The sequence below is a fragment of the Xenopus tropicalis genome, chromosome 5 (assembly GCF_000004195.4).
Source record: "Xenopus tropicalis strain Nigerian chromosome 5, UCB_Xtro_10.0, whole genome shotgun sequence".
Taxonomy (NCBI): domain Eukaryota; kingdom Metazoa; phylum Chordata; class Amphibia; order Anura; family Pipidae; genus Xenopus; species Xenopus tropicalis.
This window is the reverse complement of record NC_030681.2, coordinates 70,483,461-70,550,090: the sequence shown is the minus strand read 5'-3', so window position 1 is coordinate 70,550,090 and position 66,630 is coordinate 70,483,461. Positions and strand designations below refer to the sequence as shown.

Below are 66,630 nucleotides of genomic sequence, written 5' to 3'. Positions count from 1 at the left end.
GATGGTCAAAGATAGAGCAATGCACCTAAACTAGGCCTCATCAGCTGAATAGAATCTAAATCCTATCTAAAAATATCAATATAGTTAAACCTGCAGCCAGTAGTGATGCCCCCCCCCCATTAAATAACAGTTCCCTCTCCCACAGCAGCAGTAGAGCTGTCTGCCCTACTGGGCAAGGCTATACCCAGCATCTGCTGGGGGTAACATTCAGACATGCTAGCAAATGGCTGCCTTTGGGCAGCCAACGTGGTAGGGCCCTGCCCTGCGACTGCAGTGTCTGGCTGAGGATAGGGACTTTTTTCCATGTATCTTTGCAAAGGGGAAGAAGCACTCCAGTGTGTCGGCAATGCCTTTAAATCATTTATTTGCAGAAATAAACAAACAGCACAAGCTTTCGGGGGTGACACCTGAAGAAAAAGCACCCACTGACTGTAATGTATTTGGAAAAAAAAGTTGTGCTCTGAAAAAAAAAAATCGCACGCATAAGTAGCAGTAGGAATGAGAAAAAAACCCATTGCCTTTAATGTATTTGGAGTGGGAAAAAAAAGTCAAAAGTTGCAACTTTTTTATATGTATCTACTCAAAATAGTAAAATTTAGTGTGCCAAATGAATCTTCTGTTGTCTTTTAAGTTGATATTGCTCTTTAAACACTTTGATAGGGATTCCCCTGCAGGTGGTTGTTCCTCCAGTAAGGACTCCTCTCAGGATCTCTGTCTCTCCAAGTACAGAATCTGCCTTCCCTGTATCAGCCTGTCCTGAAGGAACGCTTCTTGTTGGGCTGTTCAGCTCTCTGAGCCCACGTGCAGCTTCCTGAACACTGAAACTTTCTCTCTCTTCCTCCTGGCTTCCTGTCAGGCTTTCCATCTTCCTATTTTTTCTGCTGCCCCTAAACTGGAACCCAGCACTACCTCCCTACACTAGTGCACAACAATAGTACATTATATTTAAATTACTTTAAAACATTTTCATTTTTTTGGTGTTAATGTTCCTTTGACATATGAATCCACAAACTCTCCAGTTTTAAATTGCTCACCACTAGCTCTCCCCCCTCCCGTGTGACTATTTCAGTTTCCAAACCATTAAACCTTTTAAAATTTTACTTTTTAACTAAATCTGCATGATTTAGAAGACTAGATTATATGGATAGAAGTGTTGATATATATTCTCCTTTTTTGGAATTATTATTAAGGGTGCAAGTATTTGCACATTTTTGTTTTCAATTGGCAGCCTTCAGAAACATTGCTTTTTTCAGTAGAATCTGTTCCAGTTCTTTGCCTAGATTAAGGTTACTCCAATGTCTTGCTATAATATTCTTGGTCATTTTTGCTTTCTGCGTTATATTAAGTCACAAAACACATGTAAAAAAATAAAAGCTTTTTATGTATGTATGTATTTATTTATAATGTCACTAGTTAGCAATGTGCAGGTCCACCCATTAGGTGGCAGCAACCTATAAGGCTGACCGCTAGAAAAGTATTTCTACAGAAGTGTGAAGCAAAGGTGGAGGAATGGAAGGAAGGTGGCCATTCTGGCAGTGTCAGTGAAAGGGAGAGAAGTATTCGGGAGAATAGAGCTGGACTGATTTAAGTGGTTGATATTGTATAAGCTCAATTGTTGTGTGCGGACTCTTGAAAAATAAAGCAAACAGTTGGAAACAAGATCAAGCCTTCCATATATTCTTTGGGCAAAGGTCAAATGTATTTTACTTTTCATCTTTCCAGTTACTGTATCTCTCTTTCTGTCCTTTCATTCTTGTACTGAAGCATATTCTTCCCTTTGAAATTCCTTACCAATTCACATGCTTTATTGTTATCATGTTTTACTCCAGGAATCTACTAAAATGGCTAGCATCCTCTTTAAAGGAACAGTAACACCAAAAAATGAAAGTGTATAAAAGTAACTAAAATATAATGTGCTGTTGCCCTGCACTGGTAAAAGTTGTGTGTTTACTTCAGAAAGTCTACTATAATTTATATAAATAAGCTGCTGTGTAGCCATGGAGGCAGCCATTCAAAGGAGAAAAGGCACAGGCACATAGCAGATAACAGATAAAACACTATTGTATTCTACAGAACTTATCTGTTATCTGCTATGTAACCTGTGCCTTTTCTCCTTTTTTTCCAGCTTGAATGGCTGCCCCCGTGGCTACACAGCAGCTTATTATATAAATTATAGTAGTGTTACTGTAGCAAACACACCAGTTTTACCAGTGCAGGGCAACAGTGCATTATATTTTTATTACTTCATTTTTTGGTGTTACTGTTCCTTTAATATGCTTCAGTGCATATATAGACAGAAGAATAGTTCTTCTAGAAAAACACCTTATCCTCACCTTGGTTTGATTGTGTATTTAGGTGAATTAAATACAAGACACATCCTACTTAAAACAGGATATGTTTTTAGTTTAAGAAAGCTATTCCTTTAAATACACAGGCAAATAATTATGGCAAAAGACCAGGGACACACTTAGCACTTGCTGAGGATTACACAAAGAAATCAAGATTTAAAGATTAAAACAAATACATGTCTTAATTTAATGGTTCATGCGTCATAGATAGGCTCCAATGATAATACTGATGTCTGTGTCTATACAAGGCCAGAATACTTTTTGGTAGAAATCTGGCAATATATCACATTCTGCCATCTTGCCCAAAACAATGAAAAACTGAGTTTTACCATAGCCTGTTTGTTTAACTTGTGATAAACATGCCTCGTGGGTTGGAAAAACAGGAACCCCAAATCTTTAAAAAGGCAAAAACATTATATTACAGAATAATTGTAACCCAGGAGGAGAAGTTATACACCCTGGAGTATTGAGGTATGGGGTATAATACTACACCAAAGATAAGTGCAAATATTTTTCTAAACATATGGGCACATATAATAAATGTGATAAACAGAAAAAAATTGCGCTGAAGAGAAAAAACTATAAGTCCAAACAATGTAGGGAAATATACTGCATTAAACTGTTCATATGTTAAACCCCAAACTATTTTCATAAAACACTTTTTTTAGTAGTATGTGCCATTGGGTAATCCTAAAAAGAAAATGTTATTTTAAGAACTAAGGCCAGTCCCCTGGGTTTGTATGATTCACAGTGCACACAAACAAGCCAAGGCACACATTCTTGTTGCTATTCAGAGGATTTCTCAGGTTACTTGGAACACTAGCAAATCAAAAGTTGATTTCAGGTTACATGCAGAGCTATCAACCTTCCTCCCCCCCCCCCCCCCCGAATTTCCTGGGATTTGCTTGATTTTGCCCCCTACCCCCAGTCTCCTGTAACAATGAGCCAATACCAGGGTTTTTAAAATGTCCCCCTGCTAAAGTTAGGTTAAACTGGTGCACAAACTCACAGAGGTGGCAGACGGGGCTGTGTAAAACAGGCACATTAAGGCAAAGAGAAAGGTGAAGAACAAGGAGAAATCTGTGTTGCCTATAATAACTAGTGCATACCTCCTAACATTTTGAAAATGGAATGAGGGACATTTGGTCATTTAAATTGACAACTGGTCATTTAAATGTTTTTTTTTTTTAATTTGCCTTTTTTTTATTTGCCTTATTTTTCTGACTCTCTTCCAGCTTTCAAATGTGTATCACTGACCCCAGCAGCTAAAAACTATTGCTCTGTGAGGCTGCAATTTTATTGTTGTCATGTTATCACCTATATTTCTATTCAGGTCCTCCCTTATTCGTATTCAAGTCTTATTCAAACCACTGCTTGGTTGCTAGGGTACTTAAGACCCTAGTAACCAAATAGCTTCTGAAATACCCAATTGGAGAGCTGCTAAGCAAAAAGGTAGACAAAATTATAAAAAAGACCAACTGCAAATTCTCAGAATATTACTCTTTACGTCATACTAAAATTTAATTTAAGGTTAACGGCCCCTTAAATGAAGTTCTGAACCTTTTTAGTATTACAACTCCCTGCAACCTTTGGCATGTTTCAGTTGGCAGTGGTGCAGTGAGTTCAGTTGCCGATTAGTCTTTGTATTTCCAAACTGGGCCCTCAGCTTCTGAAATTTCCAATTGGAGAGCTACTGAACAAAAATCTTAACAACCTAAAAACCACAAATTATAAAAAAGAGACCAACTGCAAGTTCTCAGAATATTACTTCTTATATTATATTACTCCAGGTTGCTGGCGCTTATTCTTCTAGTGTTAGATCTCTGAGTGAATTTCAGTTGCACTAGGCCATTCCCCTGGTCAAATAAACCACGCCCCAACCAAATAGGCCCACTCACATTTTCGCCTCTATGATCAACTCTCCCATGCTGACAGCTCTGTACATGCATGTATGCACAGAAACAAACACAACTCATTTTAAACCTGATCCTATTTCTGATAAAACCCTGACCCAGCTAAATTGGAAAAATTGTAAGGCATGCTTTCCCTGATGTTGCATAAACTACACTGACTCTAGCACCACTACTATTGCTTAGCTAGGAAATCGCTCTGCCCTCATACTTAATATGATTATGCTCAAAGGGTTCACTTGGCTTGGCTTTTGGGGCACACACATCCTCCCTCCATCTAAGATTTATACCACTAGAGATTAATGTGTGTTTGTTACACTGTTAGCCTAAGGTGGGGTGGAGAACTGGTCCCAGCAAGCACAGACTGTGGGATATGTGGGATCAGCTTTGAGTGCAACATTTCCATTACTGTGTTCCATTGTTAAGTTGTAAATTCTTTCCAAAGAATCTGTGTACCACCCACTATGTAAAGCAGAAGGATTTCAAGTTCCATAACCCATCACTTTACAATGGCACAAAGTATGTGATGGTTTGCGGTGCCCTGGCATAGATAAGAATTGTCTTTTGCTACTTTGTTCAATAGTGAGAACAACAGAAAAGGAGAAACAAACAGTGATTTTAGTTGCAATGAGATTTACATATAACTGTAAAGACAATTTAAGATGTTTTGCTGATGTATATGTAGGGGACCAGAGAACACTGTTCCCTGTTTCTTAGTCTGTGACATCATCCAGCCTAGCTACAGACTGGGGAGGGACCCGGTTGGCTGGATGCCCCAGTGCACTTCTGGGAGGAGGTGTGCTTAACTTTGGAGCCAAAAATTAGGGGGCGGGCCCAACAGTTGATAAAGGGAGCCCCTGGCTCCCTTTGTGGGTGGGGTGGAGAACTGGTCCCAGTTGTTGGAAGAGAGATACAGAGTGAGCAGCCAGTACCACGTGTTGTGAGTTGAGACTGAAAAGAGAAGAGTCTGCAGGGCTGCCTGTGATTACAAAGTCCTCTGTGGAATCTCCGTGTGTGTCCCCTGGTGAGAACAGGTATTGCTCGTTTGCCTGCTACGTGGGGGCAGCCACCTTTCCATAGGGGAAGGTACTCTGGGGCAGGTAGCGCTACCTGGGGGGACTTAAGAGCTCTTGGAGAAGGGACTGAACTGATTAAAGGGTTGTGGTCTATCCGGATCCAAGTTGGGACTGGGCATCTACAGAGACTGTGCCAGCAGTGGAGAGACTGCACAGGTTCCTCAGAACAGGAAAATCAGTTATCCCTAAAGTTGTTTTACATTCTATTTCAACAGTTATATATAAAGTTTGATATTTCTGCAAATGTGTGTGATTATTCCCAGTGGAAACCCCCTTGAGGTGTGCTCTTCAGTGTCCACTAGGTGGAGGCACTGCGCTATAATCCCAGTTCCCAGTATCTTTATAACTCAAAGAGAACGAAAATCTACTGCTAAAACAAGTAAACAGCCCCACAGAAGTGAGTGTGCCAAGAAAGGGTTACATATATTTGAAAGTTTCTGAGAACTAAATTTTCTTTTATTATGCAAAAAAACGTTTTGGGTGGAGGATCCCTTTAACTTTCTACAATGTATTACTTTTGTCCATATAGCAGAGTATTAAGGCTAATAACTGCAGAGAAGGAATGTACCAAACTATTCATCTGGGTGGTTGGTCTATGTCTCTGGTTCTGGAGCAAGGGTGTGTGCAGCAGATAAGAGTAGCAAGTATAGAGGTGAAAAATTATCATTCAGGCTCTGGAATGTACTGTATGCCCAGTATTGATCTGTGTGTACAAGGTGAGGATCTTTGTAACCTCAGAGCCTGTAGCACATAAAGTAAGACAAATAGCTTTTTTGGGACTTAAACCAGGAGCAGGCACTGACATTCACCATGATTTCTTTCTGTTTCCTACTTTTTATTTCACTTAGTGCCATCCAAAGCCATGGCTTGGACAAATTTACTGCAGCCGTCTATGAGCATGCTGTCATACTTCCAGAAAATTCAATAACTCCAGTTACAGCAGATGAAGCTTTAGTGCTAATGAACAGAAATATAGATATATTGGAAAAAGCCATTAAGTCTGCAGCAAGTCAGGTACTGTATATTTAATGCTTTCTAATTTAACTGGTATAGTCCTAAAAAAATCCCATAATAGTTTAATTATTTTTAGAATGTTTAATTGGTATTTTATATACTGTATTTTTACAGGTTTTGTTCAATATTCATGGTAAAATAACAATTGGTAAAGAATCATGGCTTTTCATATATGCATATAGCTAAATTCAGTGACTGTTAATGGGATACAAATTGTAAATTAATAATGTGCTTAATCAGTTAGAGTGTTGAATCCTTTGGCTGCAATCGGCTTTACAAGTACAATAAATAGCATATTAAATATCAGCTAGACATTTAGAGAGATGTGCAGCTAAATCAATCAAATATATGTGCACATTATACAAAATACATACTATTTAATAATAGTTAAACCACATATAGAAGAACCAAAATCTGACTTGAAACTGAAGGGAAGTTTAATTCTGAATTTGTTCAGGTAATGAAGAATGGTAATGAAGTGTAATGTGTACAAGTAAACACCTGCCAATACCAGGCAGTAAGTACAGCGCTCCCCTGCCTTCCATCATTTTCTTGCAGCATACCCATAATAGCGTTGTTACAAGCTAAACTACATATAAAATTGGCACAGTTTTTGTACCAGTGTTCTAGTGTAGCTAGATTTTTTTTTTTTGTAAGTCTTTATTTTCATTTTTAGGTTTAAAAGGGGGGGGGGGGGGGTGTAAAGAAAGGAAAAGGGGGGTAAAGGGGGGGAACAAACCCATAAACATCAGCAAGGTGTACGCAGTTCTACTAGTGCTCTCTTGTCAATATTCTATACAGTCATAACAATCATAACAGATCTGGTTTATAAAAATACCTTATACGGTGAAAAACTGCCGATAAAGTGGTGGGGGAAGCAGGTAGTAGTACATGCATTTTGTTGTGTTCATTTGTTCATTTTTTATAGGTTTCTGTTTATTAAATGTGCTAGAGATTTTCCTATGTCTATACCCATCTTATTTTGTTTAGCTTGTTTGTCGTTGTTGTGTATAGATTTACTAACCGGCCTAGTGCCAGCCTGACCATACTTTCTCATAAGTTTTCATTCTTTCATATTTTATAGCTGTCAGTTCTTCCATTTTCTTTGTGTTCTCTATTTCTTTTATCCATTCCGTTTTTTTGTGGTGTTTCAGGGTTTCTCCAGTCTTTAGGTATTACTAATCTTGCTGCCTGTAGTAATTGGTCTTAATTTTACTATTGTTTTAAATACTACTTTCCAGAATGGTTTGATTTTGTCACATGTGTACCAAATGTAACTGAACGACCCCTCAGCATTATTGCATCTCCAGCATACCATTGGTTCGCTGTTGTAGATTTTATGTAGGAATTGGGAAGTTCTATACCATCTACTAATTGGTTTAAAGTTTGCCTCTTGCGATCTATTGGATCTTGCTCTCTTATGTTGCCGAGATCATTTTTTTTCTCCATGTTTCTGTATGCAGATTTATGTTTAGTTATTTTTCCCATTGGACCATATAGTGCATTTTTCCCTTTTGGTACTCTTTTGTTAACTTTTTGTAAAACTGTGCTATGAGGTGGGGTAGTTTTTGTTATTGCAATAGTGTTTCCCAAAACGTAAAGGGTCTAGAGACTCTTTCCAACCCTACTGACTTCAGAGAGTTGGATACCTGTATGTAGTTCCATTGGTTTATAGGAGTGTAGCTAGATTTTTTTTAAAAACATTCAGCAAACCCAATTATGCCACCTTTTTTTTCTTAGGGCAGCAGTGGCATCCTGGAGGCAGGACAAAGACTTTAAAGGGTGGGGAATATGCAGATTGAGGGCAGGGTATAAGAAAATTAGGGGCAAGCAATCGAAGTTGGGAGCAGAGGTTCTGCTTTCAAAGAGCATGTCCAAGTGACTAAAAATCGCAGGGGAACACCTTTAGGAAAGAGGTACATTGCTGATAAATTTGCAATACTGGCCCCAACCCTAGCTGGTCATGTATTGGCTAAGTCAGTGAACCTCTGGCTGGGTGGCAACCCTAGCTGGAATTCTAGTGGTAAAAAAAAAAAAAAAACATTTTGCAATTACAAAGCAAGTACAATATACAAAGTGTAAAATTTAGAAACAAATCATTTTGTTTTCTACCTGCAAAGCAGCACTTTTGTCATTGCAATCTTCCTCTAAAAACCACACACTGCAACTTACGCACAATTCACATGGATACTTATTACTGCATATTTGTGTGAAAATGGCATCAGTACTGGCATTAGTGTCCAGTTGTGCATTGTGAGGGTATTGGACCTGTTATCCAGAAACCCGTTACCCAGAAAGTTCCGAATTATGGAAAGGCCATCTCCCATAGACTCCATAGGAAATAATTCACATTTATTATTTATTTATTCTCTGTAATAATAAAACAGTACCTTGTACTTGATCCTAACTAAGATATAATTAATCCTTATTGGTGACAAGCCAATCTTATCAGGTTTATTTAATGTTAAAATTATTTTTTTAGCAGATTTAAGGTATGAAAACCTACGCACAATTAATTCAGGTCCAATTATGCATAGCAACCAATCAGAAAGTAACATTTACTGCTCTGCTGCATAAAGGCACTATAGTAAATGTATAACAGTAAAAGGTACATTTATTATTATAACAACATAAGAGAGTTTTTTTGTGAGAATGTTTGCGTTCATAAGAGAAATACAGCCTTTTCAGATATTTAGTAAGATGTATTGAACTGTATCTTGTTGCTTCATTCTTAGGGTGCACATATAATTGTCACTCCAGAAGATGGCATATATGGTTGGATATTTACTAGGGAAACTATGTATCCGTTCCTCGAAAATATTCCACATCCTGAAGTTAATTGGATACCTTGCTCTGACCCTGAAAGGTAGATATGGAAGAATTCAATAACACTATCTTGCAAAGAAATTTCTTAACCTCCCCTGTGTATGAATGTTTACTCTTTTATTCCTAACTCTCTATGCTTTCTTTCTACATTAAGAAGCCAGAAACCTCATCAACCACTCAACTTTGTTTTGATGGATATGATTATTCAAGCTTTACCCTTACTGTACTGTATGTTGCCACCTCATACATATTTCATAATCATTTTTTTTTAACTTTTTGGTTTTTGGCACATAAGACAAATGCAAGGCTTTTATTTATGAATTGTAGGTTTGGACGAGCTCCAGTTCAAACAAGACTAAGCTGTATTGCAAAACTCAATTCTATCTATGTAGTTGCAAATATTGGAGATAAAAAGCCATGCAACATCTCCACTGTGGGATGCCCAGAAGATGGTCATTTCTATTACAATACCGCCGTTGTCTTTGATTCTGATGGAAGATTAGTGGCACGGTACCACAAGGTATGTGAATATATTTCTTTGTCAGTGTATTTCCCTTTCGTTATTTTTGGAAATAAAAATGTACTTTATGTTTTATTGCATTTCCTGTTATTAGAACAATCTACTGTTTCACTGTAGCAAATTTATGGTACGAAAAATGTTTCTTTACATTTACATAGTTATAGTGGACCTGTTGCCTTAAACCCCACACACAAAAATGTAATCAGGGAATCTTTCAATACCTGCCACACTGGTTGTCCAGAGGTTAATAGTAAGGCTGCAACATCCCCTTAATCACTTAGATTTCCTTCTCCTCCTGTAACCCACTCAGCCCCCTCCCTCAGGAATTTGCTTTGACTTCTGGCTTGTGGGCATGCTCAGTTGTTCTAAGCTCAGATTACTAAACACGCCCTCCAGTCTAGCAACCAGTGAAGAGATGGCATTGCTGGTTCCCATAGAAACTCAGCTCTAGCTGTCTGCTTCAATTTTTTTCTCCTAACTTTCTCTCCTGAGCCTGTATTCTTGATGAAATGTATGCTGAATAAGGGTCTTTGTGTGTGTATCTCATACCTGTATATACCTTGAGAAAGGTCTTAGTTGGAGACCGAAACGTTGACCTAATCTGTAACATTTTAAAGGATGAATAAAAGTAATTTTTAAAGGATCCCAGTGTGCACCTGTCTATCCTGGATTTTGTACACATACATAAACACACGGATACATTTTCATATACAGGTATGAGGGATCCCTTATCTGGAAGCCCGTTATCCAGAATGTTCCGAATTACGGAAAGGTCATTTCCCATAGACTCCATTATAAGCAGATAATTCTAATTTTTAAAAATGATTTCCTTTTTCTCTGTAATAATTAAACAGTACCTTGTACTTGATCCCAACTAAGATATAATTAATCCTTATTGGAGGCAAAACAAGCTTATTGGATTACTCAATATTTGAATGATTTTTAGCAGACTTAAGTTATGGAGATCCAAAATACAGAAAGATCCCCCCTAACCCCAGGTCCCGAGCATTCTGGATAACAGGTCCCATACCTGTACATAAATATGCAATTACATCTATAAAGCTAACTGTAAATCTTGGACAAGCAGTATATCCAGAGCTATAACTATCTTAATAAATCATCCAAGCCCCTCTTAAATGTATTTATAGAATCTGCCATCACAAAATCACCCTTCAGGACACTCCACAGACTCAAAGCCCCACCCTGAAGAACTATTTGCTTCAAATGGAAATTCTGTTCCTGAATTTAAAGGTGTGATTCTTTTCTATATGAAAAAAGATTATCTGTTATCTGTCTTATAAAGTACTTGTATATTATTACTGTAGGATCAGACTCCCTGAAAATCAATATATACTCATATATTGATTGAATAATATACAGGAATGAGACCTGTTATCCGAAATGATCGGGAGTCTTTCCAGTAATTTCGAGCTTTCTTTGGATAAGGGATCCCATACCTATACACATAAAAATGTAACATCTTGAAGAGTCACTACATCTGTTAATTTTCTAATGGATATAATACGTGTGTTTTTTTCTCTTTGCTTTCTATTTTTTTCTCATTGCTTTGCATCTTTTAGTTACTTCAAATGTTGTAATGACTTTACTTGCATTTTCTGTCTTTCCAAAGCTTCCATTGCTCCAGGGGTCTGTCTACAACTAAGGGCATTGTATGATTCACTGGAGCATGCCGGCTAAAAATGGCTTTAATGGGAAATTCCAAGCACAGGTTTAGCAGGAACCTAAGCCATAGTCTGCTATTCCCTCACTGAATGCTAGCATAGATATTTCCATGTACTAAGCACTTACTCCCTGTGTATTTATACTTATTTATTGTATTTATTATAACGCTTGTCCTCCCTGTGTGTAATTTTGCATATGGTAAGATTGTACAGCGCTGTGTACCCTTGTGGTGCTTTATGAATAAAGTTATACATACATACATACATACATACATACATACATACATACTGTTTTACAATTACTGGGAGCTTATATATTGTAAAGTATGAATGGTACAGTACTTACAATTTTAAATCTTACATTTAATTTGTTATATATGTTATGCTAGAATGGATGACTGTCTCAGAACATACCAGATGATTTAATTTACCCCTCCCACGCTGCCTCTGATTGTTAACTACAGACCATAACAAGATTTTGTAAGCCTTAATAAAGTCTGTTAATTCTATTTAAATGAATAAATTGTAAATGTGATTTCAATTTATTTTGCAGTACAACCTTTTTTCATTTGAGGGTCAGTTTAATGTACCACCTGAACCAGAGATGGTGACCTTTGAAACACCATTTGGAAAGTTTGGAATCTTCATCTGCTTTGATATACTTTTCTACAAGCCAGCAGCAGCTCTGGTGGTTGATCATCAAGTAGATACTATACTGTATCCCACAGGATGGCTAAATATCCTACCACATTTTACTGCTATAGAGATTCATTCAGCATGGGCTATGGGTATGGGAATTAATCTACTCGCTGCCAACCTTCATAACACCAGCATGAGAATGACAGGTAAGTAAAATATATTATTTAGGCATTTATCATTTTGCAACTTGATACTGAATAACATTATGTTGGACATTGGCAGAACATAAAGGACTAAGCCCAAGAATTTCTGTGTATACATACTGTATAAAGCCTACTGTATGAGCCCAGACGTACAGCTACCACATAAGACTGGTATTTCATAACTGTGCAAAAACTTGGGGCACATTTACTAAAATCCGTTTTTTTTCCGGGCTTAAAACATGATATGGTATAAATTCAGAGTAACCACGATAATTTCTAAAGTTCTAAAAAGTCTCGACAATGATTTTATCGTTCGTATGGAAATATTGCAATTGCGTTCTGAAAGTCACTGGATTTTCATGCTGAAATGTTCGTAATCGCCACAAAAACCTTTCTGTCTTTGGAAGTCTTCCATAGGACTCAATGGCACTCAACAGATCAAACATGGCAAAAAGATAGTCCCAATGAAAGTGTAACCAAAGCTTTGACGAATTCCGAAATGTTCGTATTCTTTGCGCAAAGTACAATTTTTTGTGGATATTTAACAAAAACCAAGGAAAACTTGTGGAACAAACTTTTTGCATACATTCCGAAAAGTTCTATAAGTTAGAAAAAATATGAAATTATCTCAAAATTGTAAAAGTAAATGGGCCCCCAAGTGTCTTTTACTGAGATCCCAGGCTCATACCTTCCCTTATCAGAGTTTTAATCTGAACCCTATATATTTTTTGTGTGGTGATCATTCTCTTTGCACAAATTTGGCATCTGGATCAAGTCTAACCATTTTATCACCCAAGCATTTTGTAGTTTGACGCATGGGTAACAAATCTTACAGCATATGACGGGGGCAGTGTCCTACCAACATCCACTAGCTCCTTCCCAGCCACTGAAACCATGCATATCCACTCCCTACGATTGTGGTGCTGGTTGTTGACGAGGAGCATATGCGCTGGACATCAGGACCACATCAGCTTGAAGGGCACATGCTTTTATCTGGTGATCAGCACCAGAGCCAAGAATTAAAGCAGCTAGCAACCCTGGTGCACAGTCTTGCCTTAACAGGCAGGGCTGTTTTGGGGAGCTTGGTTGCAGTAGTTGGGAGAGGGAGGCCTGTACAGCAGCCCTGTGGTCTGTACTTGAGTTTAGTTTTCCTGCAGATTGAAGTTATTTCATTCTTTATCCAACAGAAAATGAAATGATTAAACATTTGCTTTACTTTTTTGGGTTAAAAGTTTTAATTTGACAATTGTCAACTCACTTTATGCTAATACTTTGATGTTTTACTTCAGTTGCATTTTCTTCTCAGGTAGTGGGATTTACACACCAGAAACCCCAGGGCCATATTACTACAACATGGACACTGAACACGGCCATCTTATATTGTCTGAGTTGAGTGCACATCCACGAAATTCCTCAACTTTCTTTACTCCTAACTGGAGCCTTTATGCAAACAGCATTGGCCAATATTCCCCTGGACACAATGTTTTCCGTGGACACTTGTTTTCAGATGAATTTACCTTTACCGAACTCACTGAGCCACAGGGAAATTACACCCTTTGCCAAAAAAATCTCTGCTGCCATTTAACTTACACAGGAATGGAGAAGATAATTGATGAGGTGTATGTACTTGGAGTTTTTGATGGCCTTCATACGGAGGAAGCAAAATGCTATATGCAGGTGATATTTCATGTTTGCTTTGAAGAACTCTATAAATGAACTGTATAAGCGTATGGTGCAGGGCTGATTAATAACTGCCAGATATCACTTTTACTGTCACTGTCATGGGATGGAGAATCTGATCAATAGCAACCAAGCATTTACTTGGTTCCCACTAAACTGTGCCTTCCACCAGCTATACTTCTACAATTAAAGGGCTTTGTTTCAGAGCATCCAGATGATAGAATCGGAATGTGCCAAGTTAATGCTAGGGCCATGTGGAGTTTGGTAGGAAAGTAAGAGGCTGGAAGATTTATGTTGCTAAATACCTTATTAAAGCTAATCTCATTGTGTTTATATTTTTATGCTAGTGGTAAGAAATTTATCTTTATCACCACGTAGCCTTGATCTATGCTTAAAACAATGGGCTAGTCCATGAACTTTATTTTAGCTTGGTACCCTTAGAAGTTAAGCTCCACTGGGGCAAAGACTGAGGTGAATGATAACAAAAGGAAAACCATTAGGAAAGAGGAGTACCTAATAACATATAGATGACTGACCCCAAATTGCATATATTGCTTATCAGGAATGCTCTTTGGTAATGCTTTTTGGATTTTAAAAGTTTAAAGGAGAAGGAAAGGTAAAAACTAAGTAAGCTTTATCAGAAAGGTCTATGTAAATACAGCCATAAGCACTTACAGAAACGCTGCACTGAGTTCTCTTTCAAAAGAAACAGGATTTCTTGTCTCTTTGTTTTCCTGTGCCAAAATCTGCGCAGCTCTCTCCTCTCTCCCCTCTCCTGCTCCCCCCCTTAGGAATGTGTGATCTGAGCCAATCAGCAGGAAGCTTCCTCATAGTCTTACTAACTGTGCATGTACACCAGTCTTGGTCTTGGTGCAGGAGCGAGGCATTATGGGAACTTTCTTTACAGAGCTCAGCATTTTTTTCCTATGAGGCTTCTGATCATCTGAACAGGTGAAATATGGGGAGACTTAAGGGCACTATTTAGAGAACTGAAAGTATGTCTGCAGCTTGAGATTGACTCTTTATTAGCCTTTCCTTCTCCTTTAATATTAAAAAAAAAGATGTATCAAATGTGAAGTGTATAAAGTATATAAACTATAAAACTGCATGTACTAAATAATTTCCATTTTCTGGTATTTTGCTTTCATGATAAGAATAAAATGTGTAATATCTAAATGGGGATGGTTACTTCTCAATAGCAGCAGCATAGGGTAGCTGGGATATATGTACAGTTTGGCACAATTATAAAAACAATATTCATTGTACAGATTAGAAATGACTGAATATTACCCTTTGTAGAAAATTAGCCAAGGGCTAAAATTGATACAGTATTCTTGCCTTGAGTCCTTATTTTTATACACATTACTGATTCTGCAAGCCATAGTTATGCTAATAAATATTTTTTCTTATGTCCAAATTTCAGATTTGCACTTTGCTCAAATACCAAATCACTGACTTGGAAACCTGTGGGCTACCTGTTGAAACAGCATCGACCAAGTTTAATTATTTTTCTTTGAGTGGTAATTTTTCTAGCTCTTTTGTATTTCCTGAAGTTTTGTTAAGCAAAATTAACCTGGCTGCAGGAATGTTTCAGGTAAATATATATATATGTATAGCTAAATTTTTCTTCTAATGAAAAGATGATTACATTTGTTAATTGCATTTGAAAAATGTGGAATATAGGCAGCAAGGTTATTACTAATGTAGCCCACTTTTGGCTATGGCTTTACTTCTTGCACGCAATTACTATGTGTGGCACTAACAGGAGCCCTGTGCCCCCACTTACTATGGGGGAGCACGTATACTTTATACTTGGCATGCCTCCACCCAGGTTAGGGACAGGTTGAACTGTAACACCCCTCCCTGGGAAACTCTGTACAGTGTATGGACTCCCTGCAACTCCTGGGACCTTGCCCCCCTTGGGGTGGTAGCTTACCAGGCAGTTGAGGATCCAATCCTTGAGGAATTAACCAAGACACTGGAAGTGCTGATTAACCAGATGAACTTGTATATTATATTCATACAGAGTATCCAGTAGTATGACATGCAGGTTCAGGTACTTTCTCCTTACTTCCCTTAGGAGACGCTCTCACTTAGGCTTATTCCCCGGTACTCCCGCCAAGAGATCCTTTCTTAGAGATCTCCCTGGTATTCACGCCAGATGACCCTCACTTAAGGCTCTCCCCGGTACTCCCACCAAGAGACACTCCCTTTGGACTCTCCCCGGTACTCATGCCAAGAATACCCTTTGCTTAGGCAATCTCCTTTCTGTGGTCCTAGCTACCACCTGAGCTGGCCACTTAATGTACCTGAACTCCGGCCAGTAATGCCGGGAGGTCATAACCTCACTTATCTCCTGTTGGGGCTTCAGACTGCCCTTTCTAGAAACTCTGTCTATTCTTTCACTCTTAGAGTGACTATAACAGGTCTACCTGAACACTATAACTGGAGCCTGTAGCTAACATCTTGCAGAGGGGGGTCTCAGGACTAAAGACCTTACACAGAATGTGTCCCACATCTTTGGGATCCCTACACTAATATAGCAGGAATTGGATTAGTTTAAGGCTACAGGGAAAATTATGATAGAAAAATGTGTAATGCTAAATGGGTGTGAATGTGATTAGAAATGACTACTAAGTATTATTTAATGAATAAGTAAAAGTCCATACACTCACGGTTACTTTATGAAACACTTATAAGTTATCCCTTGGTGCAGCCTCCAAACTCACCAGGTTAAATGTGCTTCTTCGGTATTATTTGACTGAATTATACTCAAACATAATGAAATACATAATATTGAAACTCAGTCGTAGGGCCTAATGAATGTAAAGCACAGAACATGCTGTCATGTGTTTTACCCACAAGGCAACACTCTTTCCTAAAATTGCAGCATAATTGTACCTGCAGTGGGGTGCCACATGAGTGGGACAATGGTACATAGCCCTTTAGCTACATGCAATCTAATGCTAATTAGCTATGGCTGGTAAAGTCACAGGTACAAAGGTTGCTTAGGATCTAGTAACCCATAACAGCTACTGAGCATATTTATTAGTCTGCTGCAGTTTCAGTCCTGCTTTGCAGGGAGATTAAAGACCTGCTAGTACCTTTTAATGGGTTCTATATTACTACTAGATGCTTTACATTTTACTTCCTATGGTTACATGTTGTTAATAAGTACTGACTTCATAATAGGTCTGGTTTAATAAAACATGTTTTTGATTGTATTTTATACTTTAGGTTTTGCCTGATGGACGTCTTACAAGCCTAAGCAGTATTTCTCAAGAGCCTCTTTTAAGTGCTTCCCTTATTGGGAGATTGTACGATAAAGACCCAATACATTGATTCCAAATAAATATATTGCGTGATCTAAAACTCTGCTGGGTTTTTTTATTTTTACAATTTTTATTGGTGACTTTTTATGTGATAAACTTCAGTAAAAAAAAAATGTCATCAAGTAATTCCCAGGTGTGTGATTAATAGAAGGGCATTTATAGATGTGTGGTAACAATTACCAAGGTAAAAGAATATTTACAGACATACAGTCATTACAATCATCAAGGTCCAATGCTGCGAAAATATTTATTCCCCAAAAGGGGATTACATACAAGGGGGTCATTTACCTTGCAAAAACAGTGTGCAAACTGACAAAAAGGCTGCAATCTGCCAATTTTGCGCTTTGAACATTGTTGGTAGTCTCTATGAAAGTCTAACTGCGTTTGTCAGCACTGTATTGGTCAGGGGTAGGGATGTGAGGCCCTGTCCTAACCACCTGTCAAGATAGGGCTGGCCTGTGCCCCCTGACAATGCTCTCTGCACTGTGTGCTGGATTGAAAATCTGGCACTTGGTGCAGAGTGCAGCATTCTCTGTGGCACACTCCATCTACTCTGGGCAGGCATTGATCTGTGTACAATTCAAGTGCATGTGTTCCCAAAGTGCTGTGTGGCATCAAAAGGGCAAACAACCACTCTTTCTCTGTGTTTAAACTAACTGCATAGTTGAAAATAGTGAAAACCTACATTCTTACAGCAATGGTACAGAACAGTGCACTTCTGAAGTAAATGGTCATATGAGTAAAAGGTAAGCAAGGGGTAGCAGTATGGCCCATGAAAGAAATGGGTAATAATAAGTTGGTACATGGGAGACCTCCTACTTCTAATTCGGCACTGGTGAAAGGAAAAAATAAACATCCAAAGGGAGGGGCAGCGATAAAATTATAAATAAATGGCACATGAAGAGTGGTAGAAAAAGAGAATGTAAGCTCATGTAAAGAAGATAAAGGGATGAGATAGTGACACGTGAGGAAGAAATCATGGGTATATCACATAATGCAAGTGCTATTGCCAAAAGTACTTGTAGAGGCAAATTAGGCACTAACGAATCATGTGCAGGTTGCAGTGCACTCTGCAATAGGCTTAGCAGGTTTTTGCAATTATTACCAATTGTAACACTAATATTTGACTTATTCTTGTAACACTTAGAAACCGATACAATTATCAGTTCATTAGTATCATTATTCAAAAAGTCCTCTAGTCTATGGGGCACATTTACTAATCCACGAATGTCCGAAAAGCGTCCGAATGCGTATATTTCGTAATGATCGGTACTTTGCGACTTTTTCGCGAATTGTCGCGACTTTTTCGAGCTCTTAATACGAAAGTTGCGACAATTCGCGAAAGTCGTAATGCTATGAAAAAGGCGCGACAATTCACGAAAGTCATAATGGCAATGAAAAAGTCGCGACAATTCACGAAAGTCATAATGGCAATGAAAAAGTCGCAACAATTCACGAACTTTGTAATGGCTATGAAAAAGTCACGACAATTCGCGCAAGTCGTAACGGTTACGAAAAAGTCGCGACAATTTACGGAAAAGTCGTAATGGCGACGAAAAAAACGCAAAAAATACGAAAAAGTCGCAAAATGTTCGTTTTCCAATCCAAATTTTTCTCATTCGGATTCGTGGATTAGTAAATCAGCCCCTAAGACTTTCAAATTCAGCATGGCTAGGCAAAAGGAATTCAGTCAAACCTACATCCAATAGTGGTGGGATTTAAAACACTTTAATCTTATATGCTCGTGAATTGAACATTTCCTATATTAGCTGTGTACAGACATACATAAAGATAACTATACTGCAGAACGAAACTTTCATAATAAACAGATGCATAAATATATAGTAGCCTAATGTCCAATTTTGAGATGTGCCTGTAGTGAAAAAAAATCTATTCTTTGTTTAGTAACAACTAACAAAGCCAGTGAGAAAAGGGAATATGGCACAGAAGAGAGCAGAAGTCATATGAGTAGGTGTTACATTTTGCTATGTTACGGGTGCAGTGTGCAATGACTTTGCATGTGTGTATCCCCTTGGTTTATTTGTTGGCAAATTGCTGAGATCATCTACCAAATGGTAGTCGATAATAAATTCAGACACTAAAGATTTTTCTTTCTTATGCTCCACAGAATTTGGCAACATGACATTGTCAAATACCACTGTTTCAGAATTAGGTAAATATATTGAATTTTTACAATTCATGATGCAGCTGAAGTGACCCTTTCTTATATATTAAGATTTCTTCACCACTTTGTCATATAATGTTTCCTTTCAGACTCCATCAAGATACTGATGAGAAAAATGGCAGAGAAGAATAATATAAATGTAATAATTATTTGTTCAGTGATAGGCAGCACATTATTTCTTATCATTATTATTATGCTGTGCCTGCTAGATGCAATTTCAGATGTTAAACATACGTAAGTATTGGTTTTATCTCTTATATTTGACGCATTTCTTTTTCAAAGATTTAATGTTCTACTTTTTACATTTTCAGTGACACTGACAAACTCATTAGAACTGAGGAAGGTAAATATATTAGAAAATGCGTTTTCATTTATGAAAAACTATACTGTAATATAGGATTACTATACTGTAAAATGTACTTTAATTGGGAATTTGCTTAACATTTTAGATACACTTCCACTTTTAAAGAACTCTGCAGCATTCAGCTGCCAATGTTTTTCAATTGATTTTTTGATTTAAAAGGAAGTTTGAAATCGAAAAATGCAAATACAAATGTGTTTAAGATTGCAAAAAAAAATCTCTAATTTTAATACATATGTGTTCCTGTTGTTATAGGAAGAGTTACTAATACTGAAAATAAAAAGTAGGAGGCATCATCCCAATAAATATGATTTGTTAGTAAAGATGGTGAGTTATCCTTCATTGCTTATAAGCTTTCTGGGAACTCTTTAACATTATAAAAAATGCATGTCAGTGTATGTGACTTTTACTTCTAAATTATTTGACAGAAAATTTATAGCTAAGATTTTATTTTTTGGCATGTTATATTTTATATAAAAAATGTATATTTTAAAATGTTAAATATGTTCCCAGTAGAGAGAAGAAACCAACCAATTAGAATTAAGCTGAATGGCAACCAATTAGAATTAAGCTGAATGGCAGCCCAGACCGATAACAAGCACTACAACATGGAAACATTGAGGCTTAAAGGAACAGTAACACCAAAAAATTCAAGTGTATAAAAGAAATTCCAATATAATGTACTACTGCCCTGCACTGGTACAACTGGGGTGTTTGCCTCAGAAACACTACTATAGTTTATATAAAGAATGCAGCTGTGTAGCCATGGGGGCAGCCATTCAAAGGAGAAAAGGCACAGTCACTTAGCAGATAACAGATAAAACACTACTGTATTCTACAGAGCTTATCCATTATCTGCTATGTAACCTGTGCCTTTTCTCCTTTTTTCCAGTTTGAATGGCTGCCCCCGTGGCTACACAGCAGCTTATTATATATAAACTATAGTAGTGTTACTGTAGCAAACACACAACTTTTACCAGTGCAGGGCAACAGTACATTATATTTCTTTTACTTTAAAACTCTTTAATTTTTTGGTGTTACTGTTCCTTTAACCAAGTTGTATTTAAAGAGAAGAGGAGAGGAGGAGAGGAAGAGAGGAGAGGAACTGGAGGGATTGACATTGTTTCCCAGAGCAGTGCCCTTTTGCTACTGAATACAAGTGGCCCGTTGGGGACAGGGGGGCAGGGGCTGTGAATTGGTCCTGGGCCACTGACGTTACATTACTGAGGGAAACTTTTTAAAATGTTTGTACCATTTATAAATAATATTGTATTAAGTCAAATTCTTTTTTAATATTTGATTAAACATATAAAAATTCATTGGCCTACATATTTTGTCTATACATGTAAGCAAAGAACCAACTAACTAAATGGTCTGTCAAAAAATTAATAATTTATTTGTTTGGATTTATGAAGCCATACATTTTGTACAGGTATGGGATCAGTTATCTGGAAAACCATTATTCAGAAAATTATTACAGGAAGGCCATCTCCAATAGACTCCATTATAAGCAATAATTCAAGTTTTTGAAAATGATTTCCTCTTTCTCCATAATAACAAAACAGTACCTTGTCCTTAAGCCGAAATAAGACATTATTAATCCTTGGAGGTAAAAGAATCCTTTTGGGTTGATTTAATGTTTAAACTATTTTTGGTAAAATTAAGGTTTGGTGATCCAAATTACGGAAAAATCCTTTATCTGTAAATCCCCAAGTACCAAGCATTCTGGATAATAGATACCAAACCTGTATTAATCTTCTCTTAAATATTTTTTATTAATATTTGATTAAACATATAAAAATTCATTGGCCTACATATTTTGTCTATACATGTAAGCAAAGAACCAACTAACTAAATGGTCTGTCAAAAAATTAATAATTTATTTGTTTGGATTTATGAAGCCATACATTTTGTACAGGTATGGGATCAGTTATCTGGAAAACCATTATTCAGAAAATTATTACAGGAAGGCCATCTCCAATAGACTCCATTATATGCAATAATTCAAGTTTTTGAAAATGATTTCCTCTTTCTCCGTAATAACAAAACAGTACCTTGTCCTTAAGCCGAAATAAGACATAATTAATCCTTGGAGGTAAAAGAATCCTTTTGGGTTGATTTAATGTTTAAACTATTTTTGGTAAAATTAAGGTTTGGTGATCCAAATTACGGAAAAATCCTTTATCTGTAAATCCCCAAGTACCAAGCATTCTGGATAATAGATACCAAACCTGTATTAATCTTCTCTTAAATATTTTTTATTAATATTTGATTAAACATATAAAAATTCATTGGCCTACATATTTTGTCTATACATGTAAGCAAAGAACCAACTAACTAAATGGTCTGTCAAAAAATTAATAATTTATTTGTTTGGATTTATGAAGCCATACATTTTGTACAGGTATGGGATCAGTTATCTGGAAAACCATTATTCAGAAAATTATTACAGGAAGGCCATCTCCAATAGACTCCATTATAAGCAATAATTCAAGTTTTTGAAAATGATTTCCTCTTTCTCCGTAATAACAAAACAGTACCTTGTCCTTAAGCCGAAATAAGACATAATTAATCCTTGGAGGTAAAAGAATCCTTTTGGGTTGATTTAATGTTTAAACTATTTTTGGTAAAATTAAGGTTTGGTGATCCAAATTACGGAAAAATCCTTTATCTGTAAATCCCCAAGTACCAAGCATTCTGGATAATAGATACCAAACCTGTATTAATCTTCTCTTAAAGAAGAGGTATAATTTAATGTAAGTATAATTTAATGGAATATTATTTTCAGATTACTGACACAATACTGTCAGTACAACAATGCTCTGTCTCTCCAGAGCAGGTATCCCCAACCTTTTATACCTGTGAGCCACAGCAGTTTTGGAGAGCAACACAAGCATGAAAAAAGTTCCTGGAGGTGCCAATGAGAGCTATAATTGGCTATTTGATTGCCCCTATGTTGACTGGCAGCCTACAGAAGGCTCTGTTTGGCAATTACACTTGGTTTCATGTAATCAAAACTTGCCTCCTTACCAGAAATTCAAAAATAAGCACCTGCTTTGAGGCCACGGGAGCAACATCCAAAGGGTTGGTTGCTCACGAGCCACTGGTTGGGGATCACTGCTCCAGAAAAATGACATTAATTTAACAGCACCTCAGTTGGTGCAAGAACTTCCAGAGAAAAATTAAGATTAACTGTAAAAGGTTTGCAATTTTTTCATAGTATTATGTTTTTTAATTTTCCTTTTTCATTCATATGTGGTTAAACTATAGAAACATATATAACTATATAAATATAGTTAATGAAAAGTTTAATTCTGACAATCTGCACAAGAACACCTAGGGGCTGATTTACTAAGACACGATTTTGAATCCGAATTGGAAAAATTCCGATTGGAAACAAACATTTTGCGACTTTTTCGTATTTTTTGCGATTTTTTTGGCGTCTTTACGATTTTTTGCGTAAAAACGCGAGTTTTTCGGCGTCTTTACGATTTTTGCGTAAAAACGCGAGTTTTTCGTAGCCATTACGAAAGTTGCGCAAAGTCGCGATTTTTTCGTAGCGTTAACACTTGCGCGCAAAGTCGCGCCTTTTTCGTAGCGTTAAAACTTAAAAGGCGCGACGTTTCGCGCAAGTTTTAACGCTACGAAAAAAACGCGACTTTGCGCAACTTTCGTAATGGCTACGAAAAACTCGCGTTTTTACGCAAAAATCGTAAAGACGCCGAAAAACTCGCGTTTTTACGCAAAAATCGTAAAGACGCCGAAAAAAATCGCAAAATTACCGATCATTACGAAAAAAACGCAATCGGACGCATTCGGCCCGTTCGTGGGTTAGTAAATGTGCCCCCTAGTATAGTGTACATAAGGGAACATAAATATTTTCCATAAACTTTAGACAAAGATGTAGCTGGTGATGCCATGGCAATGTTAAACATTTTCATGTATACCTCAATTGTAAGATACAAGTTTATTAAAAAGAATACACCTAATCCCTCAGATAATGACATATCTCTCTCTTCACTTAAGTTTAAATGATCTTTCCCTTCTGTTCTGCTCCCTAGCTAATGTCACATCTCATTTTCTCTGACCCCAGCCTGTCCTTCAGAAACACCAGGGTTCTGTAATATGTATGTATATATATATATATATATATATAGATATATATAATGCAAAAAAAATCCCGCACTCACAGGGCTTACAAGAATAAAACTTTTTATTGGTAAAGTGTCTAACGTTTCGGCTGACACAGCAGCCTTTCTCATTTTGAGAAAGGCTGCTGTGTCAGCCGAAACATTAGACACTTTACCAATAAAAAGTTTTATTCTTGTAAGCCCTGTGAGTGCGGGATATTTTTTTGCTTTATCTCTATCTTTGGCATTCTGCACCCAGGCATCCGTGACCTTTGTGTGAGACTTATACAGCAGCGAAGAGATCCGCACTCACAGGACTTATAGCAGGGGTAGGGAACCTATGGCTCGGGAGCCAGACGTGGCTCTTTTGATGGCTGAATCTGGCTCACTGACAAAACTTTAATAAAAAAAATAACGGGGGGCGTGGCCTGCGCTCGGCGGATAGAAGACGTGTTCTAAGCCTTAGAACACGTCTTCTATCTGCCGAGCGCAGGCCACGTCCTCCTCCGCATCGCATCCGCGTCCGGCATCCTTGGCACCCACCCTACCTTGCCCCTGCGCTCGGCAGATAGAAGACGTGTTCTAAGCCTTAAAACACATCTTCTATCTGCCGAGCGCAGGCCACGCCCTCCTCTGCATCGCATCCGCCATCCTTGGGACCCACCCTACCTTGCCCTGCAGCATCCGCGGCCAAACATATTGTATGGCTCTCACGGAATTACATTTTAAAATATGTGGTGTTTATGGCTCTCTCAGCCAAAAAGGTTCCCGACCCCTGACTTATAGAATTAATCTGGTGTTTAGTCTTCTCAATAAACACCACATTAATTCTATAAGTCCTGTGAGTGCGGATCTCTTCGCTGCTGTATATATATATATATATATATACATACAGGTAGGGGATAACTTTTCCGGAAACCCGTTATCCAGAAAGCTCTGAATTATGGAAAGCCCATCTCCCATAGACTCCATTTTAATCAAATAATTCAGAATTTTAAAACTAATTTCCTCTTTTCTCTGTAGTAATAAAACAGTACCTTGTAATTGATCCCAACAAAGATATAAATAATCCTTATTGGATGCGAAACAATCCTATTGTGTATAATTAATGTTTTATTGATTTTTTAGTAGACATAAGGTATGGAGATCCAAATTGTATGGCGTACGTGTGTCAACAAGAGATCATTTTGAGAGAATTTTTTTGCCAGGTTTCACTGCAAAAAAAGGCCCATAGATTCCAATGCCTTCATTGAATCTTTCCTAAGGTAGCGGTGCCCAGTAGGTTACAAGGAGCAGCAAAAAAACTGGTAACTAAAAGCAGATATTCTGTTTTTTTTAATGGAATGTCAGTTGTTATAGTGCAGAGAGCATGATTGTATTCTCCGTACTAACGATGTGGGATTGGCATGGGGAAGCGGCCTCAGGAAGGGCACAGAGTCTAGAAATTCCACTGGTTACTATATATTTATTGTTGTCCATTAATTACAGCACTGCCAGGTTTCCTGGGTCAGAAGCACCATAGCAACCAGATAACAGTTTAATTTTGAAACCAGAACAAAACCCCAAATAATAAAAAAGAAGAACACATTTAACTTGCCAATTGGCAGCATATACAAACCACTTGGTTTGTCTAGACAGACTAGATTACAGGGAGGTCAGTCAAAACTTCCATCCACACAATACTTGCTGGGCACTAAGGCTAAAATTGGCCTAATTAGCAGACAAAATAATTATATTAGTTTCTCCTTTTTTTGAACAATATAGAGCCTAATTTACTAAGATTTTATACGGGTCATTTACAACCCCAAGGGCTGCAAATGCAAGAGTACTAAGGGCCACAAGATTGCATCCTTTAGTGCAGGGCAGGCATTAAGGACAGGGTCTTGATTGTTGCTACGCCTTCTGCCCCTGAATAAAGTGCAAGGTCTGGGGCACATGCCTCTCACTGCATGCATTTCTTGTGTCAACTGATATCTAATGCAGACAGCACTCAATTCAAGGTGCAGGCCACAGAGGCCTGTAGTTATTTGCACAATGCCCCACAAGATTTTACTTCCAAGATAGTCTAGGTTAACACAACTAGAGGGAATTAGATAAATACACTTCTTCCTAGTAAGCAGTTCTCTGTTGATATCTTGATGACAGATATACAATTAACCAATGAGGGAAAGCAATGATGTACTGGGTGGACACCATACCTTTCTACCTTCTGAGCCTTTACCTGCTTAATCCAGTTTGAGGGAGTATTGCATAACCCTGTGAATCATTTGTTTTGGACAAATAAACAAGTTCAGTTCTGTTTTACTGCAATAGAACCTTCTGGCGTCCATTCTTTCATTTACTTTGCACACAGCCTTAGAGAGTTGTTGTTGGTGTAAGTGGGAAAATTATTTCAATCTATCCATTTCTGCATTCACCTTACAGACATATATGGAGTTAGAGTGCTCATTTGCCATTTCTGCAGTGATTATATTGGCACATATGTGGTTAATATGCTGATTTCCAGTTTTTTTCAGTATTAATTACACTGCTATATCTGTTGTTAATATCCAGATTATCCATTTTCTGTAGTAATTATACTGCCACATCTGGGGTTAAATCCCCTTATCTAGTTTATTTAGTGACTCATCTAGGGTTAATATGGCTTGTTATCCAATCTTTGTAGTAATTATACTTGCACATCTGGGCTTTAAGTGACTGGAACCTTAATTACAAGTATATAGATTTTTATTTAGTCTCTCAATAATCACAGACTTTTTACCTCAATGTAGTCTCTAACAGTTTACCAGACATATGTTACCAGACATATACTTGCTGCTTAAGCCTTAATAAAAATGTAAACCCTATATTCTTCAGTATTCTCTAATACACTTTCGCATCCTGGGGTTGTGCCTAGGGTGGCACGGGACCTAAATGCAGCCCTGCCCCCCCCACCTATTCTATTACAGTCTGGCCAGCCAATTACACCATACTCATTGTTGGTTTCATATTGAGAAGGAAGGAAACCCAGGTCTAATGCTCCTGGCCCTCAGGCTTGGCTCAGGGTTGTTAAATATATACTATTTGGGAGACTACATGACTACCCTAACTGCTTCTCAGCAGCTGTGACCCCCTCCAGACCATGGACTGTGTCATGTAAGCTCTCTGGTTACCCCGTCCACATATTCTCTGTTCCTACAACTATGGAGAAAAATCTAATTTACCCTAGCCCAAGCTGAGTTGCAAGTGCTTGGCAGATGTCCTTTTAGATTTAAAATTTATGACATTTATGCAACTGAAAGTCAAACTAGGTAAACCTAATTTGCTGTTTTTAAGGTACCTTCAGCTCTGCCAGTCATTTAGGGCCCAATTCTCCTACTTGGGACTGGACTACTTGCCTCTAGGGTTGCCACCTGGCCAGAATTTTACCAGCCTAGCCAGTAAAATACAACCAAGGTCGGGGCTAGTATTACAGGTGTGGGACCTGTTATCCAGAATGCTTGGGATCTGGAGTTCTCCGGATAAGTCTACTAAAATGTAAACATTAAATAAACCCAATAAGATTGTTTTGCCTTCAGTAAGGATACATTATATCTTAGTTAGGATCAAGTATAAGGTACTGTTTTATTATTACAGAAAGGAGGACTTAGTGAGTATGAGAATAGAAAGGGTAGAAAGGGGCAGGCTGGGGTCAAATTCTCCAGTTATTACAAATTTACTGGCAAGTATACTGCAAGTAAATTTGTACGGGAATGGTATCTGTTATCTAAAAAATTATGAACTATATACTCTGTTTTAATCAGATAATTACAATTTCGTAATATGATTTCTTAGTAGTAGTTCTTCTGTAGTAATAAAGCAGTACTTTATACTTGATCCCAACTAAGATATCATTTAACCTTACTGAAGGCAAAACGAAACGATTGGGATTATTTAATGTTTACACTGTTTTTAGTAGACTTAAGGTATGGGATGTCTGTTGCTAGAGGTAGTAAGTGCTCCAGAAAATAGAATTGGGTCATCCATAAAATATCTGTCCACCATCCACCATCTAAATGCACCTTGGCTAGGAAAAGGTCTAAGAGAACAATAATATAATTGGTTGAAAAAAATAGTTTCTGTTTTACTGCCTTTACCAAGGACTCCAACCTGAGGGCTGGCCTAAACAAATTGAATTAGAATAAGTACTGTTAATATCAGAAAGGTTAGACCAGGCCTATGAATAAAGAAAAATTATGATATGTGCCTAAAGTAGGACTGCATATGTAACTAGAAAGTTTGAAAATAAACTTCATGTTGGTTTGAAAATGTGAAGTCACTGAATGAAATCTGGTCTGTTGTTGGCCCTGCCCAATTTTTGTAAAAGTTATACAGTTATACAGTTATATAGTAAAACCACTGCGAAAAGTTTGGAGACCCTGGTTTTAATAGTATCTGAATGGCAGCAATTTAAATTTTCCCCACTGAAAGTCAACGGGTGACATCTGATTGGTGGCTCCCCCCACTTCTAACCTGGGACTGCAGTTACCCAGTGACTAACTCAATAAAGTTTAGGGACCCTAGGATTAATAGTTAAAGAATGGCAGCAGTTTAAATTGAAACCAATAAAAGTCAATAGGTAAATTGTGATTGGTGTGTGTCTAACTCTGAACTGCAGTTACCTGGTGACTAGCTCTGAAAAGTTAATATTTAAAGAATGGCAGCAGTTTAAATGTAAATGTATGAAGTCTATAGGTGAAATCTGATTGGCTGTTGAGGGCCTGTCCACTTTTCTAAACTTGGAACGTAGTAACCCAGTGACAAACTGTGCAAAGTTTTGGGACCCTGACATTAAACATGTGAGAATGACAGCAGTTAAAATTTCCCCACTGAAAACAGTGAAAGAAATGTGATTGGTGGCCCCTCCCACTTTCTCTAACCCTGAGTACGTAGTCACCCAGTGACTGTGCAAAGTTTGGGAACCCTGGCATAAAACCAATAAAATTCAATAGGTGAAATCTGATTGGCTGTTGGTGGCTCTACCCACTTTTCCAAAACTAAAACTGCAGTTCCCTGTTGACCAACTGTGAAAAGTTTGGGGACCCTGGTGTTAATACTGTGAGAATGGCAGCAGGTTGAATTTCCACATTGAAAGGCAATAGGTAAAATCTGATTGGCTGTTCACAGCTCCGCCCACTTTTGGGCCTCCAGCAATCATCCCATTTTCATTCAGGCTGCCCCATGACTATGTGATTCAGGTTTGGTGAGTGAAGCCTCAAAGCTGTAAGATTGGCAGCTGTTTTAATTTCCCCATTAAAGTCAATGGGTGAAATTTGATTGGCTGTTTTTGGCCCCTCCCACTTTGGGTTGTCTAACAAATGTCGCTGTTTTATTCGGGGTGACCCCATGATTATGTTATTCAAGTTTGGGGGGTGTAGCTTCAAAGCTGTAAGTGTGGCAGCAGTTTGAAAACCTTCCCTGTCAAAGTCAATGGGAAAATTGGGGTGTTCGGAGGGCCGCGACAAAAAGATGGGGGCAGGGTTGCTTAGAATAAGCTGACGTTGAAGAACTGTATGTTGGGTTTTTCAACCCAACATAATGAATCAAAGGTCCAAAATGTGATCCAGGGCTAGTATCCCAAAGCAAGTTATCAACAGGCAGTATTTACTGGTTTACTGTTTAAAAGTAAAAAATTAGTTTGTTTGGATCACAAAACCTAGGGCAAACGTGTCTTTTACAACACACACCAGAAAAATTTGACACAGGTAATAGCAGTTGTATTCACACACACAATATATATATATATAGCTTTTCCGCAAAGGCATATATGTAAAAGCATGTAAAAGTTGAACTTTGCCCAGGTCTAAAATGTGTCCATGAGGCTCTGGAATCTGCCCAGAATCTGCCTTCAGTATTTATTTGTGTGTGAAAGGTGACAGACTTTGTAACCTTAGAGCCCATTGCACTGATAAGAGCATACTTATGAAAATCCATCACACTGCTTGACAAACCTGAAACCAGTAACACGTGTGCAGGCTTCCACCATGATCTGCTTTTCTTTTCTACTTCTTATGTTACTTAATGCCGATCAAAGTCGTGCCTTGGACAAATTTATTGCGGCCACCTATGAGCATGCTGTCATACTTCCAGAAAATACATTAACTCCGGTTACAGAAGAAAAAGCTTTAGAGCTAATGAACAGAAATATAGATATACTGGAAAAAGCCATTAAGTCTGCAGCAACTCAGGTACACATATATACAATGCCTCCTATATTTCAAATTGCATAATGCTTTTTTGTGTTTATGTTCATCTTTGAATTACCTCAAAGGTAAAACATATAGCTTATTACTCCACATTTGATTGCTTATGAATTAGTTTAGAATTCAAATGTTTAAAATTCATATTTTATTTATAATTATGTAATATCATAATTTTTCATTGAGTTGGAGTTACCTCTTCTTATAATGAGGATAATAAGGAATGAAAGTTGTACAGATAGTAGTAATAGTTATTATTGAAATAATGCTTTACCCTCTCCAAAGCAGAATTACTAGGAAGGGAACCAAGTTTGCATACAAATTATGAGAGGGTCTCTACATTATAGATGTGGATTTAATTACCGGATATATGTAGATCAAAAACCCTGTACTACAATGAATAGCCCCAGTAGAGATGAACCCACATCTTATCAAAAACTTGTTTGACTGCGGTTTATAACCACATTATGTCCCTTAGCTCATGGGTCTTGCCTCGGAGGACCTTCTTGTCTGCAAGGTGTCTGGCCTCCCAAACATATACTAGGGGTTCCCAGTCCTGCTTGGCTAGCTGGCCAATTCCTAACTCGTGTTCTCCAAGACAGTGCCACATAATCTTCCCTTAAGATTTCTATCTGATTTCTAGCAGTGAGCACCACTCCTGAGGAAAATTCACTCATGCTCTTGGAATCATTCTTCTCCTTGGATTACTTTAGCCAAAGAGGCTTTAAGTATATTCCTTCTCCTATCTGCTCAGAGTAATGCCCTACACTTGCAGGAACTGGGGGACTACCCTCTGTCAGAACCTTATTTAGGCATTTGTGTATGTATGAATGCATCAATGTATATTACATGGATATACCAAAATGCCAAAACCAAAGTGTATTAAGCATATTCATCATCATATCTAAAACTGACATTTGTGAATACCAAAGTGATAGGGTAAATAAATACTACTACTAATCTGACCGGTTTCGTCGTAAGTTCATGAAATGGCAAAAAAATTGCGAAATGCGGCTACTTTGCGACTTTATTGACACAGCTGCAATTTATTTGACACGACCATGACTTATTTGATGCACCTGCAACTTTTTTGCCACAACCATCACATTTTTGACATTACTGTGGGATTTTTTGCCACAACCTCAACTTTTCCCTCACTCAGCGAACTTTGGTTGTGCCAAATTTTTCCACCAGTTTTGTAGCAAATCCATTCCTGCCAAAAAATTTGCTCATCACTACTTTTATTTTATAAATACGACTATAGGTACCCTTGCAGACAAATTATCAGAGCACACAAGATGAACACGGTGGACTGTTTGGATGAAAGTACCTTTAATGAATGGCATCAATATATTCAATATTTAGTTTGTAAATGAGCCTTATTGGCTTTTCTATTCAGAGCTTCAGTAAATTATATTCTACATTTTTTCTGCTTCATTCTTAGGGTGCACATATTATTGTTACTCCAGAAGATGGCATTTATGGCTGGATATTTACCAGAGAAACTATATATCCTTACCTTGAAGATATTCCAGATCCAGAAGTTCATTGGATACCTTGCTCTGACCCTGAAAGGTGAATATGGAAAAAATGGATAACAATAACAATGGGTCAACTTTAGCAAAGATTTCAAAATACTTTTTTTTATGGAAAATTGCTCTCATGGATAAAGACCAATAATACCATGATAAGCCCCAATGTTATATGACTGTGACAGGCTCTTGTAAACTGCAATGTTATAATCATTAAATTATTTAACATCCACAGGATCCTCTCCCCAAAAGTCAGGACTTTTGGGGAGAGTATCCTGTGGATGTTTGTAATTTAAAGGTGAGACCAAATACTTAATACTTATATGGCCTCATCTACTGGGATGGACAACAAGTTCCCATCATGTGGTGACATTAAACATTAAATGGGACATAGCCTAATTTTAGAAAACTCTGTATTAAACAACTTTCAAACAACTTCCCCATATAATTCTATCTAACCTTAATGAACTTCAGGCTGTACTTTCCTTTTCAACTGAACTCCTGTGAAGTTTGAGCCACCAACACTGCTCTCAGTAAATCAGTAGCCTCCATGTCTGTTTCTAAGTCAGACATAGTGCAGTACCTGTATTCCCTTGGTAAAAACATGATTGTGATCCCTTATTCTTGTTTTGTTGCCTGAGCAGGAGAGCAGAGGAGGCATATATGTCCCTTTTAAATAAACCCAACAGCATTGTTTTGCTTCCAATATGTTATTTAGTTAAAATGGACTCCATGAGAGATACCCTTTTTGTAACTTGGAATTTTCTAGATAACTGGTTTCCAGATAAGGAATGACTGTAAATTCCCTGTTCCATCAGGCAGAGTTTTTTCTTTTAACCTTTATTTTTAAAGCACAACTTTATGAATTACTGACCCCTAATCATCCTAATTCTACTAGTATTCTTCAAAAAATATAAGCCTTAATCACCATTCTCTACCTATAAACCAGCACAATTTGTTGGAGTGGCATCAACCCTGTACAAATCAATGGTCATTAATAGCATTCCACTGATTTACTTCAATGATGTAACAGTATATAGCATGGGGGAACAGACTGATGCAGTGCTGGGCTTCAGGTTGGGGGCATCCAAGGCAAGCACCCCCACTCCTCTTCTGCATCTCCCATCCCTTTGTGCACCAAATCACATGCAGAATATTTCAGATGAGCTGAAACCAGGGAAAGGTAGGCAAAATAGGTACTTCCCAGCACTCCCCTACTGTTGCTTGCCTCTTCTGCCTACCCCTAGTCTGGCCCTGCTGTGATCCATCTGTAATCCCACATTCTAAAATCCCACCTTCCCTGTACTAAACTGTTCAAAGCTATTGCTGAGTACAGGTATGGGACCTATTATCCAGAATGCTTGGGACCTGGGGTTTTCCGGATAAGGGGTCTTTGCAAAATTCGGATCTTCATAACTTAAGTCTGCTAAAAATCATTTAAATATTGAATAAACACAATAGATTTGTTTTGCCTCAAATAAGGATTAATTATATCTTAGTTGGGATGAAGTCCAAGGTACTGTTTTATTATTAAAGAGAAAAAGGAAATCATTTTTAAAAATTAGAATTATTTGCTTATAATGGAGTCTATGGAAGATGACCTTTCTGTAATTTGGAAGTTTTTGGATAACAGGTTTCCGGATAAGGGATCCCATACCTGTAGTAGGTTTTGGTAATTGCACTGGTGCATTTTAGCACCTACAGTATGTTACTAAATTGGCCCTGTATGCTGTACCTCACCAACATTTTTTGTCTGTTTTACTGTCTACTTCTGTATTATGAAGTCTTTGTGTCTATGTGTCTTTATTAATGATGGGCGAAATAATTTGACAGGCATGGATTCTCAGCGAATTTCTGTGTTTCGCCATTGGCAGATGCGTCTGCGTCAAAAATATTGTCGCTCATCAATAAATTGTCACATGCGGCAAAAAACTGTTGCGCGCATAAAAAGAAATGACTCATGTCTAAAACATTTTTTAGGGCACATCAAAAAATTGTCATGTCTTTAAAAAAAATGACATATCTGCCAATTTTTTGAGGCGCAACATTTTTGGTGTTTTGCAAATCTTTTCAAAGATTCGCAAATTTTTTCGACAAAGCGAAACAGGACAGATTCACTCATAACTACTCTACTGTATATCTGTATGCATCATTATGTAAGTGTTGTATACTGACACTTCCAAATATTTAATAATGATTAGTGTAAATATGCATAGAAGTCTCTCCATAGAAAAGTCTTTATTTGTGAATTCCAGGTTTGGACGAGCTCCGGTTCAAACAAGACTAAGCTGTATAGCAAAAAACAATTCTATTTATGTGGTTGCAAATATTGGAGATAAAAAGCCATGCAACATCTCCACTGTGGGATGCCCAGAAGATGGCCATTACCATTACAATACCGCAGTTGTCTATGACTCTGATGGAAAATTAGTGGCACGGTACCACAAGGTATGTTTAATTCCTAATTAAGTAATTTGTGGAAATAATGCCTTTGAACTATTTCTTTAAAAATGCTTTATTGAAAAACAACATCTTTTTACCCTTTTTACTATTAAAATGTCAGCTTTTGTATCAACCATGGGAGAGATATATTTCCATACAATATGAAAGTTCAAACTGGCCCATCATGATTTCCAGCAGTTTAAATTTTTAGTGATGAGCGAAATTTTTTGGCAGACATGGATTCGAGGCGAATTATGCGGAGGCGTTTCGCCATTGGCAGATTTTTTTGCAAAACAGGTGCAAAAATTTGCCATAAAAAAAAAAGTCAAGCGTATCAACAAATAATTGCACGCATCAAAAAACAGCATTACACATATTTTCGCTGTGAATTTAGCAAATTTTTCAGCAAAGCAAAAGAGGACAGAATCCCTAATCACTATACATTTTAGCACATTTATTAACACTTTTCTAACTATCATGCCTTAAAGATGCCTGCATATGTATTGCCCTATACTAAAAGCAATTTAGCAGCACCAGTTTAGAATAGAATTCTAATGAAACGCTATTAATCTATTTGGTTGGGTAAGCAATACATTCATTCAGCCTATGTATTCCTGGAAACACATTTTATCACTAAAAACATGTTGTTCCTTTACTTTTGCTTGGAACTTCTGTAGAATGAAGAATCCCTAATAGTGCAAATTGCATTAGGTTTGTTGAAACCTAATAACATTTATTATTTTTGTTTCACGTGGAATCTCATTTAGATCTATTTTACAGTACAACCTTTTTCTCGGAGAGACCCAGTTTAATGTACCACCTGAACCAGAGATGGTGACCTTTGAAACACCATTTGGAAAGTTTGGAATCTTCATCTGCTTTGATATACTTTTCTACAAGCCAGCAGCAGCTCTGGTGGTTGATCACCAAGTAGATACTGTACTGTTTCCCACAGCATGGATGAACGTTCTACCTCATCTAACTGCTATAGAATTTCATTCAGCATGGGCTATGGGAATGGGAGTTAATCTACTCTCTAGCAACACTCATAACACCAGCATGAGAATGACAGGTAAGAAAACTATATCACATGGGCATTTAAAGAATTGCTGCTTATTACAATTCAGCATTAAAGGGCAGCTCACATTGAAGCTAATTTTAGTATGATGTAAAGAATGGCATCCCAAGATAACTTGCAGGCAGGCTTTATTTTGTATTTGTAGCATTTTTATAATATCGAACTATTTATTCTGAAATGTATGTGTTGTCTGGTGCTAAAATGCCAGTTACCCTAACAACCAAGCAGCGTTTGGAATTGCAGGGAAATGAAAATAGATTGATAACATGATTCTTAATTAATAAATAATGTGCTTTCTGTTTAGATGGGCCAGTAATGCTAGCAACTAGGTAGCATTTTAAATTAAAGACTGGAAAAAAGGCAAAAAATAGATATACATCACAAGACCAGAGAGAATGCAAAAAGAATATCAACTACATCTGGTCTCAGAATATCAGTTACACACTTTGGGGCAGATTTATCAAAATGTAAGATTAGCGCTCACCACATAAAACTTTTTCCACTTTCTGTTTATTCCTATGCGATTTTTAAACGCATATTTATCAAACTTTAAACTTTCATCCACTGATAAAAAGTCGCGGTGACTAATCACCCCGTGTGTCTTCGCCCTAAATGTTAAGGTGAACAGCTTTTTAAGCTAGTATGAGATCACAACTTAATAACAGCTTTATTTTCTGATATAACAGATAGTAATCTGCATCATCTACAGTACCCTACACTAAAATAAACTTCATTGGTTTCTTATATGGGTGATGCTTTCTACCTTTATAACTTATAAGTCATATTAATTATATAGGTATACTCTATGTGCTGATTGAAGGAATAGGGACCCCAGGCCAGTTATACTAAAATGATTTGTAATAAATATGCATCATCATATAGGTGTAATATAATACATCTAGCTGGATTATTCGAGTTTTATATAGGCTGATCTTCACAGCTGAAACTAGCAAGTGTAATTGTTCACAGAAGATAAAACATGGCATGCTGTTATAAAAATTGTATATAGTTTTCTTTTGAGCCTGTATTTTAAGGAATTGGTAATTCAGGTATTCATCCTGAAATTATTATTTATATTAACTTCTTACGTTTCTGAATTATTTTTTTCAGGCAGTGGCATTTTCTCACCAGAAACCCTTGGGCCATATAACTATAACATGGACACTGAACACGGCCATCTTATATTGTCTGAGTTGAGTGCACATCCACGAAATTCCTCAACATTCTTTATTCATAACTGGAGCCTTTATGCAAACAGCATTGCCCAATATTCCCCTGGACCCAATGTTTTCCGCGGACACTTGTTTTCAGATGAATTCACCTTTACTGAACTCACTGAGCCACAGGGAAATTATACTCTTTGCCAAAAAAATCTCTGCTGCCATTTAACTTACACAGGAATGGAGAAGATAACTGATGAGGTGTATGTACTTGGTGTTTTTGATGGCCTTCATGAGATAGAAGGGCAGTATTATTTGCAGGTAATATTTCTTACTGTTTTGAAAAAATATAATTATATGCTTTTAAATGCTTAGTAATTAGCTGCCCCAAAATATAATTACCAGTGATACTATTATTATGGGGCAGGACATTTTCTTAACTTATGCATTTGGTACCACTATTGTATTAGTTGCAGTAATTAAATAACTAATTTAGCAGATCCAAAGAGTAAGCTTTTTTTACACCATAATTGCGGATTGTTCGATTGCCATTGCCTCAGTTCTCTGTGCTTCTATGGCATGTGATAAGGACAAGGCTGGCCTTCTCTCTCAGATTACATTCCCCTGGTAGCAAAGTTTTTGTTAATTAAGCACTAGGGGGGAGATTTACTAATCCACGAACGGACCGAAAGCGTCCAAATGCGTTTTTTTCGTAACAATCGGTATTTTTGCGACTTTTTCGCCGCTGTCACGAATTTGTTGTATATTTTCCGCGACTTTTTCGTCGCCGCTGAAAAAAAATTCTTAGTGTTGTGCCGAGTACGAAAGTTTCGGATTCATTCAAGCTTCGGTATCGTGACTTTCCTTGGGCCAGGTTGGAGCTGCACAGTGCCATTTATTCCTATGGAAAGCTTTCAAAATTATGCAAAGTCGGAAAAGGTTTTTTCTACCATTACGATCGTTCAATACGGAAAAGTCGCGACGGCGACTAAATAGTCGCGCAAAATACGAAAAATCACGACGGTGACGAAAAAGTTGCAAAAATTTTGTTTCCAATCCGATTTTTTCCCTTTCGGGATTCGGATTCGTGGATTAGTAAATCTCCCCCTAGGGGGTCACAATTTTGCACCCTGGGGGGAGTTTATTCTTTCAATACCTTTTTCTATTCTCCTTTCTTTTTCCCTTTTTAGACCCCCACCCTCCTAATGCTTTATACAACCCTTAGCAGCTGCTAAAAGTTGGCATAGACAGGCACTATTTATTGGTCTGTATGGGCCTTTGTGAAGTTGAAAAGCCAGGACCTATTTTAAATGCCAGTCTGGACATGCCTCTCAGATACATTTTATTCCACCACAGCTGTTTTCACCCTCTCCCTCAGTTATGTCTTATTTCTGTGCACAGCATGAGTTTACCCCTCCTTTTTAGCTGCCATTTGTATTCTTCCTCCTAATTTAACCATCATATGCCTTTATTCCCCTGCTATCTTAAAAGAACAGTTCAGTGTAAAAATAATACTGGGTAAATAGTCCACACAAAATAAAAAAATGTTTCTAATATAGTTAGCCAAAAATATAATCTATAAAGGCTGGAGTGAGCAAATATCTAACCTAATAGCCAGAACACTACTTCCTCCTTTCAGCTCTGTAACCTCTTTGTTAATCAGTGACTTGACAGGGGGCCACAATGGACATAACTGTTAAGTTAGTTTTTCTTTTGAAAACAGGTCAGATTCAAAAGCTTAACAGTTATGTCCCATATGGCCCCCCCTGGAGTCACTGATTGATTACTGACCTTTATCGTGTTAAAGTGCTGCAAAGGAGGAAGTTGAGTTCCAGCTTTTACTTTAGGTATCTGTACACTCCAGTCATTATAGATTACATTTTTTGGCTAACTATATTTAATCCATTTTTTTATTTTGAGCAGTCTGACTATTTACCCAGTTTTATTTTACACTGAACAGCTCCCTTAACCTTAATTTTTCCACAGCCAAGTTACATCTAACATTTTCACAATGTATGTTGCATAATTTCAAATTTAAAATAGCATTTGCATTCAGTAGAGCTGATTTGTGCTACAGTGTTTCTGAAGTCAGACAAGCAGTGATGGAATAGCAAAGGACAGGCAGATACTGCTCTTCAAGGAAAGCGATAGCCCCAGAATGAATACCTAACCAACAGATAGTTTATATTATGTTAAGTGACCTATGGCAATTTTCTATTTAGGATTATGCAATAGCACATACTACTAAAAAGTATATTTTTAATAAAAAAGGTTTGTTTAGATGAAGCAGGGTTTTACATATGAGCTTGTTTATGCAATATATTGGGGTTGTTCCTTTAATAGGAACAAATCACATAACAAATAACTCTAAAACCATTCATATTTTTTCATTCACATATACACAGCTTCATCTCTAGTGTGAATGCATGGAAGTTGGATCTCTGGTTCCCATGGGTCCAGTCAGAGAAAAAACCCCATTAACATTTTCTGAAAACTCTTCTTCTGAGGGCAGGACTAGGATACCATGTTGTTGTGCTGATTCCTTCTACTGTCTTGTTCTTGTATTACAAGACAGTTGCAGATTCTGGAAGTTATATTCATGCTATAATATAATTTTGCTGTGGTCTGAATTTGTTCCAGATTTGTACTTTATTAAAATGCCTAAACACTGACATAAAATCCTGCGGGGAACCTGTGGAAACAGCATCAACTAAGTTTAAGTCATTTTCACTCAGTGGTAATTTTTCTACATCATTCGTATTTCCAGAAGTTTTGTTAAACAAAGTTCATCTGGCTACAGGAATGTTTCAGGTAAATCCATAATTGTATATATAATAATATAATAACCTTTTCCAGTAGATAAATGACTGTGGGACTTAAGGAAATATGTGTGATATGTAGCATTAATAACCCTACTATATGAGTCTGTAACTGCCATACAGTATGTAATAAAAGGCACTTTTGCTCAGTAGCAGTAACCCATAGAAACCAATAAAATGTCTGCTTTTAAATAGGTGACCAGTAAATTCTACCTGCTAATTGTTTGTTATGGGTTACTGCTCCTAGTGCCTTTTATTACATAACCCCTTAAGTTCAGTCGTAATGTATACAAGCATCAGCATCTAAGGTATCGATAGAAATTCACTCTTTATTAATCATGTTAAAATTATAATCACAATTGTGGACCATCCACCTTACTCGTTTCATGGCATCTTTCTACTTCATCAGTAGCTTTTGATGAAATGGTGTATTGTATATGTTTTGATATTGTTTTGTTTTCTGTATCTATACAAATATCAGTTTATAAATACAAATATTCATATATGGTTCTGTTTTTTTTTTTTTCAAGAGGAATGTCTCACCATAACAGAATTATTGCTGAACAGCTACTAATGCTCACTTGTCTCAGGAAAGATAATGACTGAAAAATTTCAACAACTAGCCTCTTTCAACTAATGGCTATGGATTTGCAAAACCCCTCTAAAAAATCTGGTTCCAAAAACTTCACATCATTTAGTTTTAGTAAAATACATTCACATCATTCAGTCACTTTAGAAAGCTTTTTTGCATACCTCTGGCTACATATGTTGGTATGGAATTTTGCAATTAAAGGAGCACTAAAGCTTAACTAAGGAAGTAGGGCCGGAATGTTGAACATTATGTTTTGGGCTTCTGCACCAGCAGGGGTGTTTTTGGCCCCTGAGCAGCCCGAGGCAGCCCCTACAATGCTGCCCCCCCCCTCGTCCACGATGCTTACCTTTACAGCCCCGGAGGGGGTCCGCATCGCTAGTGTAGAGCAAGCAATTGCGCTCTCTACACCGGCAGAGCCAAATTTCCATTTTAAAAACCGGCAACCACAGCCCTTTATCAGGGAAGATCTGTGCCTCTAAAGATGCCCCCAGTAGCTCCCCATCTTCTTTTCTGCTGATTCACTGCACATGCTCTGTGCTGCTGTCAGTTACTGAGCTTAAGGGCCAACTCACAATATACTAAATATAAAATATAAATGTCACAATTTAAGGCTGATTAGTAAATAATACAGATTAATGCTACATGGCAATTCTAAAACCAGTGCAATTAGCATACAAAAGTAATAATCAGCCCTGTATCATCAGCTTACAGTAAATGACAAGGAAACCTCACTTTCTTGATAATTTGCCATATACCAACAGCTGCCCAGAAAACACTGAGCGTGTGAGTGTCACTAGCAGTTCAAAAAGAATCCAAGATGTGGAGCTCCTGTGACAATTTTGAAGGCCCAGATCATTATCAATACAGAGATGCTGAACATTTAAGATGAAGCAATAAGTTCAGTATATAAAACATGGCATTTCTAGCCATATTCATTTTTAGGGTTTAGTTCTCCTTTAAGTAAACAGATCCCTAAATGCTTTAGGGCCTCTCAAACAAGCGTCTGAATTTTTATTTTCTTAAACCTTAGGTATTGCCTGATGGACGTCTTACAAGCGGTGATAGTATTTCCCAGAAGCCTCTTTTAAGTGCTACACTTTTTGGAAGGTGGTACGATAAAGACCCAGTTGCTCATGATGATACAATATTTCCTGACTCAAAAGGATGTCCCTGACCTATTCTATCATAACCTTATGTGTTCTAAGCTTTTGCCAACTTTTTTATTTGATAACAAATGTTATAGTTATTGTCTCCTTCTGTATTTGTGTAGTTATAAAGTCACAACTATACTGTAGGCTGGTTATTTTCAAAATAAATTCTTGTTCTCACTCACAATTATTATATCTCAAACATGCAAATACTGACTAACACAGGAGGTATAGAGGGCCCTGCTCCTCAGAACTTATACACATGTTAAAAATAGTTCTGTTGAGGAATGCAGATATGTCTGGACTTCTACACCGAAAGCTAATGTTTGAGAATAATGTGTGTAAGTCTTCATCTTAGAAATGATCGTTGACTTTTTAAGCCATCAGACTCCAAAATTCCCCAAGGTTTATACATTGCTCTGATTGTATACATTTAAAGGATGATTAACCATAGTTAGATCGCAAATTATGATTTCTAAAGCTTTTGTAATCTTAAATGGGAGAGTCAAATTAAAAGCTTTTTCGGTGTTGCAAAGAAGCTAATTCTAAGCATATACTGTATGCAAAGTGCATTCATTAAAATTTGTCAATAGATAAACAGAGAATAGAACAGAAAAATAACCATAAAGTTGCAAGGTTAACTTAGTTAGTAGAAGAGTCCTTTTGTAAGTACAGTCCCTTCTGTAAATATGATTTTTTTGTGCTGTTAGAGATGTTTTAGCTAGAAGCATTGCCTCCCAAGGTTGCCCAAATAATTATGGTGACCCACTACACTCGACAAAATACCACCCTTGACTGGACCAAGTCTTCTTCAGGTTACCCCTCCCATTTCACATGTAACCCCACCCCTTTATCAGGGGCCTCAGCACTCATGTTTATTGGCTCCGGACATCAGTCTTCCCTTAAATGTAATAAAAGGTACTATGTTTGCCCAGTAGCAGTAACATGTAGGAACCAATAAGATGTTTGCTTTTAAACAGGTGACCAGTAATTGCAGCCTGCTAATCGGTTGCTATGGGTTTCTGCTCCTGCAAATTATTAAATAACCCCTTAAGAATGTTTTCAGGCTACACTTTCAGTTTACCTACATTATCAAACAGATTAACATTATAGGTATCATCATTATAGGTATCATAATTAAAACCTGTACAATATTATACTCCATGGGGCTGATTTGCTAATCCACGAATTCGAATCCGAATGGGAAAAATTCGGATTGGAAATGAACATTTTTCGACTTTTTCGTATTTTTTGCAATTTTTTGGTTGCCGTTACGACTTTATCGTAAACTGTCGCAACTTTTTCGTAGCCATTACGACTTGCGTATTGAGCGCTCATAAACGGCGGGCAAAACTTTCAGACTTTGCATGATTTTGGAAGCCTCCCATAGGACTCAATGGCACTCTGCAGCTCCAACCTGGCCCAAGGAAAGTCACAATACCGAAGCTTGAATGAATCCGAAACTTTCGTACTCGGCGCGAAGTCTACGAAAAAGCTGCGACAATTCGCGCAAGTCATAACGCTACGAAAAAGTCGCAACATTCTGCGAAACAGACGTACCGGCTACGAAAAAGTTGCGGCAATTTACGAAAAAAATCGCAAAATACCGGTCATTACGAAAAAAACGCATTCAGACACCTTCGGACCGTTCGTGGGTTAGTAAATCAGCCCCCATGTATTAATAACAAGATATCAACTTGAGTCTCACCAAATATGCAAGCAAGCCTAGACCAGAAAACACTGGTTTTTACACTGCTTTTTTTGCCTTGTCTTTTACTAAAATTCAGCTTTGATAAATAAAGGTTTGTACATTTTCAAATAAAAGTTAATTTTTGCCTTTTGATAAATAGGCCACATAATGCTGTTTGCCACTTCCAACTGGCAAGAAAGGAAAACATTTTTAATTTACTAAACTATGGTTTATAGACAAGAGATAGCAAATATTTTGAAGGCCCATCACTGATATATTTATTTATTGCATGATTTATAGAGTTAATCTGAAAGCAAAGACCTTTAAAATGTTTGTTTTTGGGTTATCAATAAATAGCTCCATCTGGTTGTATTGTGTAATAACCCCTTGAGGCAAAGAAATAAACAGTCCCTCTTGCTCTGTTTCTTTAGTGCCAAGATAAGCAGAACACATCTGTTAATGATGTGGTAATCAAACAGATCCTAGCCATAACTTACAAATACTGCCTTGGTAGGGCATTTAATGTGCTTGTAAAGGTTGCAATAAAATCACACAAGCATACAAACTAAAAAGTGAGGAATAAATTGCTTTGTTGGCCTTATGCTAGACATTGTATCTTAAACTGAATCATGAGTTTTTTGCCATGACAAAAAAAATAAAATCTCACCACCTAATACATGTTAATAAGTTTTTGCAGTTAACCCAGTGGAGATATTTATAGATATAATAATCACCACAAAAGGTGCTAGCGAGAGAAGCAACATTTTGCTGTGATTGGGCGCATTTTGAGTATTGAAAAAGAGCCCTATAGTGCAATGCTATAAAATATCTAAAGCTCTTAATGTTGTAGTAGTAATAAAAGAGATGGATCCAAGGGCAGAAATGCTCAGGTGGAAAGTTCTGACATAATGGGCCAGATTCAATATGATGAGAAGGGTTTTGGGCCCTAATTCAATGCCAGATTTTCCCATAGATTCAGATGCAATATAGTGCAAATATGAAAACTCGGTTAAACACCATGGAACAAAACTAGAATTGAATTAGGAATTAGAAACGTTTTCTCTCCTCAAATTGAATCTCACCGATAATTTTTAGGGGAAAATATAATACAAGTAGGTTATGGAAAAAATATTTGCAACACGAACAAATCTGTGACCACTTTCAACAGTGGAAGAAAGTTTGTGAGTTGTATTGTTTACTAAAAAGTTACAAACTAACTTCTTTAAAATGCCAATCAAAAATAATCCTGTATACTTAAGGACTTTATAGATTTTATTTTAGTGTGCTTTTACTTACTTAGATATCTTGTATTTCTGTTTATGGACTTTGTTGGGTAGCATGGCTGCCTAGAAATTCTTGAGAGCACTCACCTGAATGACCCTATGTTTTCTAGTAGAAAGCTTTTGTGTGAGATGCAACTTTGGTTCCTACTTTACCCAGAGGATATTTGGGCTTTTTGGCAGTTTCTATGCCATATAATGCAAATGTATGTCAGATATATTTGATAATAATACCCATTATATATATGCAGACATTAACCCAGCTATCAGGTTAAACGCCATTTTGTTTCTTTGCAAAAACCTAAACTAACGGTCAACACAGACAGCAACATTAGTGATATACAGAAGGTTCAGATCAGGGAAGGTTGCAGATAATAAAAAAAGAAGCCAAGAGTCATGGTGCAAACATGACAAAACCAATAAAATAAGCACACCCAGGAATTAAAGTACAAAAAAACTCACAGGGCGAGAAGGGTACTTATTACTTTAGACTGTGTAACATGCTGGCCTCTTTGTAAAACATCCTTGGAAAGTATTTACAGAAACTGACTATTATAATACATATATGTAGTACATGAATGCAAGTAAAAATATGTACAATACAATGGGGCCAGTCCGAATTACGAGTACGATTTGCGAAAATTTGCATTTAATACAAAAATTTATGATGTGTGTTAATTTTGCATTGTGCTTGTACGAAAATATTGTGGTACGATCCGTAAGTTACAAAATTTTCATATCTGATCGATCGTAAATGGTGCAAAAACCTTTCTGACTTTGAACCTTCAGTGCATGATTTTGGAAGCCTCCCATAGGACTCAATGTTACTCTGCAGCTCCAACCTGGCCAAGGAAAGTCTCCCATAGGACTCAATGGCACTCTGCAGCTCTAACCTGGCCCAAGGAAAGTCTCCCATAGGGCTCAATGGCACTCTGCAGCTCCAACCTGGCCAAGGAAAGTCTCCCATAGGACTCAATGGCACTCTGCAGCTCCAACCCAGCCCAAGGAAAGTCTCCCATAGGGCTCAATGGCACTCTGCAGCTCCAACCTGGCCCAAGGAAAGTCTCCCATAGGGCTCAATGGCACTCTGCAGCTCCAACCTGCCCAAGGAAAGTCACGATACCGAAGCATGAATGAATTCCGATGCGATTTTGTCACACAAATTGTCGCAAAATATGAAAAAGTTGCGCAAATTAACGAAAAAGTCGCAGAAAATACGCACAGTTTGAAAAGCTAGAAAAAATACGATTTTTTTCTATTCATAACCAATCGTACATTGGTAAATGGGCCCCAATCTGTATCTATCCCTATACTTCAAATTGTGCTAATTATTTTTACTGGAGCTCTTAATGTAGACTATTAAGCTAATTGTACAAGATTTAACTTTTTTAAATGAAAATAAATAAATAAAATAATATGTGCTGCACATACAGAGATGAAAAGTAAATAATAACTCCAACTCCTAAATGCTATAAATAATTTCAGCTACTGCCCAGGCAAGTACAAGTATTCCCATGTAAACATAGAAGCCTTATTTGAATGTGCTTAAAGTAGTGTCATCTATTACCATAATGGAAAACTGTTCCCAGGCTATTTTTTAAACAAACAACTACTGGACATACAGTAACGTTGTTTAGAATTCTTACCGAGAACTCTGGACTTGTCTTTGCATGGTAAGCAATAAAGGGTGTAACATAATTATGACAGAAAAAAAATTAGCATTTAATAAGCAAGATAGGGAAACACTCCACATAAAGAAGTGAGAATAGAAAATTGATGCAGAAAAGATAAACGGTTGCCAACAAACGTCTCTCTGTGGGTGTTTCCAAATCGATGGCACTATACACTTCTGCTTATTTTAATAACTGATTTCCGTGACTTTGGTTTAGCAAATGAAAAACATTAATTGTTTCCTTCTTACTGCCTGCTTAACAAATTGTGCCATGCTTATCTATTTTTGAAATGCTTTTTGTGCACGTCATATGGTACAATCAAATGAATGCTACCGTCTGTTTGAATCAGAAGATGTTTTGTACCAGATGAAGAAGATATTATGTGGGACTATCACTAGCTGCTCAATGCTCAGTAAGAGGAGGCTTGTTATCATGAATTCATCTCTTAAAAGGTAGGCATGAACCTTAACTTATAGTTATTGGCCTCAGGCAAAATACTGGGCAAAACTATGTTACAGTTTTTCAAAAGAAAATGCATCTTGATAAATACATATAGTGATATCTTTTGTCATTGAAATGGTAGCAAATAATCCAAGTCTTTTTGGTCATAGTGCCTTTGTGTGTATATAATTAATATTTAAACTGAATTTAGTGCATTTTATCAATTTTCGATTTTATCAACAAACATATTATGTTTCCCTTTTGAGTCTTCTGTGCGTTTATTTTCATGTAATAATTAATGTATCTAACTTATACTAAGTCATAAGATATATAACTGCCTAATTACTGAATAATCTATCTCCCTATCTCTGCTGTCTGATTATATCTGCCAAGTATTCCTAAATATGTTTAGAAAACTAATTTTATTACTCAAGCCTCCCTAGATGCCTTGTAGCCATTTGAATGTACCTGTATATTAAATATAGGTTGCAGTAATGGTGTGTACATTATATTAATACATTGTTAAGTGGATTGAACTGAATGACAGCCTTATACTAGAACTAGTAGTAAAGTAAGTAAGAAAGTAAATAAATAACTGAGTAAAGAAGAGTAAATGGATGATTATTGTGGTACATTATATATGTAACTACAAAAATATCCCAGAATGGATGAAAACCCCAGAGAAAGAGTCATTATTCAAACTTTAGTAATAACATTAAAATCACACCTTTATGTTCCAGAGGTTAAAAACAAAACCCCATTTTGTTAAGAATTACAAAAAGGAACACAGTGTGGTTATATTATAAAATATGAAAGTAAAAAGCATAGAGTACTCCTGCCACACACAGAAAATTTGAGATAATCAAAATGATAAGAGACTTGCTGGTCAGAGGATTATTGCCTTGAAATGCAGCAGTGGGAGCTTCCAGCACACATATAAAGGGTGCAGGCAATTACCATTTAGATGGAGGGCCAGTCGCAAGCATTTTGCAATCACCCTGTGTACCATTGCATTAAAATATTACTATATATTACTATACTTTTGATCCCCTGTTTTGTTATTTTTGTGTTATTAGTGTTCCTTTGTAATAAAAAAAAAAACATGCTCTGTAAGACTGAATGGAGTAAGAGGAATATAGTATAGCATGCAAAAACAGACTATTAGAGTTATAGGGAGGATCTTTTTGGCAGGAGTTACTACTACTTGTTTTAGTTGTTTAGTTAGTGTTGTGAGCCAGTGTCACAGTTGACACAAACTAAGTGTTAGCAGCTATTGCTACATTGTGCACAAAACATTATCATATAGTGCTGGATTTTCTGTTCTGTATCTTTCTGTTGAAACAGTTTTGAAGAGGAGAGAGGAGATTAAAAGGAACTGTAAGGCAGCTATGCCTTTAGAATGTTCAGACATGTTAGTACAAAGGTTGACAAAAAGTAATTGCAAAGTATAATAGAAAGAAACTCGTGAAACAATGTGCATAAATCCAATTTTGTGCAGTGGCTTTATATAAATAAATTCATCCATCCAACATCCAGCTTCTGGATTAGCTCTGCTTTACTGTGAACCCTTTTGAATCCTCAGTTTTTCTGCATAAATATGACTGAAAGCGTGATCTGTTTTCACACATGTCCAAAATAATGATGAGTAAATCTTTCCTGTTTCCCCTTTTTCTGCAGCTATCGCGCAACTTTTTCAATGGCCATTTTCTCACTCCAAAAGCATTAGGCTAATTTCCAAGGGAGATTAGTCACCCACGTTAAATCTCTGCTACCGCAAGCAGCTAATTCCCCTGTAATGCCTTTCCACAGGGCATTTTTTCTCACTCCAAAAGCATAAAAGTCAATGTGCATTTTTTCTCATTCCCACTGTGCAACTTTTTTTTTTTTAATGACAACCAGCGGGGGCAATGACAAGGTAGTGCGGACTAGGGGTAGGCAGGAGAGATACCTGCCTGGCTCCCCCCAAACATTTCGCCCTAGGCAGGTGCCTCTTCTGCCTACCCCTAGTTCCGGCCCTGTTCATTGCACATGCTCTGTGCTGTTGCAGTTACTGAGCTTAGGGACTGATGCACAATATACTGATCTATAAAATATATGTCATATTAAAAGGCCGATTAGTAATTAATACAGTTAATTACTACATGGCAGCTCAGAAACCAGTGCAATTAGCATCAGACATTAATAATCAGCCCTATAGCATCAGCTTATATGACAGGTTTGCAGGTTTGATAATTTGCTGCAACCCCTAAGCTTAGCTTCCAAGATGGGGAGCTCCTGTGACAATTTTGTTGTTCTGGATCATTGCTGATATTAAGATGCTGAAACTTTCAGCTGCTGCAGTCAATACAGTATATAAATTAAGGCATTTTTAGCCATAATCGTTTTTAGGGTTTAGTTATCCTTTAATACTAATAAACTAGGGACCTGTTATTATTTTACCATATATATATATATATATATATATATATATCTGACATATTTCATGTCCCTTTATATAAATTATTATCAACATTATCAAACAATCAAACATCAGTCCCTGCCCAATGGAGCTTACAATCTAATGTCCCTTTTGCATTCACACACTATGGCCATCTTTATCATGAGTCAATTTACTTTCCTTGTATGTTTTTGAGAATGGGAAGAAACCAAGTACCCAGAGTACCCATTTTTCCTTGAGTTAAGTATCGACATAGTTAACCCTCTATCTACCACAGATCATAAAATTTACGACACTATGGGGGCCATAGTGTTCCACGATTTATGTTATTTTAGCTAAATCGCATTTTTTTTTAGTGCAAAGAAACACAAGCCAAATTTTGATAAATCTGCTTCAAAGACTAAAGGGGGCATTTACTATTCCTTGTTTTTTGTTTCAGGTTTTTTTATGCCAAAAATCCGATTTATTATGCGACAAAACTGCAACAAATAAAAAAATATGCCAGGTAAATCCTGTCAAAATCAAGGTGAATGCCCTTCAAGTGAATGGCAGATGTCCCTTTTACAATTCAAAGATCTTTTTAGTTTTCTGGCTTAAGAGGTTGTTGGGTTGATGTTATGCTGGCTTTTGAATGCCAATATGTAAGACTGCAGATTCACATTCGGCCGAATCCATGTGCCTGGCTGAACCGAATCCGAATCCTTAATCCTTAAAATAACATGACTTTTCGTAAACATGAAAGCTGAAAAAGGTTAACCCTTCAGTAGCCTAACTTGCATATACAAATTAGATTCAGATTCGCTATTTAGCCAAGTCTTTTATGAAGGATTCAGGGTTTGGCTGAATTCCAAAATAGCAGTGGAAAGGTAGACACATCGCTTTGAATTTCCGAAGTTGCACATCAAGTTTCTTCCTGCAGTCAACTTTGTACAACTTTGGAAAAACAAAATGAGGCATATGCATTTCCACTCATGATTCCCTTTGTTGCTGGTGTAAAGGCATGTCAGGGAGATAGCAGAGATTTATTGCGGGCGATTAATCTCTCTGTGGCGCATTGGCTTTAATAAAGAAGGCTAACAAGAAGATCAATTTTCCCATGGAACTCAAATGCTTGACTGTTAAATATTTAGGTCACAGATATTAAGCAATGGTATTTATTTAGTAGGGGTTTACTTGTTTTTTTAAACATTTTTTAAAAATGTGGAGGATTTTGGCATAGAAAAACAGAGTTATCTGAAGTAAACCTTAACTGATGATCTCACATGCAATGGTGTAACTACAGAGGGTACAGACCATACCAGGCGGTACAGGGGGTCTGTAAGGAGGGGTAGTGGGTAATCCTCAATCCTCACATGGGAAGGATTAGTACTGTATCCAGCAAATGATTTATTTTACCAGTATCTTTTTGCCATACTGGATTGCTTAAAACATAAAGGCATCACTTACTGAACTGATTACATAGAATTGGTTAGAGAGCAGTTATTTTTCCTTGTAGGGATGTATCAAGAGCATTGTTTAGAAGAGAAACTTATTGTATAACTTTATTGATGTGTGTATAACTGTGAGCTATGTATACACTGTTTGTGAATTTAAAGGGGTTGTTCGCCTTTGAGTTAACTTTTAGTATGGTGTAGAGAGTAATATTCTGAGAAAATATTCAGTTGGTCTTCATTTTTTATTATTTGTAGTTTTTTAATTATTTTAGTTTTGGTTTGCAGCTCTCCAGCTTGGAGTTTTAGCAGCTATTTGGTTGCTAATACAGGTATAGGACCCGTTATCCAGAATGCTCGGGACCAAGGGCATTCCGGATAAGGGGTCTTTCCGTAATTTGGATCTCCATACCTTAAGTCTGCTAAAAAATCAATAAAATATTAATTAACCCCAACAGGATTGTTTTGCATCCACTAAGGATTATTTATATCTAAGTTGGGATCAAGTACAAGGTACTGTTTTATTACTACAGAGAAAAAGGAAATCAGTTTTAAAATTCTGAATTATTTGATTAAAATGGAGTCTATGGTAGACAGGCTTTCCGTAATTCGGAGCTTTTTGGATAATGGGTTTCCGGATAAGGGATCCCATACCTGTATAAGCTTTTATATTTTGTTAATATAATAATTGTAACTTAATTTTTCTCAGTTTAGGCTTGAGTCAAAATTTTCAGTCCATCCTCAGTCACAAATGCCTTTCATATGCTAGATGTTATATGTAAACATATTTAGAAGTGAAATCAAGAAAAATGTTCTCCCCTGCTCAGTATATTGGACCCTAAAGCAGATTGTAATACTGACCCTTCTGTCTGGTAAATGATGTTACCACTGAGTGCTCATTCAGAAATTCCACATTTTATAAGATAGGAAAACACCTAGAAACCCAAACGAGACAAAACAGCAGCAGGCAAACTTATCAGGTAGAGATAAGAGCAAAGTGCCATGATATCCAGGGTGAATTTTCAATATGTTGGCTGTGGTTTACTGTAAAAAGATAATCTATTAGCTAGTGCACAACATAATATTTGAACAGTAAAAAATTAACTTGGATCTGGATGTATTTCAATTTCCAGTGCAAAAGTTTTACTATTTCAGATATACAGTAAATTCAAAATGAAACACCCAACCTACTTATTTTTTTCTGAATGCCTATGTTACTAGAAGTAAAATGCCATGTTCCAATTATTGGCAAAAAATGACATTGTTTTCTACCATAACTGTAATTAGAATAGCATATGCTTCTAATAACGCAGTTAATAATATGCAATAATTTGCCAAAGCATGTGATTTCCCACTGGATATTTTGCGCTTGATAAATTCCAACAGGGAGTAATTGTAGGTGTTAAAGCATCATAACCACCTAATAATTATCTCACATGAGATTCCACATGCCACTTTAGTATAAACAAATAAAAATATTATCATGTAAGGGAAATCTGTCAGCAAGTCTCCAGGTAGGCAGATATTTTTGCTCTTATAGTTAATGAACCTTGTTATGAATATTACGAGTAAACAATAAAGGAACATTAAAAGGGTACTAACTCCTCAGGAAAAAATGTGCAGTTTGCTCCTATTTTAGCTGATCTGATTAGGGTTGCCACCTGTTTGGTTTTGACCCGAAAAGTTCAGTTTCTTTTAGACCTGTTCGGGTCTCAACTGTCTGTTTGGTTTTCAGCCTTGGAAGGTTGCTCCTTCCTGCTGCAATTTAGCTATTTCTGGTTCACATAGTGATAAATTTCTAACTTTGATATTTAAGCTGCTCTGTGGATTCAGGGACTGGGAACACTAAAATACAGTTTGGTTGGTATAATGATGAGTGCATAAAATTTTAAATCCTAGTCTGTGGTGCAGCATAATCAAGTGCTGGAGCACTAAATACACAACCTAGTTAGGTACCCATAGACATACGCAGACTAATATTGGTGAACGTTTACTGTATATCATTTTTGTACACATAAATAAAATGGTCAGCATCAAATATTACCCATTTAACTTGCTTGAATTTGTTTTCTTGAGACCCTGTGAGGTCCCATTCTATTTCACTTTAACTAATATTGCTGTATATTCTGCATGTCCCTAAGTTGCTTTCAGTGACTGTCCATATGCTAAAATTGATACTGACACAATCTTATTTTTACAGAAATCTGTCATAAACCTTTCCTTACCCCACCTAGTCGGTACCTATTTGGAACTTCAACCATCCTTCTTCTTTGCATGGCTTACTATTCATGCAGCTGTTACTCTAATCCTGGGGGAAATGCAAATGTCTGAATGCTGATGTAAACAACATCCCTCCTATTTGTTCTTGAACTGTCCCCAAAACCCAGCATTATGACTGTACTCTTTCTGGAGCAACCAGAGGAGGAAAAGAGCTTAGTTTGTCATAAAAAAGGGACAATACCAATGTTATGTTGGATTTTCCCCAAGTTCCACTTCTTCTGACCAGTTAATAACTCGACTGGTACTAAGCACCCTATCTTGAGGGCAACTTTAGTGACCATTTAAAAGCATAAGGCTGCAAGCCAAGTGCTTTTATACAGGTCACAGACAACTTCTAATATCTTCATATATTTTTGTATGGGGGGGGTACATTATTCATTATAATCTGCAGATTAATGTATATTGCTAACTTAAAATCTACTGGGAGCTTTCTTCCTTAGCACCATGATCAACAAAACCATTCCCAAACCAAGCGCACAACACAGGCCACAGTGTGGACTTGGCTGCCAGTTCTGATGTCAGAGCGCTCTGTGATTTAGAAATGACCTGCAGACTGTAGATTATATAGTGAATAATGTACCCCCTGTTGTAAAATATAAGGATATTATGTCACCAAGGAGGTCATGGAACAGGGGTTATAATATTTACACACATGTTTTAATGAGTCATGTGACAGGAATTACATTACTAAGCACCGATTCTAACTGATGACATCACTAAGCACTGTTTATAAGAATATAATTTACAGGAAATTCATGGCTATTGCGTGTTATGAAGATATTTGGATATGTACAGTATACATACAAGTTAAATTGCAGTTTGACGGTTTAAATATTAGCCATTTAAGAAGCTGAGAAGAGGCTGCAAAACTGACAGGTACAAATGTCATAGAAGTTGGCATAGCTAATAAAACATAATATATGTATAGTGTATAGTAAGTTATTATGCAGTTTCTGGACAAGTTTACAGCACTTGCGCTGGCTTTTTGAAACCAGAACTGTCAAGCTTTTGCCCTCTGATGAGGCCAAACAGTCACTGTCACTGTTAGCCAGTAACTGGTGGGATATTTAGTTTAGAAACAGCTAACATTATTGGTTTAGACCTCATTCTTATAAAAGAAGAACTCTGATAAATGTGCCATTGTTTTTTTCTGTAAATCTTTTCCTTTTTATTACACAGTATATATAAAGCCAACAATGGGAACTGACTGTTTGCCTTCAAATATGTCATACAGACCTTTGTGATAAATGGATCTTATCAGGTTCCTCATGTGTCGGCTAAAAACTGCTGAAAAAAAATACGTCATTAACTCCAGATATGTATCAGGCTGATGCTTTGTATACACGACCGACAAAGATATAAAACAAAAAAAATTATCCAAGCTACATTCAATACCAATTATGCGTAGATGCAAGCTTAAAAACACAGAGGTAAGCTTGGGTCATTCAATTATGGTATAATAATGGAACAAAGATCCAAATAATCAAAGGCTGTTCTTAATTACTTCCCCTAAACTGTGTTGTTATCGAGCTGAAATAACATTTTATGAAATTGAAGATGAGATTTTATAACAGACATGGAACAAGAGGAATTGCAAAATATCTCAGTGCTACAGTGTTTGCATATCACAAAATTGCACAATGGCACCTTTCTCCAGCATAGTCAGGGGGTCATGGTGTCAGTACTGTTTGAATTATGATCAGTACCAAAAAACAACACAAACTTTCCTATCATGTACAGTATATAAGTTGGGCACATCTCCCTCATCCAAATCACACCATTTGTATTTCATACATCTCCTCCTTTCGCCAGTACCATCATCTTTTCCTAAAATAATGAGCAGTTTTCACCTGGCAGCCATTTTCCCTCTCACACATCTTCAGTGACAACACTGGTGCACTGTAAATTTCATGCAATGAAGAATGCAGGCTTACACTGGCAGAACTTACTTTGATAAAAGTTCTGCTTGGATTGAGTACTGTAAAGGTTAAGCTGAGCTCAGGAGAGGAGGATAGGAGAAAAAATATTTTTTTTTTCCCAGAAGAGTGCACAGCTAGAATTTCTATTGAAACCAACAGTGTCATCTCTTCATTGGCTAACCTGAGTTGAGAAGAACTGAGCATGCTTAGTTAGCCAAGAGCCTAAGGGAGGGGGCCGAGTAAATTAGAGGAGGAGAAGAAATCCAAAGTGATTAAGAGGATGCTGCAGCCTTACTAATAACCTTTGACCACCAGGAGTGGTGGTATTTAAAGATTTCAAAGAGGCTGTTCACTGATTACTTTTTTATGGGGGGTTTACATGACCTTTAAAAACACTTTAGAATGAAAAGTAGGCACTCATTGAGCAGGCAGAATCCTAAAAGTAAATCAATTTACTGAAGTACCATAGTCAGACAGTTGCCTTAAAGAGATACTGACACCTCAAATTAAACTTTTTAAAAAATAGGTTTGAAAAGTATTTTTTTAGTGTCGGTATCACTATAAGGGGCCGATTCACTAAAGGTCATTAACACTTAACACATAGTTTTTTGCGTTAAAAAGTGTTCATTAATTCATCAAATTTCGCATGTGTTACGACTCATATCAAAATCTTAATTATCACAAAGCGTTATGTCCATCACATTGCAATAATTATCTAACAGAAATAATACTAAAACATAATTCACAGACAAATTTGAAGCGTTAAAAGCATGAAATAACTTGGTAATTTGAGCCAATATTAACACCTACTAGGAGTAGGCATTACTCAAAAAACACTGCAGTTCGTGAGCGTTTGTGAAGACAAGAAGGAGTTTGCAGTCGGATTTTTGTTGGATTGTGAGGAAGAGAATCAAGTATCAAGAATCAAATCAAGAATCAAATAATATTGCTTAAAAATAGGCCATCACAAGATAAATAACGACAATAAAATCGCTGCTTAATTCAGAGTCCTGTTTGTGAATCGATCGTTAATTCTCACACTCGTTTTTTTGGCCTTTACTGAATCGGCCCCTAAGTATTTCATGTCCGTGTTCAAATGCCTATGGTTACGTTTCATTGAACACAAAACATGTAAGGCAACTGTGTTTTGTACTTCAATAAACTGATCTGCCTAGAGAACTAGTTGTGTTTCAAGGAAACTTTGGGCTACTTCAGAAAACCAAAGTGCCGTATACGCTTCCTTACTGGTGATTTACATTATTTCTGAAGAGAAAGCATTTTCAGGAGATTAGTCACTAACGTAGAACAGATTTATTGTGGCCGACTAATTTCCACATGTGTCATAGCTAAATGGCATATGTTAAATAGCATATTAACATACAGATAAGCTCTGTAGAAAACCATTATATTCTACAGAGTTTATCTGCTATGTAACCTAATACTTTTTCAGACTGAATGGGCCCCCCCATGGCTATATAGCAGCTTATTTATATAAACTCTGAAGTGATGACCAAATTTTCTGAAGTTTCAAAATGTTTTCGCCGAAGTGAAGCAGGACAGATTCACTAATCACTACTCTGAAGCAATCTTTTATCAATGTAGGGCATCAGTTCATTATGGACCAGATTCCAAACAATGGGAAACCTTATTTTTTGTTTATCCCGTGAAAACTTATGGGCGAGATTCAAAGGGGAAAAACTTTTTTCCTAATTCATTTTCAGTTTTTTTCTCATAGGCTTTAATAGAGTTTTCATGTGATAAAAAGTAAAATGAGTTTTTTTCATTTGAAATGCATCTGGCCCTATGGGAAAATTTGGAATTGAATTGAAGCGATTCACTTTTCTCATTAAACTGAATCTGGTCCTACATTTTAAATATTTAAAATCACAATTTTTTTTGGTATTACTATTCCTTTAAAGGGGAACTAAAGGCTAAATAAAATGTTAAATGTTGTACATATGTATTTGTATATGTTTTAGGCTTCTGTACCAGCCCAAGGCAACCACAGCCCTTAAGCAAAGAAGATTGTGTCCTCCAAATATGCCCACTTTACCTGGTCCTCTTCATGTCAATACTCTCTGGGATAGCCCCTCCCACTCCTCAATGAACCCCCCTAACTAATAAATTAGGAGGAGAACCTCCGCCGGGTGCCTTTTTTTGGGTTCTTTCCTTTCCTCGCTCATTTTCAGGAGTCAGTTTCATTTTTCAGGAAGGAAGCAGGGGCTTGCTAGTGAGCATCCCAGAGAGAGGGGTTTTGTCTTCCAGGCTTTCCCCTGCAGCTTACCTTTTCGGTCAGGTCCTTGGGATCGTGATGCTGCTCTCCCTGCGCTTAGGCCCTACCAGCCTGCCTCTCTAAGTGTGTCTGGCGGCTAGGAGCTGTGCCTTCTCCAGCCCATATTCATTTTTAGGCAGCAGGCAGAGGTAGCGGCAGGTTAGTTTCACCGGGGGGCCTGGAAGCTTGGCACATGCGGGTGCGTGATCTCGCGGTCACTTCCAGTTCTGGATAGCACTGCTCCGCCATGTTTCTGGTGGCAGGGACGGCGATTCAGATTTTGTGGCTTGGGGTTCCGATATGAAAGGGAAGCAGTGCTTTCATCCTGGGGAGCCGGAGGCTCAGATCTAGGTCTGGTTTAGGTCTTCCTTCCTCCTGGGTGATCATCGGGGTGCCTTGGCATGGTGGCTGTCTGTTTTATTCTGTGGTAGGAGTTTGGTGCTTGGTCCTGGTAAGTTAAGGGGATGTGTTCAGGATACTTGCGTGTAGGAACCTCACTTCAGGGGTTCTTAATTTTGTTTGCGATTTTATTTTGCAGGTTGCTTTTGCTTCTGTCTCATCCCAGCTGCAGGGCCCCACTTGGATCTGGATTTAGATCGGAAGATACCTTTGATGTTTGGGCATCGGAAGATCTATATTCAGGGTCATCAGATGACGGAGAGGAACTTCATTCTTCCTCTGACTTTGCTCTTGTGCAGCCTCTCATCAAAGCTGTTAACGCCTCTTTAGCTTTGGAAGATGATAGCCAGGCATCTGCTTCTTCATCCTTCCTACCTTTACCTAAGGTCAAGGGTCAGACTTTTCCTCTTCATCAGGAGTGTATGGACCTTATTAAGGCAGAATGGGAAACTCCTTCTAAACGGTCTACAGTACATCCTAGATGCAGTAGATTGTATCCTTTTAAGGAAGAGGACATGAAGGACATTTGCACTATCCTCAAGGTAGATGCTCCTGTCTTGAATCTTTCCAAGAGTACACTTCTGCCTATTGAAGATCATGCGGCAATGAAGGACGCCATGGATAAAAGCCTGGATTCAGACTTGAAAAAGGCTTTTTCTTTTGCGGGAGAGAACCTCAAACCTGCTTTTGCCAAATTTTGGTAGCCAAGGCCATAGAGGTATGGTTAGACAACATTGACTCAGCCCTTAGAGAGGGTAGAGACAGATCGAAAATTCTGGATGGCCTCAAAGAATTGAAATTGGGTTTGACATACTTAGTCTGTTCGGAGGTGGATCAGATCAGGTTAGCTTCCAGGTCATTATCTCAGGTCAGTGTCAGCTAGGAGGGCCTTGTGGCTCAAATCGTGGGAGGCGGATACGGCCTCTAAAGCAGCTCTCTGTGCACAACCATTTCAAGCCCAGGTCTAGTTCGATAAGAAACTGGAAGATCTCATTTCTAAAGCTTCTGGGGGGCAAGAGTCAATTGCTACCTCAAAAGAAGAGAGTAGCAGTCAAGCAGCTGTTCAGAAAAAAAATATTTTTCTATGCCCAGATTCATCCCTTGTGAGCGTTGTTCATGCTAGAAATGATTCAAGCAGACAAGACAATTGGAAGGGCGGTCAGTCAAGCTTCTTCCGCCTCTCCAAGGGAAAGGTTGCTGAGAATTCATAAAAGCAATTATGAAGGTGGTGCAACCCAGCGGTCTGCTCTAAGGGGAAGACTCTCTTTTTTCAGGCTGCCTGGGAAAAATCCATAGAAGACAAATGGGTACTGGGCTGGGATGCAGAATTAGGCTCCGAGGTAGCTCAAGGTCGGTGGCCCTCTCCCTCATCAGAAGTGTTGTCAAATGTCTTAGAGTTAAGAGCGATTCTTCAAGCCTGCATGGTTTTTTAGGACCATCTGAGAGGGATGAGATTGAAGATCAGATCGGACAGTATTATGGCGGTAGCCAACATCAGGAAGCAGGGGGGCACAAGGAGTCCAGGGCTATTTCCTCCTCTCCCTCTGATTCAGAGGGAAATTCAGAAGATTAAGGAGGATCAAGCAGAGGTGATAAGCATTGCCCAACGTGGCCACGGAGACCGTGGTTCACAGAACTGATGCAGCTTTCCATAGATCCACCATGGAGGTTGCCGGCATCGGATCTAATGCTGTTCCAGGGTCCATTCTTCCATCCGGATCCAGGGTCATTGGCCTTCATGGCATGGAGGCAGAAGTTAGAGTCTCAGGGACTGTTGCAAAAGGTCATCCAGACTTTGTTGCAGTCCAGGAAATCTACAACCATCACCAAGTATGCCAAGGTTTGGGACATTTTTTGGGCCAATTCGGGTCCTACTTCAGTAGATTCGATTTCAGATTCTATGGTTCTGGAGTTCCTGCAATCAGGCCAGGACAAAGGTCTCAGTGTTAGCACTCTGAGGTCTCAAGTCTCAGCTATCTCAGCTATATCAGGAGTCAGATGGGCCTTGCATCCATTAGTCAAACATTTTTTTAAGGCAGCTATGAGGATTCTACCCGCCAGCATGTCCTCCTTGGGATCTTTCTTTGGTCCTGCGTATGCTCTCGGCAGGTCCATTTTCAGTCATGAGCTCCATTTCCCTCGATTCCTGACGATTCCTGATGATTAAAGTGGTGTTTCTAGTAGCCATCACTTCATCAAAAAGAATGGGCGAGTTACAGGCTGCCAGATTTGGGAAGGACAGCCCAGCCTTCTTTCCAGACAGAGTGGTTTTGAGATTTTGTCCATTATTCAAACCTAAGGGGAAGCAGCCTCAAGCTCCACAATTTCTAGATGGATATGTCTGGTTATCAAGCAAGCCTATGCCCAGACAGATCTCAAGGAACCATCGGAGGTTAGGGCGCACTCAACCAGAGGTCAAGCAGCTTCATGGGCAGCAGAAGCAGGCATTTCATTTGATGTTATCTGCAGATCGGCTAAGGCATAGAGGCAGGGCAGGCAATATATGATTGACAACTGGGATTTTTAAATGCTTTTATAATGGGTTTGGATGTGGTAATAAAAAAATGATTTTGGGTTTCATGTTTAATTTGAAAAGGGCTTTTATTATACAGCTTTTTATGTCTGGGTGACGAGTCCACTTTAATGGAGAATGAACTGGGGTTTTTGTAGATAACACGTTGTCTAATTTCAGGCAATGTCATTCAGTGGCTACTAAAGCAAATAAAGTGCTGTCTTGTATGAAAAAAGGGCAAGGGATGAAAACATAATTTTGTCTCTTTATAGGTGCCTGGTAAGGCCTCACCTTGAGTATGCGGTGCAGTTTTGGGCTCCAGTCCTTAAGAAGGATATTAATGAGCTGGAGAGAGTGCAGAGACTGCAACTAAACTGGTAAAGGGGATGGAAGATTTAAACTATGGGGTTAGACTGTCAAGGGTGGGGTTGTTTTCTCTGGAAAAAAAGGCGCTTGCAAAGGGACATGATTACTCTGTACAAGTACATTAGAGGGGATTATAGGCAGATAGGGGATGTTCTTTTTTCCCATAAAAACAATCAACGCACCAGAGGCCACCCCTTTGATTAGAGGTACAGAGCTTCCATTTGAAGCAGCGTAGGTGGTTTTTCGCGGTGAGGATGTGGAATGCCCTTCCTAGAGATGTGTTAATGGCAGATTCTGTTAATGCCTTTAAGAGGGGCCTGGATGAGTTCTTGAACAAGCATAGCATCCAAGGCTATTGTGATACTAATATCTACAGTTAGTATTCATGTTTGTATATATAGTTTATGTATGTGAGTGTATAGATAGGTTAACATAGGTTTGTGTGTGTGCTGGGTTTACTTGGAAGCGTTGAACTTGATGGACTCTGGTCTTTTTTTAACCCTATGTAATTATGTAGAACCCAGAGAGCAAAGGATTCCATTGACATCACTACTCCAGCATGAAATAACCCCTCAACCAAAGCTGTGGGCTGCTGGGGAGGGTTCCAAAGCCCTGCTCCCTCCGGTCATGGCCTATTTTCACACCTGGTTGCCTGTTATCCTGTTGCTCCTCCTGATTCCTCCATTGTATCCAGCTCTCAGCCACTCCTGCTTTCATGTATCATTGCCTGTGAAAGTAATAGGAGAGAAGACCCTATACCAACTCATCCACCAAACCTGGGTTCTATATTCATGTCTGATACTACTTCCTGCCTTCGAGTCCGGCTTGCTTTTGAGCTGGCTGCTCTCCCTACCTTTTATAAGGGACATGCCGGATGCTGCCGTGCCCTGCACTATGGCTTCTGTTTAGGTCCTCTGATTCCCATCTCTCTCCCTCCCACTCAAGCCTTGGAGCTCCCCAACTCCTCCCCATGCTCCTCATCCTGGGCACTAAAATAAATAGTAGAACTAAATAGTAGTTCAGCAAGTGCCACCATCATGGTAAGGTACTGCTCAATCCAAAATGAATGCCTACACTAAGAGGCATATTTATCAAAGTGTAAAGCCAGAAAATGTAATTCTCATGGGATTTTAAAGGTTATTTATTAAATGGTGATACACTTCTAAAAATCCCATAGCAATAAATAGAAAGCTGGTGATTTTTTTCTGTGGTAAGGTCTAATTTTACACTTAACAATAAATCTACCCCTAAACATCTGATCTGCCCCACAGCAGCTTGTGACTAGACCCTGCTATTAAACCCTACAGGGCAGGCTTTTTCCTGCCTGGTCATGTACCTCCTTAGGCAGCAATTGACTGCACTGGGCTATCTTTAATAATGCTCCTGCAGCATTCTCAGCAAGGTCCGATGCAACAGTAAGGCAGTAGGCAACAAGGCTTAATAGGCAACTACTGGCAAGAGGGGGCAGAAACGGAAACACTCATATAGTTCATATAAATCCAGTCTCCTTTTTATTCCATTACATATGCAGTTCTCTGTATATAGTTTTGTTTAGCTATCTACCACGTGCTACAACATTATGAAATCAAATGAGGACAGGGTGTAACTGATGTAAAAGTAAATATTTATGGAGATTTACTGTGCCAGGCTTGCAGTGACTGATAACGTCTGCATGAATCACATTATGACAATATAATACATTCAATGATACTTGTGTTTGCTCTGCTTTTTCAATGAACATAAATAGCATAAGTAATTAGATATGATTGCCATGACTGCATTGAAGAAATGAAGCTTTTTCAGAAATGGAATCATATGCAACAGCCGCATCAGTAAACCATTTACCAAGCTTATAAAGTAATTACACAAGTGGTCTATTATCTATCTAAATGGCCTTCATTGCCCAATCTCGTTCTAATACAGTGATAACACAACTAACATTTGTTATTTCCTAACAATATAAATTCATTTTATGCTAGCTCTGTCCTTTACAAGGTTAAAGAGTTAGGTGACGTGTTTAAAGAGCAAAACAAATAAAAAAGGAACATAGTGAATCTACAGTAATTTACTCCATTTTAAAGATCAAGAGTCAATTTAATTGCAAGCATCCACTTGCTTATACAGCTGCTGGAGAATTGAAGTTTTAGAATGGATTTGCTATAAAGTGAAGCTTCACCAGCTTACTGACCAAACAGGCACATATGCAACTAGCTCTACCTTCCAAGATGATCAAACTTTAGTAAATAAGATTATATATTTTATGATTTTGTGTTTTACATATTTTTTTTTTCTTTATACAGTGTTCTGGGGCATGGAATTTTCATGAGAAAAAAGAAAACACCCAAAGTACAACAACAGGAGATATAATTTTAAATTAGAAAACAGCACAGTTAAAAAAGAAGCCTTTCAAGAAGGTTTTGGAACAATGCAGATACAATACTGCTATGAGTCTATAAACAGATCCTGTGAAAAGAATGGGTGGTCAAACAATATAAGGATCCCCATGTATGTCTTCATGGTAAGCACAATACTAGCAACAGTGGTCGGCAATCTTGCTGTTATCATCTCTATTGCCCACTTTAAGCAGCTTCATACTCCAACAAACTACCTAATCCTCTCCATGTCTACTGTAGACTTTTTGCTAGGAAGTTGTGTGATGCCCTACAGCATGGTGAGATCTGTGGAAAACTGCTGGTATTTTGGAGATCTCTTTTGCAAAGTCCATACCAGTACTGACATTATGCTCAGCACATCATCTATTTTCCACCTCTCCTTCATTTCTGTAGACAGATACTTTGCTGTGTGTGATCCTTTGAGATATAAAACAAAAATGAATGTATTTTCTGTTTCTCTGATGATCGTTACCAGTTGGGTGGTGCCTACTATTTTTGCCTTCACAATGGTATTTCTGGAGTTAAATATTAAAGGAACAGAAAGCTATTATTATAATCAGGTCAGTTGCTTTGGAGGATGTGCTGTGTTTTTTAGTCAAACCTCAGGTCTTGTGGCCTCCATGGTATCATTTTATATCCCTGGATTCGTTATGCTTTGCGTTTATGGGAAGATATATGTAATAGCAAGGAGACAAGCAAGGTCAATTAAAGATTCAGCAAACCAAATGCCATTCCAGATAACTCTTGGAGTAAACCAGCATGTGTCCCGAAGCAGAGATAGGAAAGCAGCAAAGACTTTGGGTATAATAATGGGAGTTTTTCTAATTTGTTGGACTCCATTCTTTTTCTGCACTGCTACTGATGGATTCATTAACTACGTTATCCCACCAATTGTCATTGATGCATTTGTATGGATCGGATATTTGAATTCTACCTTTAATCCAATGGTTTATGCTTTTTTCTATCTGTGGTTCCAGAGAGCATTACGAATGATTCTTTTTGGTAAGGTTTTCCATCCAGACTCTTCAAGAACCATTTTATATTCAGAGTGAACTGTAAGGCACTCTCTGTGGGCCAAAAGGTACAACTCAAGGGTTATACAGTGGCTTGCAAAAGTATTCGGCCCCCTTGAACTTTTCCACATTTTGTCACATTACAGCCACAAACATGAATCAATTTTATTGGAATTCCACGTGAAAGACCAATACAAAGTGGTGTACAAATGAGAAGTGGAATGAAAATCATACATGATTCCAAACATTTTTTACAAATAAATAACTGCAAAGTGGGGTGTGTTCAATTATTCAGCCCCCTGAGTCAATACTTTGTAGAACCACCTTTTGCTGCAATTACAGCTGCCAGGCTTTTAGGGTATGTCTCTACCAGCTTTGCACATCTACAGACTGAAATCCTTGCCCATTCTTCTTTGCAAAACAGCTCCAGCTCAGTCAGATTAGATGGACAGCATTTGTGAACAGCAGTTTTCAGATCTTGCCACAGATTCTCAATTGGATTTAGATCTGGACTGTGACTGGGCCATTCTAACACATGGATATGTTTTGTTTTAAACCATTCCATTGTTGCCCTGGCTTTATGTTTAGGGTCGTTGTCCTGCTGGAAGGTGAACCTCCGCCCCAGTCTCAAGTCTTTTGCAGACTCTAAGAGGTTTTCTTCCAAGATTGCCCTGTATTTGGCTCCATCCAACTTCCCATCAACTCTGACCAGCTTCCCTGTCCCTGCTGAAGAGAAGCACCCCCAGAGCATGATGCTGCCACCACCATATTTGACAGTGGGGATGGTGTGTTCAGAGTGATGTGCAGTGTTAGTTTTCCGCCACACATAGCGTTTTGCATTTTGGCCAAAAAGTTCAGTTTTGGTCTCATCTGACCAGAGCACCTTCTTCCACATGTTTGCTGTGTCCCCCACATGGCTTTTGGCAAACTGCAAACGGGACTTCTTATGGTTTTCTGTTAACAATGGCTTTCTTCTTGCCACTCTTCCATAAAGGCCAACTTTGTGCAGTGCACGACTAATAGTTGTCCTATGGACAGATTCCCCCACCTGAGCTGTAGATCTCTGCAGCTCCCCCAGAGTCACCATGGGCCTCTTGGCTGCATTTCTGATCAGTGCTCTCCTTGTTCAGCCTGTGAGTTTAGGTGGACGGCCTTGTCTTGGTAGGTTTACAGTTGTGCCATACTCCTTCCATTTCTGAATGATCGCTTGAACAGTGCTCCGTGGGATGTTTAAGGCTTTGGAAATCTTTTTGTAGCCTAAGCCTGCTTTAAATTTCTCAGTAACTTTATCCCTGACCTGTCTGGTGTGTTCTTTGGACTTCATGGTGTTGTTGCTCCCAATATTCTCTTAGACAACCTCTGAGGCCGTCACAGAGCAGCTGTATTTGTACTGACATTAGATTACACACAGGTGCACTCTATTTAGTCATTAGCACTCATCAGGCAATGTCTATGGGCAACTGACTGCACTGAGACCAAAGGGGGCTGAATAATTACGCACACCCCACTTTGCAGTTATTTATTTGTAAAAAATGTTTGGAATCATGTTTGATTTTCGTTCCACTTCTCACGTGTACACCACTTTGTATTGGTCTTTCACGTGGAATTCCAATAAAATTGATTCATGTTTGTGGCTGTAATGTGACAAAATGTGGAAAAGTTCAAGGGGGCCGAATACTTTTGCAAGCCACTGTAAACTAAAGGAAGATGATAATGTCTCTCTGGAAAATTCAAGTTACAGAAAAGTAAAAAAATAAATCAAATATATATATACAAATAAATTATGCATTTTAGAAATTGTGTGAGTATTTTATTCATGAAAAAAATATTTATACTTCTCTTGTAAATACTGGTGCATTTAATAGCTTTTCTTCTGTGATAAAGTTAAAGATAGAAGAGTTTGTATAAAGTATAAAATGTGCTTCTTTTTACACTGCATCACTGTTTTAAAACCAGCATTTATAAAATGCTTTTAAGCAGCTGCAGAGCCAAGAGTAAAAACCTAAATATAAAAAAAATCACATGCATTAAAACTGGTGTAGCTTGTTCAGTTGTGAAAGATGTCTAAATTCTTACAGAATTTAACTTATTACACTTGATTATCTGCAGAAGTTACTAGAATTGCACTGTGGTACAGTAATTATTGCATTATGCAGGCAGAGGCTCTCTAGAGTAAATAGATGTCAGTCTGGAGGCTATTTACAGCAGAGATGGCTACCCTGGCACACTCTAGAATGGCAATTTGTCTACTGTAGTGTTTATCAGCATTTTAATGCTGTCTGCTGCCTAACTGCTACTATACTTTAATGAATAATGACAGGAATTCAAGCTTATTTCATTACTTTAGCTGTGCCAATCCCAGAATTCAACATCACTGGGGTAGTACTTTTTTCAAAGCCCTACATTTTTGGGGTTACGTCAGACCAAACATTAAGGGCACAGCCAACCTGCAAGTCTAGGCACCAGAAGTTGGATTGCTGTTATTCTTGTCTATGGTAGTCAACAGTAATGTGCATGTGCTTCTTTGGTAGCCTGATTTGTACGTACGATTGCTTTTAGCCCCCAGCTTTATAAAACTGCCATTCTAGCATATTGAGTGCCCAGGATGATACTGCTCAAATACTGAAATGGGCTTGCACTCCTATTAATTTATCTTTACCTGTTATGGGTTATGTCCATTGGACCTATAGAACAGCCTTCATTGCTAAAGAGGAGCTTAACAATATGGAAATAGTGGTTAGAGAAAACAAAGTCTGAGAAAGCCTTTTTGAGCAGGAAGCTGACTCATAGTCAAACTAACTGAGCATGTACACCGGTCTTGCTTTTGGTGCAGGAGCAAGGCATGATGGGAACTTTCTTTACACAGCTCAGTGTTTTTTCTTTCTGTTTGGCTTCTGATCATCTGAACGGGAGAAATATGGGGAGCCTTAAGGGCACTATTCTCCTTTAAGAGCCATGTGATAAGAAACACAGTAGAAATGAAGTCCCTGCCCTGCAAGTTAAGTATGTCCTGCACAATTACACTAATATATCATAGGCCAAATTCAAATCAATAAGGAAACAATATTGTTTGGGTTATGGCATGAAAACTTCTGGGCGAGATTGAGTTTGAGAAGAAAAAAACGTTTCTCCTAATTCAGTCCCAGTTTTTCCTATAGACTTCAATAGAGTTTTCATGTCATAAATAGTGAGATTAGTTTTACTCATTTAATAGAGCATCAGGTTCTATGGAAAAATCTAAAATTGAAGTAGGAGATATGACAAATTAAAGGAGAAGGAAAGACTAATAAATAAAAATTAGCTCAAGCTGCAGGCACACATTCAGTTCTCTCAATAGTGCCCTTAAATCTCCCCATATATCTCCCGTTCAAATGATCAGAAGCCAGACAGGAAGAAAAAATGCTGAGCTATGTAAAGAAAGTTCCCATAATGCCTCACTCCTGCACAGACACCCAGACCAAGTGAACATGCTCAGTTAGTTAGACTATGAGTCAGATTCCTGCTGATTGGCTCAGATCCACATTCCTAAGGGGGGATAGTGAGTTCTTAGCATTCTTGAGGGAGGGGGGAGCAGGAGAGGGGAGAGAGCTGCATGTCTCTAGCAGAGGAAAACAGACACAAGAAATCTTT

General features: G+C 37.8%; 3 protein-coding genes across 3 annotated transcripts; all 3 read left to right on the top strand.

Annotated features, from left to right (window-relative positions):
* The first annotated feature begins 6,115 nt into the window (after positions 1 to 6,115).
* Positions 6,116 to 17,270, top strand: vnn1 (vanin 1). Its single transcript, XM_004914589.3, has 7 exons — positions 6,116 to 6,348; positions 9,084 to 9,214; positions 9,502 to 9,694; positions 11,930 to 12,221; positions 13,525 to 13,895; positions 15,322 to 15,492; positions 17,136 to 17,270. Exons 1-7 carry the CDS (start codon positions 6,145 to 6,147, stop codon positions 17,238 to 17,240), a joined length of 1,467 nt encoding a protein of 488 aa, XP_004914646.2. The 5' UTR covers positions 6,116 to 6,144; the 3' UTR covers positions 17,241 to 17,270.
* A 12,559-nt stretch (positions 17,271 to 29,829) lies between these two features.
* On the top strand, positions 29,830 to 41,036 carry vnn2 (vanin 2). Its single transcript, NM_001011263.1, has 7 exons — positions 29,830 to 30,112; positions 31,569 to 31,699; positions 33,912 to 34,104; positions 34,879 to 35,170; positions 36,287 to 36,657; positions 38,977 to 39,147; positions 40,778 to 41,036. The coding sequence occupies exons 1-7, from the start codon at positions 29,909 to 29,911 to the stop codon at positions 40,919 to 40,921; spliced, it is 1,506 nt and encodes a 501-aa protein (NP_001011263.1). The 5' UTR covers positions 29,830 to 29,908; the 3' UTR covers positions 40,922 to 41,036.
* Positions 41,037 to 50,487: 9,451 nt separating this feature from the next.
* Positions 50,488 to 63,086, top strand: taar1 (trace amine associated receptor 1). Its single transcript, XM_002935811.5, has 2 exons — positions 50,488 to 53,556; positions 61,895 to 63,086. Exon 2 carries the CDS (start codon positions 62,020 to 62,022, stop codon positions 63,037 to 63,039), a length of 1,020 nt encoding a protein of 339 aa, XP_002935857.1. The 5' UTR covers positions 50,488 to 53,556; positions 61,895 to 62,019; the 3' UTR covers positions 63,040 to 63,086.
* Positions 63,087 to 66,630: the final 3,544 nt, after the last annotated feature.

What these genes read in the sequence shown, in the direction of transcription:
- vnn1 (XM_004914589.3), top strand. Translation starts at nt 6,145, where the DNA reads ATGATTTCTTTCTGTTTCCTACTTTTTATTTCACTTAGTGCCATCCAA. An exon ending in TTAAGTCTGCAGCAAGTCAG is followed by an intron (nt 6,349 to 9,083) that starts GTACTGTATATT and finishes CTTCATTCTTAG; the next exon opens with GGTGCACATATAATTGTCAC. An exon ending in TGGCTGCAGGAATGTTTCAG is followed by an intron (nt 15,493 to 17,135) that starts GTAAATATATAT and finishes TTTATACTTTAG; the next exon opens with GTTTTGCCTGATGGACGTCT.
- vnn2 (NM_001011263.1), top strand. Translation starts at nt 29,909, where the DNA reads ATGATCTGCTTTTCTTTTCTACTTCTTATGTTACTTAATGCCGATCAA. An exon ending in TTAAGTCTGCAGCAACTCAG is followed by an intron (nt 30,113 to 31,568) that starts GTACACATATAT and finishes CTTCATTCTTAG; the next exon opens with GGTGCACATATTATTGTTAC. An exon ending in TAGTGGCACGGTACCACAAG is followed by an intron (nt 34,105 to 34,878) that starts GTATGTTTAATT and finishes TCTATTTTACAG; the next exon opens with TACAACCTTTTTCTCGGAGA.
- taar1 (XM_002935811.5), top strand. Translation starts at nt 62,020, where the DNA reads ATGCAGATACAATACTGCTATGAGTCTATAAACAGATCCTGTGAAAAG.